At 34.2% G+C, this 71103-nt stretch overlaps 7 protein-coding genes and 1 non-coding gene across 9 annotated transcripts in view; 2 read left to right on the top strand and 6 right to left on the bottom strand.

Annotated features, from left to right (window-relative positions):
- Positions 1–6610, bottom strand: part of LOC125808988 (uncharacterized) — a 7270-nt gene extending 660 nt beyond the window's left edge. Inside the window, exons 1-2 of one of the 2 annotated variants that reach the window (XM_049488667.1) lie at positions 6488–6610; positions 1–27 (exon numbers count right to left, since the gene is read on the bottom strand). The exon at positions 1–27 is cut by the window's left edge and continues 660 nt beyond it. In XM_049488667.1, coding sequence (XP_049344624.1) covers positions 1–17 — 17 coding nt within the window. In that variant the 5' untranslated portion in view covers positions 18–27; positions 6488–6610. Of the gene's footprint in view, positions 43–6487 lie in introns of both variants that reach the window. The other variant, XM_049488668.1, reaches the window with a different exon arrangement.
- An 11831-nt stretch (positions 6611–18441) lies between these two features.
- LOC125808983 (HVA22-like protein k) lies at positions 18442–25337 on the bottom strand. The gene is made up of 8 exons (XM_049488661.1): positions 25125–25337; positions 24009–24067; positions 23759–23856; positions 22971–23022; positions 22810–22873; positions 19435–19530; positions 19004–19076; positions 18442–18802 (listed from the first exon to the last, which is right to left on the bottom strand). Exons 1-8 carry the CDS (start codon positions 25134–25136, stop codon positions 18693–18695), a joined length of 564 nt encoding a protein of 187 aa, XP_049344618.1. The 5' UTR covers positions 25137–25337; the 3' UTR covers positions 18442–18692.
- Positions 25338–34290: 8953 nt separating this feature from the next.
- Positions 34291–39140, bottom strand: LOC125808982 (ATP-dependent Clp protease proteolytic subunit 6, chloroplastic). Its single transcript, XM_049488660.1, has 9 exons — positions 38926–39140; positions 38681–38742; positions 38502–38574; positions 37463–37667; positions 37297–37362; positions 37026–37166; positions 36450–36503; positions 34588–34680; positions 34291–34347 (listed from the first exon to the last, which is right to left on the bottom strand). The coding sequence occupies exons 1-9, from the start codon at positions 39009–39011 to the stop codon at positions 34300–34302; spliced, it is 828 nt and encodes a 275-aa protein (XP_049344617.1). The 5' UTR covers positions 39012–39140; the 3' UTR covers positions 34291–34299.
- Positions 39141–41951: 2811 nt separating this feature from the next.
- Positions 41952–44848, top strand: LOC125808993 (putative proline-rich receptor-like protein kinase PERK6). Its single transcript, XM_049488672.1, has 8 exons — positions 41952–42498; positions 42971–43516; positions 43610–43696; positions 43791–43861; positions 43948–44024; positions 44134–44275; positions 44349–44510; positions 44607–44848. Exons 1-8 carry the CDS (start codon positions 41952–41954, stop codon positions 44826–44828), a joined length of 1854 nt encoding a protein of 617 aa, XP_049344629.1. The 3' UTR covers positions 44829–44848.
- Positions 44849–45180: 332 nt separating this feature from the next.
- Positions 45181–52041, bottom strand: LOC125808986 (cyclase-associated protein 1-like). The gene is made up of 10 exons (XM_049488665.1): positions 51640–52041; positions 50482–50650; positions 50346–50410; positions 47373–47682; positions 47148–47295; positions 46954–47063; positions 46798–46853; positions 46644–46700; positions 46392–46535; positions 45181–45720 (listed from the first exon to the last, which is right to left on the bottom strand). Exons 1-10 carry the CDS (start codon positions 51907–51909, stop codon positions 45634–45636), a joined length of 1416 nt encoding a protein of 471 aa, XP_049344622.1. The 5' UTR covers positions 51910–52041; the 3' UTR covers positions 45181–45633.
- Positions 52042–52992: 951 nt separating this feature from the next.
- LOC125808978 (NADH dehydrogenase [ubiquinone] iron-sulfur protein 8, mitochondrial) lies at positions 52993–58012 on the bottom strand. The gene is made up of 8 exons (XM_049488656.1): positions 57872–58012; positions 56003–56102; positions 55528–55581; positions 55336–55427; positions 55061–55174; positions 53659–53726; positions 53461–53572; positions 52993–53326 (listed from the first exon to the last, which is right to left on the bottom strand). The coding sequence occupies exons 1-8, from the start codon at positions 57923–57925 to the stop codon at positions 53231–53233; spliced, it is 690 nt and encodes a 229-aa protein (XP_049344613.1). The 5' UTR covers positions 57926–58012; the 3' UTR covers positions 52993–53230.
- Positions 58013–60294: 2282 nt separating this feature from the next.
- On the top strand, positions 60295–60366 carry TRNAQ-CUG (transfer RNA glutamine (anticodon CUG)). The gene has a single exon. It is a non-coding gene; the product is annotated as a tRNA-Gln (tRNA).
- A 1822-nt stretch (positions 60367–62188) lies between these two features.
- LOC125808985 (probable LRR receptor-like serine/threonine-protein kinase At2g16250) lies at positions 62189–67932 on the bottom strand. Its single transcript, XM_049488664.1, has 4 exons — positions 65867–67932; positions 63392–63520; positions 63071–63093; positions 62189–62928 (listed from the first exon to the last, which is right to left on the bottom strand). The coding sequence occupies exons 1-4, from the start codon at positions 67417–67419 to the stop codon at positions 62321–62323; spliced, it is 2313 nt and encodes a 770-aa protein (XP_049344621.1). The 5' UTR covers positions 67420–67932; the 3' UTR covers positions 62189–62320.
- Positions 67933–71103: the final 3171 nt, after the last annotated feature.

Raw genomic sequence — 71103 nt, 5'->3', positions numbered from 1 at the left:
CCTGTCTCGTGATCCATATGTACAATCCTTGAATGAAGAAACCTGTCAGCAAATCAGAGTGCAGTTGCATTATGAGGAACAGGATGCTCGAATTTAATCGTCCAGCTACCCAAGATGCAATTAAAAATTGAGAAAGAGTGGTTAAGAGGAGGGGTAAAGGAGATGAAATACAAAGTTGTGAACAAAACAGTGTATAAATATCGTAACCTGTCGCATCAGGAAACAGAAACAGTAATCAGCCTTCAGAAAAAGTGAACAAAAATCTATACATTGACAATAGCACGTAATCCTCCTTTACTAAGAACTTCAAATTATAGGTAGATAGTTATCATGGATAAGTCCCGAACCTCTAATAATGTACAAAAACCATAACCTCCTCGTCTACTATCTTCTCCACCAATTTCGTGTTTCACTCGGATTGTAATATGAAACTAGAAGAGGAACTGATAGGTATGAATCTTCGAAAGATGTGATGCAGTCAACAATCCACATAGACCAGAATTTTTTTTTGCCTAGAGGGTTCCTGAGTATCAGAGTTCTTTTTGTTCTGCATATAATGAAGTCATGGAGTTGATGTTAGTTGTTTGTTTATTTTTGGTATAAATTACTGTAGTTCTTTCTTTGGTATCTATAGCTTTTTGGTTATATTACTTCTAAGATTCTCTTTAAAATTGCCATCTTTGGTCATAGAGAAAATGCATATGCATGTTTATTTGGAAAATTTGAAATAGTGAATTGGTTATTTGTGATCTTTTGATTGTTCAAGAATCAAAAGAGTGAAACACTTAAAATCCTATCGAGTCCTATGACACTCGGGGACTACAATGCAAGGTTTAGTAGTGCACAGATTAGTAATTGTTGGCTGATGGAGGATTTCCAAGAAGATATTCTTGTCATCAAAGATGTGATCCTCTAAGATGAGAAGATATTCTTCATATCAAGATATGATCCTCTAAGATCTTAGTATAATTGTGGTAATCTAGAATATCATATCTCTGATTCTTTCTCTTAATGTAAAGATTTAGGTGATTCTATTCCACAATCTTTTATGTATATATAAAGCCATGACATGACATAGAAAGATATGAATGAAATTATTCAATAATCTTATTCCACATGGTATCAAAGCTTTAGGCTTATTCCTGGCCAATTTTATTCATCCTATCTTGAAAAATCCCATTTTGCTATCTTTATCTGCCCAAACCATGTCTGAAAATGGTACTGCCGCAAATATTCCAGTCTCTGAAAATGTTTCTGCAACCATAGAGAATAACTCTACAGTTTCAATTGGAGATTTGCAACATTCAGCTTCAACAGGTAGTTGTTCATTGGCCTTCACAGGTATTTCTTACTCTTTTATTACTAATGTCTCAGACAAACTTTCTCCAACGTGGGTGGTTGATTCCGGGGCAACTGATCACATGACCAGTCTCTTTCATCTCTTCATATCATATTCCCCTTGTCCTAGCTATAAAAAAATAACTATAGCTGATGGTTCAGTTATTACTGTAGTTGGGCAAGGAGACATACCACTTGGAAAATCCTTGATACTTAAAGATGTCCTTCATATCCCAAAGTTATCTGCAAATCTCATTCTATCCAGAAACTCGCCAAAGATTCCAAATGCCAAGTAACTTTCTTCCCTTCATATTGCTTATTTCAGGAACAGAACACGAAGGAGATGATTGGGCGTGCTAGTGAGAAAGGTGGTCTTTATTGTTTGGATTTCCACAATGGTGAATATATATCTAAGAATTCCTTGTCTAGTTCATTCTTGTCTGAATCTATCATGTCCAATAAAGAGAAAGTATGGCTTTATCATCGTCGGTTAGGTCACCCTTCCTTTTATGTAATCAAAAGGATGTTCCCATCTTTATTCAAAGATTTGATTGTTGAGTCTTTTCATTGTGATGATTGTGAAATTGCAAAACACAAACGTACTTCCTTTCCAATTAGTCACAAAAGATGTCAAACTCCATTCTCTCTTATTCATAGTGATATTTGGGGACCCTCTCCCATTCCTAATATTTCTGGTGCTAGATGGTTTGTATCATTCATTGATGATTGTACAAGAGTTACGTGGATCTATTTGCTAAAGCAAAAATCAGATGTCAGTCAAATTCTTCCTACCTTTTTTAATATGATCAAAACCCAATATGATGTGCCAATTAAAAGATTTCGATCCGATAATGCCAAGGACTACTTCAATCAAAACCTCACTGTTTTCTTCCAACAAAAGGGAATTATTCATGAATCTTCATGTGTCAATACTCCTCAACAAAATGGGATAGCAGAGAGAAGAAATGGTCTGTTACTTGACATTACTAGATCATTATTGTTTCACAAAAAGGTGCCAAAACAGTATTGGGGGGAAGCTGTCCTAACTGCTGCACATCTTAGTAACAGAATGCCATCAAGAATTCTGAACTTTCAAAGTCCGCTTGATACTCTTAGGAATTTCTTTCCAAATTTTGAAATTTCCAATAAGTTGGTTCCTAGAATCTTCGGAAGTGTTGCCTATGTTCATATTCATTCTCAAAATAGAGGCAAATTAGACCCACGTGCTCTTAAGTGTGTTTTCATAGGATATTCTCCTACTCAAAAAGGTTACAAGTGTTATCAACCATCATCAAAGAAATTCTTTGTTTCCGCAGATGTCACATTTGATGAGAGTGAATCCTTTTTTAATCATTCTTACAATCAGGGGGAGTCACTGAAAGGAAAGGAACCTCTAGACTTGTCACTATTTGATTTGTCCATTTCTAGTCGTGCCAAATTCTTGCCTGAGTCACCATTGCTACAGTCACCTGAGTCTCTAAATCCTAATGAACCCATTGAGTCTCCTAATCCAAATATAGATAATGGAATTCTAGAAAATAATCTACCATTGCAGGTATATTCCAGAAGAAAGAGACTAACTGATCAAACTACTCGGTTGCAATCATCTCCTCAGGTTACTGCTCCTGATACCCATCCTGAACTTGTTGAACCGTCAGAAACACCAAACCAAACTGATCATGAAGAAGAATTTTTTTGAGAAGATCATGAAGAAGAATTTAACCAACCTAATGTCCTTGACCTTCCCATTGCAATCAGAAAAGGAACCAGAACTTGCACACAACACCCTTTGAGCCTCTCCATGACATATCAAAATCTATCCCCAAGTCATAAAGCTTTTCTCTGTAACCTCCACACAATTCCTATCCCCAGAAATTTGTCTGAAGCATTAGGAAATAAAGAATGGGAGAAAGCTATGAAGGTAGAAATGGAAGCATTGGAGAAAAACAAAACTTGGGATATTGTGGAATTACCAAAAGGAAAAAGGTTGGTCGGGTGCAGATGGGTGTTTACTGTGAAATATAAGTCAGATGGGTCCATAGAAAGATATAAAGCACGTTTGGTAGCAAAGGGTTATACACAAACCTATGGAATTGATTATTTGGAGACTTTTGCCCCAGTGGCAAAAATGAATACAGTGAGAATTTTATTATCATTGGCTGCAGTTTTTAATTGGAACCTACAACAATTTGATGTAAAAAATGCCTTTTTACATGGAGACTTAGATGAGGAGATCTATATGGAGGTGCCACCTGCTTTTGAAAGCAAGAAGGGAATGGTGTGTAGACTGAAGAAGGCACTCTATGGATTAAAGCAATCACCTCGTGCATGGTTTGGAAGATTTACAAAGGTTATGATCAAGCTAGGGTACCGACAAAGTCAAGGAGACCACACCTTGTTCATACGACACTCAAAAACAGGAAAAGTGACAGCATTGTTGGTTTATGTGGATGACATCATAGTAACAGGTGATGATTCAGAGGAGATACAAAATTTGAAGAAGTGTTTACTCAAGGAATTTGACATCAAAGAGCTTGGGAATTAAAGTATTTTTTGGGAATCGAAGTGGCACACTCAAAACAAGGAATCTTTATTTCCCAACAAAAATATGTGCTTGATTTGTTGAAAGAAACAGGAAAATTAGGGTGTAAACCAGTGGCTACACCAATTGAATACAATCATAGATTGTGCAATGCTCCAGAAGATTCAGTGGTAGATAAAGGCTTGTATCAAAGGCTTGTAGGGAAATTGATTTACTTGTCCCATACAAGGCCAGACATTGCATTTGCTGTAAGTGTTGTTAGCCAATTTATGCATGATCCTAGAGAAATGCATCTTCAAGCTATCAACCGGATTCTACAATATCTTAAAGGAAGTCCAGGAAAAGGAATATTATTCAAAAGAGGAGGAAACATGGTTTTAGAGGCTTATACAGATGCGGACTATGCTGGTTCATTAGTGGATCGAAGGTCAAGTTCTGGATATTGCACCTTCTTAGGAGGAAATCTGGTGACTTGGAGGAGTAAAAAACAAAATGTAGTAGCTAGATCAAGTGCAGAATCTGAGTTTAGATCCATGGCGATGGGAGTTTGTGAGTTGTTATGGCTAAAGATAATCCTTGATGATTTGAAGATAAGATGGGAAGGACCTATGAGGCTATATTGTGACAATAAATCAGCAATAAGTATAGCTCATAATCCTGTACAACATGATCGCACTAAGCATATTGAGGTAGACAGACATTTCATTAAGGAGAAATTAGATAACGGACTCATTTGTACGCCATTTGTATCTACAAAAGATCAGGTTGCTGATGTTTTAACAAAAGGACTGCCAAACAATATGTTTCAAGATCTAATAAGCAAGCTAGGAATGGAAGATATCCATTCACCCGCTTGAGGGGGAGTGTTGGCTGATGGAGGATTTCCAAGAAGATATTCTTGTCATCAAAGATGTGATCCTCTAAGATGAGAAGATATTCTTCATATCAAGATATGATCCTCTAAGATCTTAGTATAATTGTGGTAATCTAGAATATCATATCTCTGATTCTTTCTCTTAATGTAAAGATTTAGGTGATTCTATTCCACAATCTTTTATGTATATATAAAGCCATGTACATGACATAGAAAGATATGAATGAAATTATTCAATAATCTTATTCCACAAATAATAGGAATTAGTAGTGCAGAGATTAGTAAAGACTGAATTAGAAATAAATTTTGGAAGTCTTTTAATAGAAAGTGCAACATTATCAGCTGGAAAATCTCTAAGCATGCTTTGATCATTCTGAAAGGTAAAACTCTCTTGCCCAGCTTCTCTGATAATCTGCCCATTATTCTCGACGGTTCCAAGCAGAGTCCACAGAATTAATTGTTGCAAGCCAAAGCAACACTACCAACAGTTTGTTTAATTTGTCTTAAGCATCAAAACTCATGTCCTTTGCAAAAACTTACACTGCTCGTAAATAGCGAGAACAAGATTTATATGAACTCATTTCAAAAGGAAAAAGGTAGCCTAAGGATTTTCCTTTCCACATCTAAGCGGAAGAGCTTTGCAGACTTCATGGAGAAGGAGATTTCACTTTTCTCTCACTAAGTGATTGGCCTATACAAGAAAATGGATAAACTCTTGACGATCATCTAGGGTAACTAACTACTGTGAACTCATACAGATATTATGGATATATGTGTCTGATTTTATTTTTTCTCCGATGGGAAGTCATGTATCTGATTCTTAGTTCTAGCTCATCAAAATTCCGAAAAACTCAATCAATCAGCCAACTATCCCTCAATTCTCCAAACTAGTTAGGTTCAACAAATACAAATCCACACAGATGTTTAGAAGGTAGATGTTCTTCCTCATCTTTTGTAAAGTTCAACTGCTAAGACAGTACTTTTTTTTTTGTGCAACACGAAAGCTGTTCATGATTTTGACATCAAGATGGAGCTTATAGACTTTCTGCATAGTTGAAGAGAAGATTTTTTTATTCTTTTTTGCAACTTCCTAGCTCCCTCGTAGTGCTATTATAAAAGGGCAGCCAGTGCTCAAAGCATCCTGCATTAACAGGATCCAGGAAAGGTCCTCATCCCAAAGGGTACACAAAGAATCACTCTTACTGCATTAACAGGATCCAGGGAAAGTCCATTCGAGCCAATTCATTTCAATACAAGAAGGAAACAATAGCACTAAAACTAATCATGTTCGCAAACCAAGAGATAGTCAACTCCCTCAATAAACACAATATATTCTCTTTTTGGAAAGACCCATATTAACAGAAACACCATGGATTGTCTGAATCAATGAGAACAAATTCTAGTAAACTACAGATTAAAGACACCAAAGTCCAACCATATACCTGCTCTGTTCATTTCCCCCAAAAAAACAAATTTCTCTTCTTGACAAGTCTTATTAGGACAAAATATAACCCAACAGAAGCATAAAGATTGAAACTTTATACATAACACAGCTAGTAATCAAGTCAAAATTGAAAAGAGACAAAGAACCCAAACAGATCCAACTACAGATCACATAATAACAACTACTCTCCAATCTAGTAGAAATCACCCACATCAATTAAAACCCATTTGTTTCCAATACAGATCCCATAACAAAAATATTAAAAAATAAAAAAAGATTGAGAACCCACCTGAAATTAAGGATGAAAATCTTGAGTGATCTGAAAGAGAAAAAAGTGAGCTGAGAAAGAAAAGATGAACAGCTAACAAAAAAACACAAAAGGGACTCTGTAGTGTCGGTTGGTGGATTGAGAGTCTCCCCTAGTCCTTCCCCTTGATGTCAAAATCTCCTAACTTCTTTTTTTTTTTTCACCAACTCCACAAAATAGAATGACAATTTTAACTACCACATTCGAGCCCCAACCAGGACTCAAACCGAAGACCTTGATTTAAGAATGAAGCAGTGTCATCATTGTACCACAAGATATGTGGCTAGTTAATATCTCAGATTCAAATGTTCACTCAATTTTGAATTATTGCTTAGAAAATTACTCAACTCTGAGTTGTTCACTTACAAGTTACGACTCACTCAACTTTGTTTCATAATTCAAAATTCACTCAACTATTGATACTTTACTTAAAAAATCACACAATTATTGATATTTCGCTTAGAACGTCACTCAATCAATTTAAATATTTTTTTCATAAAAATTTAGTGAAATTTAATTTTTATGTTAAACTATTTTTTAAAAGAAATAATAAGATATTTATTTTAATTATTTTGTTAATCCAAATTATTTACTTATAATTTTTTTGAAAATCGTACCATAGCCATTGAACCCAGAAAAATATTTTTCGTTTTAGCTGGAATTAAATATGTTAAAAAATGATCCAAAAAATAAGAAGAAGTTGGAATTGATAAGAAGTAATAAAAAATACGCAGCACAGTACCACTTTTTTTATTAAAAAAAAAGGTAAAAAGAAAAACTATACTTCAATAAAATAATTAAAATAGGCATCTTATTAATTTTTTTAAAATAGTTTTAAAAAAAATTTGTATTTTACAAAATTCAATAAAAAAAATTAATTTAAATTGGTTGGGTGACTTTTTAAGTAAAATATCAATAGTTACGTGACTATTTAAATAAACTATTAATAGTTAAGTGATTTTTGAATTATAAAACAAAGTTGAGTGACCTTTGAAGAAAACAATCAAAATTGAGTGACTTTCTAAGTGAACTATTGAAAATTGGATGATCATATGAGATATTAATTCGATATGTTGCTAATATTTTGCTTTAATGCTATATTGCTCTATATAAATCTTTTTATCTTATATTATTTTTTATATATAATTTTATTCTTGATTTTATAACATGTTATCGATACGAAACTCAAATAATTTAAGCCTTTCACAGGAGTAACATTTGCTATTTATTGTGGCTTTGTCAAGTGAGAAGAAAAGGTTTGTATTTTATCATCATTGCATCAAAAATTTCTTCTGAATATTTTCTAAAGTATTAAAAAAATAATATTAAATGTCAGTGGCGAAGGTAATTAGTATACGTATGGCACAGAAACAAATATTAATTATTAGTGCTTATTTTGTTGCTTTCATTCTTTTTTCTTTTCTTTTTTTTAAATATTTGGATTCAAAGAGAGTCATCAGATAGTATTGCTTTCATTCCATTTTTTTGTTAATTGATTTTTTTTTAATGTTTTTTCTTTGTAAATTAATAATTTTGGCTCTTAAAAGTGCTCACGTCATCTGATATTCACTAATAATTTGGGAATAAGTCAGTGAATTCAAGTCCTATCGAATTAATACAATATAATAACAAAATCTTTAATTTAAATAATCCCATCAAATTATGGTTTTTTATGTGTAAGATATTATATTTAAATTTCAAGTCAACAAATTTATTATACTAGATGGTGTGAAAATGAATTTACCCGAAAACTTATTTAATGGATAGTAACATACATTATTTAGATGTTGAATTGTTGGTATATATACACACATTGATGATGGAACCGACTGTGCGGATATTCACATATATCTATGTAAGCTACTACTAGTACCAACAAAATAGCAACTCAGCCGGCTGCTATGCTTGTTGACTGCAGTCCTTTGGTTCTTCAAAGTTACCATTGTTGTGTGACGACTGACGTCGTGCTTGATTTAAAAAAAAAAAAACTGTACGCATATTAATGATGAGTTCCTGGTTAAAATAGGAGAAACGTTTAAATGATGGAGGTAGAGAGTACGTACGTGTAGCAACTCATGTAGAATTGACTTATTTGTATCTATTCAAGGCATCATCACATCGCAGAATATATTTATTTATTTTGAGGTCTCGTGTGCTTCAATAACCCCCTGAAAGGGAGCTAATAAGCTAGGCTTCAATTGAGAGAAATACAATTAACGATGTGATAGTAGGAGATGAATCTAAATCAATGAAAACCAAAAGAACACCAGAGAAAACATTAACAAATTAAAAAAAAAAATTATGCTTTATTTATTAGTTGACATGAACTACAGTCTACAGTATGATGATAAACATAGCAAATACAAGAGGCGTAGAATATATTGAATAACTTAAGAATTTAAAATGCAATTACGTATAATAGTGCAATTATGTTTGCTGAACCAAAAATAATAGAATCAAATTAAGCTTAGAAAACTCTCATTTTAAGTTCAGTTTGAATACAAATTGGTTTATCAAAATTTTATTGATCAAGATATCAAAGGTCATAGGAGGTCATTCTCTTATGGTATTATAAGATTTTCAATAGCTAGTTATCAATTTATCAAAAGCTCAACTATCCAAATGAATTTTAAGAGATGCACTTCATATTTTACCCTTAAAAGATCAAACTATTGAGTTAAACGAAAACTGATGGAGAATATTGATTCTCCATTGATGCTGATTTGAAGCTTTGAGGAGAAATGAAGAATACTGTGATTTGGGGAAATGAAAACTGAACTTCATTTCATGAAGATGTAGCGTATTTCTACACACTCAACAATAAGAAAGTTCTAGAATCTAACTAACTAACAACAAAAATAACTAACTCATCAGCAAGGAATAAAATGAATAACAAACTTAACCGACTTAGTTCATCACACTAATTACACTGATTGTCCTTGAATAAACTTTATCTTAACACCTTCCCTCAAGTTGAAAGTGAGTAGTTCACAGCCAGCTTGTGTAGAATGTTGGAGTGTTTAACACTCGGCAGTGCCTTAGTCAGTACATCAGCTGGCTGATCATTTGTTGAGATGTGATGGAGTGTGATGAGTCCTTCTTGTATTTTTTTTCTAACAAAATGACAATCCACCTCTATATGCTTCGTACTCTCATGAAAGACAAGGTTCTTTGATATGTGAATAGTTCTCTGACTGTCACAAAATACAGATATGGGCAGTTTACATAGTAAATTCAACTCAATCAGTAATCTTTCTAGCCACACCAATTCTCCAACAACCTTCCTAACAGCTCTATACTTTGCTTCTGCTGAGGATAAAGATATAGTCGTTTGCTTCTTAGACTTCCAGCTCACAGGACTGTCCCCCATGAGCACAACATAACCACTCACTGACTTTCTTGTATCAGGACAGGCTGCCCAGTCTGAGTCATAATATGCAGTGATTGAGCAATCTGCATTATTTGACAAGTGTATCCCTAAACAAGGGTCATTCTTGAGGTATCTCAGCACATGATAAGCAGTCTTGAGATGTGGCTCTTTGGGATTTTGGAGGAATTGACTGAGATACTGGACACTGAAAGTTATGTCCATCCTTGTGTTGGTCAAAAAATTCAACTTACCTACTAATTTCCTGTAGTATGTGGGATCGGTAAGCAATATACCTTCACCTGCTTTAAGTTTGACTGTGGACTCAAGAGGTGATGACACAGGTATGCAATCTGAACAATCAAACTCATGCAGTAAGTCAATAGTAAACTTTCTTTGAGAGATTATAACCCCTGAATCTTTGTAGAAAATCTCCAAACCTAGGAAGTATTGCAATTTCCCCAAATCCTTAATATTGAACTCATTATGGAGAGAACTCTTCAAAGAAGTAATCTCTATAATATCAGTACCAGTCATAATGACATCATCCACATAGACAGCAACAAAGACTGAAGAACTTCCAATTTTTCTATAGAACAAGGAGTAATCACTAGCAGAATGAAAGTAGCCTCTTAAGTATAAAAATTGTGCCAACTTTTCATACCATTGTCTACTTGCTTGCTTCAGCCCATATAAGGACTTCTTGAGCTTACAAACCATTCTTGTATCAGTCACCATGAGTCCAGGAGGTATATCCATATACACTTCCTCATGGAGATCTCCATGAAGGAAGGCATTATTCACATCTAGTTGGTACATGTCCCAGCCTTTCTTGACAGCCAGACTGATTAAAATCCTGATTGTAGTCATTTTAACTATTGGGGAAAAAGTCTCATTGTAATCAATGTCAGCTTGTTGAGTGTATTCCTTCACAACTAATCTAGTTTTCAATCTCTCTATTGTGCCATCAGCCTCGTGTTTAACTTTGTAAACCCACTTGCATCCAATTGTCTTCTTTCCCATGGGTAGTTTAACAAGATCCGATGTCTCATTAGCATACAGTGCCTCAAATTCTGATGTCATAGCTGTCTGCCAAGCAGGATCAAGTGTTGCCTCTTCATATGAGCATGGTTCAGTGTCATGAGAAGGACTTTTAACATTGTGTTGACTATCTTGGTTAAGACTTGTAAGAGAACAATAATGAGTGGTAGGTGCAAAGTTAGAGGATGGGGTTGAGGAAAGCTGAGTGTGCAAAGAAGGTAAGGAATAATTGTATTCTTTCAAGTAAGTGGGGATGGTATGAGGCCTACTGGACCTTCTAAGGTTTAGTGTTTGGGTTTGATGTTGTTCAATGGTGTCATGTAAGGCATGTCCAGTTGAGCTGGGTTGTCTATTTGTTGAAGGAGAAGTAAAGTCTAATGATTGTTCAAAAGCTGATGGTGGAGATGTTTGTGAAAGTATAGGTGCAGGCAAGTCAGTATTAGTGACATTAAAATTAGTGTCATTATCATCCAAAACAGCTGCTTTGTTAAAAGTATCATAAGTAGAGTTTAATATGTTTGAATTAGAATTCAAAGTTCTTAATATTGTGGAAAAACTAGGATCATTTTCAGACTTAAACAAGGCAAAAGGAAAGACATTCTCATGAAAAATTGCATCCCTAGAAACATGTATCCTCTTGGTACTTAGATCTAGGACTTTATAGCCTTTTGTATTGAAAGGATATCCAATGAAAATGTGAGGTGTGGATCTTGGATCAAATTTGTCCTTATGAGTCTTTATGGTAGGGAAACATAAACACCCAAAGGACCTAAGGTGAGAGTAGGTGGGAGGTTGGTGATACAATATTTCAAAGGGTGTTTTGTTGTGGAGAACTATGTTGGGAAGCCTATTGATTAAGTAAGTAGCTGTTAAAATGCATTCTCCCCAATATGTGATGGGAAGTTTGGATTGGTACAGAAGTGCTCTAGCAACCTCCAGAAGGTGTTTGTGTTTCCTTTCCACTACACCATTTTGTTGTGGTGTATATGGACAAGTCTTTTGGTGTATTATTCCCTTTTCTTGGAAATACATGAAGGTTTCATTATTGGTGAACTATGTACCATTGTCAGTTCTTATTGACTGGACAGTGGTTTTGAACTGATTTTCAATAAGTGATATAAAGGATTTTATGGTTTGAAGGGTGTTGGTTTTGCAACTAAGGAGATGAGTCCATGTTGATCTACTAAAGTCATCAACTATGGTTAAAAAATACCTGTAATTGTTGTTGGTTGAGGCATGGTATGGTCCCCATAAATCCATGTGAAGAAGATCAAAAGTATTGGTGCTAGAGACAGTGATCTTGGTTGGAAAAGGGAGTTTGGTTTGTCTGGCCATAGGGCACACAGTGCACATGAAGGGCTGTTTTGGTGAGAAGGTTATGGGAATAGTAGGAATACCTTTCATTTTTACAAAAGGAATGTGTTCTATCCTATTATGCCACAAGTGATCAACATTGTTTCCATTAGACAAACATGTTATGGCAGGACCATTCAATCTAGAAAAAATAGTATCAGAAACACTGGTAGGAAGCACATTATTATTGCCTAAACAAGTGGATCTTACATATGTAGTCTTACAAGTGGTTATACCAAAAGTGTTATGCAAAACATTACAAGAATTACTATTGGAACAAACAGTAGTAGCATCAGAAAAACAAGATAAAGAACTAGAAATAGGTGTAGCAGAAGAAGTAGAAACTGATGCAGAAATGGGAGTAAAACATGCAATGTGACACCTTGATCACAGATAGTAGAGCCCATTTTGTGCTCTACCAATCTCCAGAGGGCTCTTCATTGAAGGGCCCTGCATGAAACAAGAAAAATTATTGAAACTGACATTTCCCTTCAGGTGAAAAACTAAACAATGAACTGATATCAAGTTGAATTTAAAACTAAGCCCAAACAATACTTTATACAAAGTGAGTGAAGGATTTAGATGTATATCACCAATTTCTGTCACCTTTACTTTATAGCCATTTGGAAGGGTATTTAGGAAAGGTCTGAGGTTTGTGAGTAATGATTTTGTGGAGGTCATGTGGTGTGTGGCCCCTGAGTCTATAATCCAAGAGTCAACATAGAGTTTTAGACATTTACATGACAAATTTCCAATATCATTAATTGAAGAGTAGTATGCTAAGATACCTGCAAAGTTAACAGCTCCACCATTCAAGTTGTTCCTAGATTCCTTTGCAGTATTACTTCCTCCTGAAATCTGGATGTGCTCTAGTAAATTTACCAACTGATGGATTTGTTGTTGAGTCAGACTTTGTTCATGCATTTTCCATTTTCCTTTGCCCACTTCATGATTCCTGTCACAAGTATCTTCCAGAAAATCCTCAGAAAAACCATTTGCAGTAGTTGTTGTTCTTGCATTCTTTCCCTTAGTAAACTTGAAATCAGGAGGAAAGCCATGTAGCTTGTAACATTTTTCTTTGATATGACCAAATGATCACAAAAGAGATTAGACATGTTAAGAGCCCTGTTGTTTCCCCCATTGTTTCTATTAGGAGCATAGTTAGTCCTGAAATTTGTGCTAGTACTAACAGCATTCATATGAAAAGAAGTCCAAATTGAACCTGTTCTGAGGCTTCACCTCTCTTTGTTTTTCTTCCTGGACAAGAATAAAAAAAGTTTGAGCCATAGTGGGTAATGGATTCATCATCAAGATGTTGCCTCTCACAATGGTGTAAACTTCAGAGGAATTGAATAAGTCTCCTATCCAATTCAGCTTTATGCATTTTTGATTTACCAGTACATGTGCACTGTGAACTTGTGTCTAATGTGTTAAGCTCTTCCCATAGCTTTTTAATTCTGGTGTAGTACCCAGTAATGTCCAAGTTCCCCTGACTGAGGTCATTGATTTCTCGTTGAAGTTGATACAATTTAGCTCCATTAGTTTGATCATACACATCCTCTAATTCGATCCAAAGTTCTCTTGCATTGTCTACGTATTGCAGGCTATCTCTAAGATATTTGGACATAGAATTCAAAATCCAGAATGTGACCATATCATCACATCTCTCCCACTGAGGAAATTCGGTTGAATCTATAGATGGTGTTTGCACTTTCCCATTGATGAAACCTGTTTTATTCTTTACTGATAGGCCTCGAAGAACAACTCATCTCCATGAGCGATATCCAGATCCATCAAACAGGACAAGGACGAGTGTAGATCCAGCATTCTCGGAAGGATGAACATAGAATACACTGGTTAGATCCAGAGAAACAGGAACTGGTGGTTGATTGTCATTTGAAGTTCATTCCTGATGACTGCTCTGTTCCATTCTGTGTGAAGTTGAATTATTGAACGAAAAGGAGATGAAACTAAAACGGAATTTGAACTGCGGAGAGTGAAAGAGAACCGTCATTGCTCTGATACCATATTGAGTTAAACGAAAACTGATGGAGAATATTAATTCTCCATTGATGTTGATCTGAAGCTTTGAGGAGAAATGAAGAATACTGTGATTTGGGGAAATGAAAACTAAACTTCATTTCATGAAGATGTAGTGTATTTATACACACTCAACAATAAGAAGGTTCTAGAATCTAACTAACTAACAACAAAAATAACTAACTCATCAACAAGAAATAAAATGAATAACAAACTTAACCGACTTAGTTCATCACACTAATTACACTGATTGTCCTTGAATAAACTTTATCTTAACACAAACTATTATCATAAACCATCAAGAAAAAATTAACGAATTTTTCTTAGAAAAATCAGTCAATAAAGAAAGAAACAAATCCAAGAAGCTAAGACACAATAATCCAAGCAAGTAGAACAAAAACACTTACAAAAAATTTGTAAGCAAGAAGAATATGTAGTCGCAACAATCCAAACTGAAACCTGAAACAGAGCACTGAGAATTAGCAAATTGGCTTAGACAATCATATAAACTTTAATCAAAAAAATAAACTAACCATAATAAAGGCTGAAAGACTTGTACCTAATATACCATTAGAAGTCCTTCTCTTCTAGTTATGGTTTAATTGTGCTTTGTCAGTGAGAACCTCATATTTTATAGAAGGGAGATCGTACCAGTGCTATCTTGTTGGGAAGCCGTAAACAAAGGATTTAGAGTCTTATGCAGCAAATAGTACATAATTTATCTTCCTACGAATTACATGCAAAGAATGGAATAGAATATAAACTTTCAAAATAAATTTAGACTTCAAAATTTGAGGAATATTAGAGAGAATGGCTATGAAAAGATTAGATGTACCCATATCTCATCTAGTTTAAACATCACGCATCTGAATCCACCTTCTATCAAAACCACACAATCAAACATAAGAAAAAACAATGAAGAGAAAATAAAAAATTGGAGAGAAACATAAAAGGGTAATAGAAAAAGTACCTAAAACTTGCTATAGAGAAGACTGGAATATGCTAGTGTGAGAGAATAGGGAAGAAATAACAGAGCATTAAGTAATGAATCTAGTCTAGAATGGAAATTGAAGCCATTTTAACACGTGTCCCAAAGTAAGAATAGAAAGGGTTGCTTTTAATGACACCTAAATCTGTCATTAAATTACAAGTAGCTAAATTGACATAATTGCCCTAAAAATAAATTAAATCACGGGAAGCAGACATGTCGATCCTACTGCTTAAACTGGCGCTTCTAATATAGTAGAAATTATGAGTGAGGTAAAATAACAGACTTTGGATGAAAAGTCATGAAATCTACCCTATTTTGTAATAGTGCATACTACAATAAAACCTCATTAAATTAATATTCAATTAATTAATAATCTCTCTAAGGTAATAATTTTCTCATGTTCCGACTTGGGCCAATGGAAAAAATCACTCATTTCGATAAGATAATAAGATAATATATTTTCAGAAGACCCCTCTATAAATATATGGTTCCATTAATATTATAAATTAATAATTCTTTAAAAGTACAGATATATCTAAACAATTTAGTGAAATATGATTTTATTATGTTTTATTTTTTGTTAAAATTTAAATCTAGTTGAAGCTCATCTCTAACTTTTCTTATTGCATTCAAAAGTTTTGATGTTGTCTTTTCTAATTGCACCATAAAATTGTGAAGAGTTCTAGATGTGATAAGTGTTTCCTTACGCGTAATTGTTTTCAAAGGTATTGTATCATCTTCAACTTTATCATCAACATTATTTTTCCAATAATATCTACAATTTGTTCTAAGCTCTGGAACTCTGAACATGTATCATTTTCACTCATCTAATAGGTTATTAACGTCCATTTTATTGCGGTAACCGAGATCAGGAATCATGACCTCAAGTTCATGAATGACGCTTTCACAAGTGGGTTCTTTCAAATTCTTTGAGATTTCGTCTCTAAACAATTTTTTTGGTGTTGAAACACTCTTTAAATTCGACTAAATAATACCTCTGCAAAATAATAATATTTTATGGTCCTGCCTATTAATTTAGAGAGGTTTTACTGTATGTCGGAAAAGATATAAGTGGTTAAATGTATAAATATGAGTATGGAAAGACAAAATAGTAAATTAATACTAATAATTACTATTATTGTGGTAAAATTGTCTAACGTTATTCATTCTTCAAATAGTCTTTCAAAATGTGAAGCTAATTTTTATCATCAAAATTGTATGAAAAGTTATTAGACACATATTATCATACAACCTAATTTGATAAGTTTTATAAAAACTCCATCAAAATAAAGGAATAATGGTGCTAGTGGCTTCTTTTGCGAGCATATAAGAAAATTGATACCTCTCGATCTTAGACAAAGAAAAATATTATCACAATTTAAACGAAAAAGGGCCTAAAATACCCTCAAACTATTAGAAATGGTACAAAATTACCCTTCATCCACCTATTGGCTTCCAAATACCCCCATCATACACCTATTGGCTCCCAAATACCCCTGTCATCCATCTTTGGGTCCAATATGGACCACTTTTATAATGGATTATCATTTAAATATTTTTTTGAAATACGTGGCAACCAAATATTGGAGATGTACAATTTAATTACTTAAATTAATTTACAAAATCACTCATTATTAATTGTACACGACCCAAATTAATCACACCCGGCCCAAATTAATTAATTACACGCGTCCCAAATTATATTTATTCACCGATTAAAATAAATACACCCTTCATTCCCAACATTTCACTTCATCTATCAACCTTCTTCCCCAATATATTCGCCTACAATCTCGAAAAAAAATACTTAAATACACACATGTATCACCATAAGAAATTACCAAAACAGTCATATTTTTTTATGGTGATACATGAGTGTATTTAGGTAGTGTTTTTTGATATTGCAAGAGAATATATTGGGGAAGTAAGGTTGAAAGAGGAAGTGAAATGTTGGGAATAAAGGGTGTATTTGTTTTAATCGGTGGAGTAAATGTAATTTGAGTCAGGTATAATTAACTTGAGTCAAGTGTACTCAATTTGGATCGAGTATGAGTTTGTAAATTAGTTTAAGTAATTAAATTGTAGTCAATAAATGGTCGCCAGGTATTTAAAAAAATTATTTAAATGATAATCCGCTACAAAAGTGGTCAATATTAGACCCAAAGGTTGAATGAAAGGATATTTGGGAGCCAATAAGTGGATGTCAGGGGTATTTGAGAGTCAATAGGTGGATGTTAGGGATATTTGGGAGCCAATAGGTGGATGGAAGGTAGTTTTGTACCATTTCCAATAGTTTAAGGGTATTTTAGGCCCTTTTCCGCTATTTAAATAGGCATATAAGTTTTGATGATCATTTATTAAATCAAAATATTTTAAAATGCAATCTTGCAATTTATTTATTTTTAAAAAAATCTTCTCAATAATATCTGACTTTTAATTGGGTTCGTGAACATATTAAAAATGCAAGTGGGCATACCACCATAAAAACGCAGAGTATTATCGAATGGCCCCCTCTCAAAGCTTTGATATAATCGAACAATAAAGGACCTAAATGGTGAATAAAGATATTTTTGTTCTTATTTCTCAAAAAAAAAAAAACCTTCTATGATAAGTATAATACATAAATATGTGTTTAACTTGGCCTCAGTTTACATTTATGTCTCTTCAACTTTGGATGTAGACAAATAAACACTTAAACTTGTATAAAGTTAAATAAGTAAACACATGTATCTTACGTGACATAATGCATTTAGAACACCATGAAGGACTCTAATTGTCATGTAGAATGACACGTAGAACACATTTGTCTATTTGTTCAACTTTATACAAGTGCAAATGTTTACTTTACACACTCAAAGTTAAAGGTCATATATTTGAACTAAAGACAAATTAAAAGACATTTAGGTATTACGCCTCTATGATAAGACAATAAAAAGCAAAAGTATTCGGTATGAGAAAAATTGTCAAATAAAACGTCCAAATCAATTTTGATGACATAAGTAGCTGTAGGAGTTCTAAACCTTTTATCAACATATAGTTTATGATCATTGTGTCATATTTCTTATAGTATTTAGTGACAATAAAAAAAGAAGAATTAGAAGCACATATCTGCACAGTAGCATGCACGAATAAAACCGTTTGCTACTTGCTAGTATACTACTTGGTAGTAATTATTTCAACCTAGAGAATGAAGGGTGAAAAAATCCTAGCAGCAATTGAACAACTAAGCTAATGGATCTTGAACAAAGGGGAAGCAACTATGTACAAAATCACCAAAAAATTAATTTGGGAAGTCGTAAGAACCCTAAAAATTCATACTGTGAGACTCACTATGCAGAATAGATCTATTATCTAAGGAAACCATTGCAATGATCAAGTGGTTCTTGAGTTAAGCATCACTCCTCATCGTCAGAATCAGAAGTGTCAAATTGCTGTCTTCGTCCTTCAATTGCACCACTCACGTGCCTTCGCTCGGGGTGAATAAAACCTGAAGCAAACTGGTTTGCTGATAAGAAGAAAAAGAAAACTGGTTAGCACATAAATATGTAAATGAACACCACAAACTTATTTTTTGCATACTTAACCTAAAGGACATTAGTGATTGAAGTATATAGTAATTAATTAAGTAACAGGTGATACATGAAAGGAACGATTCATATCTAACACCCGAAATAGTAGCAAGTCCCACGTGTACTTATTTGGCTACCTGATACGAAGGTCCTCATCAGAAGTGCTCTCATGAACTTGGTTTCAGCTTGATGCACGCTAACAAACTTGGACTGCAAGGCCAGGAATGGTGCAGGTCAAATGACATTGCAAAAATAGCTGCTTGCACAGGTGATTAGCTTAAGAAAATTAAAGACTCAACCAGGTAATCGATACTGATTATAAGATCTAAAACCAAAGTTTTATATCAAACTTCTCCAGACCAGGGTGCAGATCTGATGCCATCACAGCTCATGATCAACCAAACATGAATCGGTTAAGAGCGTAGTTCCTTCCTCTAACGTCTAACTCGAAGACACAAGCTCCCAACCCCTTGCCCCCATAAGAAGAGGAAAGAAACCAACAAGAGGCAAAAAGTAAGAAAGAAAGGGAAAAAAGGGGGGAAATAGGAAGATCAAGTTTAATGATTACCATTTGACCATACAAAAATCCAACTACTTGGTCCAGCCTGGCTTGATGCTTCAAGAGGAAAGGACGAAGGTGAGTCATATACATTTGCCTTGCCCCCTGTCAACAGCAAATTTAAATATATATCATTCAGATAGTCTCAATGTTTCACCATTTAAATTGTTCTGCCACATCTGGTAGTCATGAAGTATAAAGCAATACATTTAGGCAGCAATTGATGAAAGACATCCAAAATTTGAGTAAAATCAACATTGACAAGCAAAATCAAAATGGCAAAACAAGAAAAGAGACACTAAGTTCTGACATACAATAATATGTTTCTTAATGTATGTTTCATGTTTGTGTAAAATCAACATTTCTTAATGTATGTTTTATATCCTTTTTTTTTTTTTGTCTTTAGACCTACCATGATGAAACATGATTTCATTGTGTCTGCTTAAAGCTCACCAAGTTACCTAAAACCTTGCGTTAAAATATTTAAGTGGTGAAAGCATTAGGAAACAACCAATAAAACTGATTTGGAACATTCACAACATATGATTAGTGCTTTAAGAGGGCAAACATGCATCCAAATGAAAAAATTCTCAAACTTTTAAGAAAGTTTGGCTCAAAACATGAGTGAGTATCAAGATCTATATTGCTCCATTAGTTAAACTCACCATAATCCATCAACAAAATCTTTACACATGGTCTACTTAATAAAATACATAATTAACGAATCTACAAGTGAGTGCATAAACTTGTAGTCTATAGTTTATACTACTCTTTTTTAGCACATTAATCTCTCTCCATATTTATTAAGGGTAGAAGTGAAAATTAATAATTAATTATATCTTGATTTTCTAAAACGACAACTATTTTTGACCAATTATTATTAGTAAGCACGACAATTAAAATGGACCGGAGAGCGTATATGCCTATAATTAAGTAATTAATATTAATGGAGAAGTGGTAAATATACGTTTGGCATTCTCTAAGTTAAGAAATAATGCCTAACCCCACCCTAAATAATTTGTTCTCCCAAAGATCTAAGAAACTATGACAAACAATATTGCTTCCTAAACTATTGCCGATGCCCAATGCAATCAAATACCATTGTTATTCCAACAATCTAAGTAACTCTAGCAAACAACAGCGCTTCCAAAACCTATGTTGATCGGGCTCTCAACAAATATTGCCGCAACCGTGTCAGGATTCTCCAAAAATGCACTACTTTTGGAGGATGCCCCACGCACCCATTGATATATTTGAAGAGTCCGGGAAACATAGTCTGAAATTACTCTCAATGCTACAATGTCACTACTTCCTTGTAACACCCCAAAAGTTCCTAGCTCAGATCAGAGCAGGAGAAACTCAGAATCATTCCAAAGTCTGCAGAAATTCTGTGTTTTAGGAGCGCCATCTACAGGCTTTAAAAGGTACTACGTACTGTCGATGGTAGTCGTAAACGAACTTCAGAAACAGGGAAAAGTGGTCTGAGATCTACGAGTTAAGTTTACGGTTCGTAAACTGTTTTACAGATCATAGATCAAGTTCAAAAACTTGGCAATTCAGCCTGAACAGGACGAGCCTGGTTTACAGGTCGTAGAATGTTTTATGGACCGAAGATTGGACTCCTAAAATCAAACTTTAGAAACTCAAATTTTCTCTAATTTCTAGGAACAGGGTTCTCAGTCTGTAGATGGAACCACAGACCATAGATGGCCTCATAGAACCCTGGCTAAGTCAGTTTCAGTCAGGGTCGTTTTGGTTTTTTCCCACTCTTTTAATCCCGTTTTTTCCCACTCTTTTAATCCCTATGCTATGTCGTTTTAACCTATTTTAAATGGGATGAAGGGGAATTTAGTAACCTAAACCCTCCTCTTTCATGCAGAACTCCCCAAATTAGATTTTCTCTCTCAAGTTTCCTCTCAAGCAAGAACTAGAGTTCCAAAGCTTCAAGACTCCATTCAAGAATTCAAGTCAAGGTGTCCATTCCAGGTATGTGGAATTTCATCAATGGAGTTCATTGCACCCATTGAGTTCCAAAGAAACCTCAGATTTTCAAGTTTATGATTTCTCTACAACCTGGGTTTTTCTAGAATTTTCATGATTTTTCAATGCAATTCAGTTCCTCTTCATGATTAGCCTTTAAATTACACGATTTTACCTATAATTCCATGTTTTCAATGTTATTTCATGAACCCTCAATATACAAGTATATTCATGACTCAGAATTATGTAATTTCAGAATGCATATTATCAGATTATCAGGTTTCGTGATTTTAGATACTTTCAGATAAAGGTGTCTTTCAGTATTATCAATAATTAAATCATGATTCATGAGCTACTCAGTTATCATCAAAAACCAGTATTATTTCAGTATTACCAAACTATTACTGTATCAGTTAATTGCATGTTTGTCATTGGGAGTCTTAGCACCGAGCGGAGTTAGGGATGAATGCTCACGATCAGTGTCCGTTGGATTCTTTAGTAGCAGTCCCTAAGTCCCATAATTACGTGTCACCGTAGGATTTAAGGAGTGTCCCATCAGTTGAGGCGGCTCCTTAGTCTTTATAGACATTAGCTTAGCTCAGATCAACCTTTATACCTTGGCAAAGTGTATTGAGCCCTTTTGATATGGATTATACATCAAACTCCATGTGGTAATTCACATGGTCATATGTCAGTTAGTGTTACCTCCCACAGGCAGTCTATCAGTTATTGCATGACCAAGCATTCAGTTATTTCAGTACAACATATTATCAGATTTTATGTTATCTTCTTGGTCAATGCATCAGTATGTCTCTTCAGTTCAGCATGTTCAATATTTGTGTTTATCATGTTTATCCTACATACTTGGTACATTCAAAGAGACCACATACGTTTTGCCTATATTGTTTGATAATATAGGTCACGGTTAGTACAAATTCCAGTCAACGTAGCAGCAGTATATGATGAGTCCTCATCCTTTGAGGAATGACCCTTACCTTTATTCATTTCAGTTATGTTTCTTTTAGTTTTCAGACAGTTGGGAGTTAGCTAGGGGTTGTCCTAGCAACTTATATTAGTGGAGGCTTTCAAACCATAAGGTTAGCTTGGGGTCACTTGTGGCTTTAAGCATCATGTGACGACTAGGGAGTAGTCTCGGGTTGTGACATTCCCCCCCGCTGCTCCTATTTTAGTCATCCTACCATATGCAGAGTCATTCCCCGATGTGTCAAACATTGACATTTGCCAATAAAAATTGCAAGTAGTGAGAAATTCAATCAAGGAACAAAGTATGATTATGTGCAATCCCTTACATGGGAGAATTTAAGAAAATAAAATTATAACAGAGAAGGATGAATAGAGAACAGCAGGGGCAAAGCGAGGAAAAGAGAATTTGCTTTAGCTTACATCAGTAGTAGGGAGTTGAAGCCAAACAAGAAATGCAAACTTCATGTGGTAATAAAGTGGAAACCTGATAAAATTAGAAGGGAAAAAAACATCAACAGGATTAAACTAGCAGTAACATTAGAAGGGTTTAAAAGTAAAATGAGTTAAGCAAAGAGCTATACCAATGGAGAAACTTATCGGTGAATAACTCAACAACACTGAAAGACCCATAAGCTGCAAGCAAAAGAAACTTCTTACAGTTCTAAGAAGAATGTCCAAGAAAATGCAACCAAATTTTTCGGTAACCCAAGGGTACATGAAGAGAAACTATCAAGGAGTTAGACTGAACATTATAATACGAACATAGAATCTGAGCAGGTATGCTACATAAAAGTGAATCCCAATAAATGCCCACAGAAAGCATATATACCTAACATGTATGAAAATTCTAGTCTCTCAACTTATTGCAAAATTCAAACATATGTTGTTTGTTAGAATCATTGCAATCATTATCGTTTTTTAGGTTGTTTGTAGGTAAAATTCAATAGTTGCTTTTAAAATAGTAATAGTAATCATCCATGACTTGCAACACAAATAATGTTCTAGTATATTTAGATGCCTAAATATATCTTCTCCATAATCCCTCCAGAAAACATAAACAGTTCTATGTTGTATTTTGGTTAAAAACAGTTCTATGTTGTATTTTTGGTTAAAAACAGTTCTTTGTTGAATTGATAGTTCTTTTCACCCTGTAACTAAATTCAACAACTTCTAAACAAGAAGTATATATTAACTAACCAGGGGATACATGTAGCTGTTTTACACAGAAACTTGAAATACTAAAGGGAAAAAAACAAGACAAAAGATAAGAGACTGCATCTTAAGCAAAAGTAAATAGCGTACGGTTGTCGTTGTATACTCAAAGAAGAAATACATTAAGAAAGCAAAGAAAATAAACAACAGTACAAACCTGCCCAATACAGTAGCCACTTTCTCTGCTCGTTTTCATCTCTTCCCTCAATTGCCTTAAATGTGGAATAAACAGGTAAAACAACTCCCACAGAACAGCTGTAAATGTCCCATAATAACAACAAATCAACAATTACATAAGCAATCTTCTCTTACCTTCCCCAAATAAGAATCATACTTTTAATTGATAAACAAGTTCTCATATAATCATAAACAATAGTTCCAGTAAACAAAATTAAATAACAGCTCACCATGCTGTCCGCACAACAACATTAGATGCCAGTGGAGAAAAAAGTAGTCTCAATCCAACCTGCATTGAATGGAATTCACATTCATATAGTTGATGCGTTCTAAAGATAACGGGAGAAAAGATGCACAAAAAAAAAACTTCAATTTCTTTTGCCGAAACAATAAGAGCAGCAATAGGTAATAAGTGATAAGACTCAGCAATTTGAATAGTCAGCGATAATGAAGGTACAATATGCTTGTCAAAGCCAAATTACCACAAGAACAGAGTGTAGATTCCAGTAAAATAATCCATCATTAACTTAGAGAACTAATTAAAAATTCAATCAATGAAGTGCCAAGAGATGCCAAAGATTAGAATGCAACAAGTGCAAAAATATGCACCAACAGTTTAGACAGAAAGATGATGTTACAATGGTTTTAGAAAACACACTTGGATACAAAGTCCTCGGACATGTTATAAAAGAATCCCAAATAAAAAATAAAAAAAACTAATGAACAAAGAATAGAATAAAGGAGTCTGCTTTTGGTCCAACACTTGAAACATGTCCACTCCTAAGGCTGCTTTTGGGCACCCAAAGGGTGTGACCTAGTGGTCAATGAAGCCATTAAGAGCCATGAGATCTTAGGTTCAAATCCCACCAGAGGCAAAACACTAAGTCATTCCTTCTCATCTATCTTAGCTTTGGTGGACAGAGTTACCTTGTACATGTTACTAGTAGGAGGTGGCAAATATCATGTGGAATTAATCGAGGCGAGGGAAAGTTGGCCCGGACACCATGGTCATCATTAAAAAAAAGGCTGCTTTTGGTCATCTGAGATATGATCAAATCTTAAACGGAATCTTTATTTCACCACTGTTTACTATATCAACACTAGAGAATCCGCTCTCAAATTCTCCAGAACACCAATCAATACCTCAATCCAAAATTAGTCGAATTAGACATGTGGGTATCCCAAAAACAAATTCATATTTCCATAATAAATTGAAAGAAGAAAAAATAAATCAACAGAAATTGAAGATCCCAAATCAATAAAAACTAAGTATCTATGTCAATACAGAAATCAAAAACTCAAGGATAAAATAGATGCATGCGAAAAGTGTAAAAAGGAATAAAAACCTCGGGATCCATCTAGTCTAGTTCATACAACTGAATCTTTGTAGCCAGAGTTGAAACAATTCAATCAATCCTCGCGCAGTTATCACTTCTCCAGTAAAGAATTGGGGAAAACAATTAATAAGTTTTAACGGAGGATTTTGAGGTCGGTGTTTGACTCACTAACTCGACACAATTTAACTCAGCCTAGTATTTTGGATGGATAAATAATACTGTTTAAAAGGGAAAAATGAGTTAAAAGTGCCTTATAGATTTTTAATTTTAAAAAAAGGACAAGTGGGCCTCATTACTTTTTCTCTATTTTTTTATTTTTAATATTAATAAAACGACTCAACTAATACTCCATTTGTTCTTAATTACTTGTCCATTTTTTTATTTATAGTTGTCCCTAATTACTTGTTCAGTTTGACAGATCAAGAAAGGACAAATTATTTTTACATATTATACACTTAATTAAATGACTAATTACTTTGAAAAATACAGAGTTTTTCATCCATTTCATAATTAATAGGGGTAAAATGGTAAACTCACTATGTCATTAATTGATTTCTTAATAGGTGTGTCAATTCAAAAGTGGACAAGTAATTAGGGACAGAGGGAGTAACATATTTCGTAGTTGTCTGAACTACTAAAGTTGTTGGACAACTACTGAAGTTGTCGGACGACTATAGAAGTTGTCCCCACAACTACGTCAGTTGCTGGACTAAATTGTAAAAGTTAAAAGTTTGGGACTATTGAGAAAACATCTTTTAACTTAATTAATACTATTTGTTACTTCTACCCAATTTTTAAGACTTGAAGGACTCCTACCTAATTGACTAACTAGTTTGTCCCATTTAATATGATCAAGGAGGTCAAATAAACGGTCTACCTAAATTTGATGATGCTAAAATTGATATGTTAATTAGGGGATAGCAAAACCAAACTCAATTCATTTAGATTTGGATTGGTTATTGGATCGTCCATTTGTTAGCTCAACTCATTTCAACCCATTAAAAATTAGGTTTATATGTAACCAAATTGATTTTTGAGAAATCTTGTTAAAATATTTTGATTTTATATGTTATATATAGTTATAATAAAGAAAAAAATTATTAGGTACTAAGAGGTTATAATATAACAAATAAAGCTATTAAAACTTAGTAAAATATGGGCGGGTTAGGTTATAAATTGTTAATAACCTGTTGCCTAATCCGTTTTGATCCAATCCATTTTGACTCAAACAAATTTGGATTGAGTTGTGTCATGACCCGTTTGTTGTCTTGACCCATTTTGACCCGCCCAAATTTAATTCAAATCGTCTACTTGCCAACCTAGAGTTAAGTTAATAAATAATGCTAAACTGTTATTTGGGTTAAAATGAGCTAAAGATAAAAAAAAAAAAGGATTGTAAGATTGAGTGAGTGCGCTCCCTTATCAGGAGTTAAATGTGACATACTAGCCCTGGATAATAGTATCATCAAAAGATATTAGTCGTAGTTCCTAGGTTGTCATTCTTTGTAAGCATATATTGGGGGAGTTGGTGAGATGATCAAAAACATATTTTTCTTGTTTCTTTCTTTATCAATCAATCTGCAATCCTATTAAACTCCATGTATGTGTGAGACATCCTCAGAGTTCCCAGCTCCTGCACTCAACAATTAGATTGTTATAGAGTAATTGATCTTGTTCAATCATGTGAGATAAATTAGTGTTGATCACTAAAGATTAATGTTAGACCCTTTTTGAGAGCTTGAAGCTCTGCCATATATAACATGGTTGGTATGGGGAATGTGATTAATGAAGCTCAAAATCCATCGACCTGTCTGTGTGATCTTTAAAAATTCCACCAATTCCTCCTGTTCTTAACTTCACCATCAATATTTATTTTGTAGGTTCCCCTTTTAGGAACATGTATGGTGATTTTCCCTTTTATGGTCAATCATTAAGTGATATTCCATCGCTTGATTGATCACATAGTTGCAATTGATGTTGTTGAATTGGTTGTTATTTCTAATCAGCCAGGTCAGATGTTTCATAAGCAGAATGAAAGGAGAGTTCCCCAAGAATCCTATTGTTGAAAGGTTTATGCTCATGATAGTAGTTGGAATAAACAAAGAACATATGATTGGTGCCCTTCTTCAAGGAGTTGTTGAGGTCTTTTTGGTGGAGAGAGTGATTTGTCCATGGTGGAATTATTAACCAGAGAAATTTTTTTATTTCCTGGTAGATCAGATCCAGTCGAATGGCAGTCTGAAACTCTTGATAGACAGGGGTGTTCTTTTAGATGTGGTGGTAGGCACTTTCAGCTGATCAGAAGAGGTCATTACTAGTTTACTTGTAACTTTTCTAAGGAATTGTGTAGCTCATGATGATGTTTTGGAGCTCCTCATGGATAGGGAAGGAAAGAGTAGTGTCGAAGTTCCACTTGCCATTTAGGTAGATGTCGTTGATCCTAAGGAAATTCTCATCCTCCTTCGTAAACGGATCATGGATGATGTTGTCAATGCCATCAATATTTATTTCACATTACTACTTTAAGGATTTCAGACTAAAATTTAGTTACTACCAACTTGTATGTATTTTAATTTCTATTTAATCATCTTGTTTATTGCAATTAAATATATCTTTTGAACCTTGATAACAGCTTTCTAAAATCACCAATGTGCAATGCGAGTGCTTGTCATGTGCATATTAAATGAGAGTTTAAGAAATTGTGTTGAACCACCTAAATGATGGAAATCTCTATCGCAACTTGTTCAATAAAAGTACAACACTTGTACCTATGAAACTATTTGTAGCCGATATTGTTATATAGTCGTCAATTTGATTGTGAACTCCTGAAATGTATTTTGCTGAAATAAAATAAGCATTTAGTCTACCTCAATATTTTACGAGGTTTCCTTGGTAGTTTATTTGTCTTAGTATAATTGTCTAAACTCTCTATTTTTCTTATGTCACGGTATCATAAAAAAAAAGATACTAAAAAAAACTTTTTAAATCTTGATATGAGTTAAAGAAAATTAATCGGCCTTCTTGATCATAATAGTTGATTGATTGAGGAGTTTTCTCCTGACCACTAAGTCAAGAGTTCAAGGCTGGTAAACAGAAGAAAATCAATGATATAGATATTCTAAAATAAAAGGAAAAAGGAGTTAAAGAAAATTAGTAATGGGCAAATTAAGTGCTTGTTATATGCTGAAATAGTGCTAATTTTCTTTGTTCATGTTGATAAACAAGAGAAATCATGATGAAAAAAGATGTCAATATCCATTCTGGAGGGGTTGGCGGTACCCAAATGACATGAGGAACGGAGAGACAATGATCTTTTAAGTATTATCTAAAGGTTTCTCTTTTTTTGTCCTCTAGTAAAAAAAATATTTAATTACATTATCATCCTTGTTTGTATATTTATCCATCACCTCAATTGAAATTCTTTATTAGATCAAAAAAATTATCAATCACCTCAATTGTATTGATCTTTGCAATTCCACGTTCCTTAATTCTATGCGATCTTTGCAATTTTCTGTCTCTCTTCGGTTGTATCGATCTTTGCAACCCCCCCCCCCCCTCTCCTTTTTTTCCCTCATACTTAGTTGTTTTGATCCTTGCAAACACCATCTTCAGTTATATCAATCTTTGCAACCCCTTTTTTTTTTAAAAATAAAAAAGAAGAAAAACTCTCAAATATGCCATCAAATTTTGAGATTATTTGTATCCAATATTGTTATGTAGCCAACAATTTGATTGTGAACTTGTGAAATTCATTTTTGCTGAAATAAAATGAGCATTTACTTTACCTCTATATTTTATGAGGTTCCCTTGATAGTTTATTTGTCTTGGTACAGTTGTCTAAACTCTCTATTTTTCTTAATTGTGACAGTATCATAAAAATTTGATACTAAAAAATCCTTTTAAACCTTGATATGAGTTAAAAGAAAATTAATCGGCCTTCTTGATCATAGTAGTTGACTGATTTAGGAGTTTTCTCCTGACCACTAAGTCAAGGGTTCAAGGTTGGTAAACAGAAAAAAATCAAGGATATAGCAGTGGCGGACCCAGAATTTTCGTTCAGGGGTTCAAAAAATAAAAGTATAAATGTGTAAATAAGTCAACAAAACAAAATTTTAAGGAAGTAGTAGTATATAGTTTTAGTGGCAGACCCTTGAATTTTTTTGGGTTTAAAACCACACTTTTAGCATGTTTTATAATTTAAAAAAACGTGAAAACAGAACTTAAAATTTTTAAAAAAATAAAAAAACTGAAACTAAGAAAGAAAAAACTAAATCGCTAACACAGAGATTCAAACGCTCAACGTGAAGCTTAATTTCAAGGGGACCTACCGCTGGGCTATCAATTTCTCTTTGTCTTTAATGGGGTTCAAAATATATATATTCACATAAATATAGAAAATTTACCATATATATGGTGTAATTTTTTACCGAGGGGGTTCATCCGAACCCTGGATATAGCTATTGTAAAATAAAAGAAAAAAAAAAAGAGTTAAAGAAAATTAGTAATGTGAAGTTAAAGAAAATTAGTAATGTGCAAATCAAGTGCTTGTTATGTGCTGAAATAGTGCTAATTTTTATTTTTTTTTGTTCATGTTGATCAACAAGAGAAACCATAATGAAAAAAGATGTCAATATCATCGATTCTCGAGGGGTTAGCCATACCTTAATGCCATGAGGAGTGGAGAGAGGAGGATCTTAAATATAAGTACAATGGATCAGTATATACTTTGGAAAATAGGCAGAGGAGATGCATGTTTCAATGTGGCAAGATAATTGGACAGGGTTTGGAGCACTGTGGCAATTATTCCCTGATGATAGGAAACCAAGGGAGAAAAACTTTCAGATCAATGGTCAATGGCATTGGGATATTTTCATACCTAATCATGTGATGGTGCATATATATTCAGAGTATGAATATCAATCTGAACTTGAATGTCGATGACAAACCTTTTTGGACTCCAACTCAAAGTTGCCTATTCACAGTGCCTCTGGGGAAGTTGCAAAAAAGATTTGGTCAGCTCTTTGTGGTCCACTGGGGATCCCGTTCGATAATATCCCTATTAGAATGATAATCAAGTTTTGGTGGACTTGGAAAAATAAGAACCCAGTTCTGTGAAGCCCTTTAACAGTTTTGTGAAGATTAATTCCGATGGAAGCTGTAAGGAGGGCTACTGTGGGGTGATCAGAGATCATTGTGAGCATCTCATAGATCTTTGCTTACTCGCTCGCTGAACCTTGGTCAGGGCACCAACAACTGGGCAGAGGCTAAAGCATTGTTGTTTGGAGTTGAATGGTGCGTGAGGAATGAATATGATTATTATATTTAATTAGCGGAAAGTGTGACTCAAAGTTATTTGGTGCATGGATTGTGTGAATGACATCAACTTCACACCATGGAGAATTCATGATGAATTGAAAGCCCATATGGAGACTACTGGATTCATCTTAAGCCATTGCTACAGAGAGGAGTTGCGGACCTAGCTATCTACTAGCGTCTCTTGGATATGACAACGTACGGTAACAACAAGACCTACGAATCATTTGCAGATTTACCAACTAGAGTAAAAGGTCTAATGAACATGGATAGGTGGGAAATTAAATGACTAACTTTAGAACCATGAAGAACAAGAAGAGGAATGATCTGATTTGGGACCCCCCTCCGTGAGGCTAGCTAGCTGTTGTGAGTACATACTTGTTTTTTGATGACAAAAACCAAATTTATATGCCAACTTTTGCATTCTCTTCATCTCAAATAGGATAGTTATTATCCTCATCTCTCATAGGGAGTAATAATTCACTAGTTGTAATCTCCTTCAGCCCAATTGTAACTTTTTGCTGGAAGATGAATAAAATGCAAGGTTTTTTTTTTTTCCACTCGTAAAAAATATTTAATTACATTATCATCCTTGTTTGTATATTTATCTATCACCTCAATTGAAATTATTTATCATATCAAGAAAATTATCAATCACCTCAATTGTATTGATCTTTCCAATTCCACCTTCCTTAGATTTATTCAATCTATGAAAATTGTTGTCTCTCCTCGGTTGTATCGATCTTTGCAATCCCCCTTCCCCTCATACTTAGTTGTATTGATCTTTGCAGACACATTAGCTCATCAGTTATATCGATCTTTGCAATCTCCCCCTCCCTCATTCATTCTTTTTATATTTCAACTTTTTTTTTGTTACTTGAATTTAACTTCATCCATGCCATGGGATTTGTTATCGTTCGTGATTATAAGATACAAAGTTCAATTTTTATTTTTATTTTATTTTTTATGCATAAATTTAATGAATTTTTAATTAAGCAGTTTTTTCGGTTCATTAATTCTTCTTTTGAAATTGTTTAAGCCAATTAATAACTATTAATCAATCAATCAATTAGCTATATCTAAATTTGAAACCTATTTGGTGGACTATATGAGTATTTTGTATCTGATTGTTCTATTTAGGGCTCATTTTGTTCCATTACTAAATAAATTGGTTCTTAAGGTAAATTAACTATTCTTCAAAATTAAAGTTTTTTCAAAATCTCAGTTTTTATCTCTAAATGATGATCACATCTCTAGCATATGATAAAAAAGAATTTTGGTAAATTCCGACCTAAGTTAAATTGTCTTACTAAAAATACTTTTTCGATTCCGCATATGATTTTTTAATAGACAAATGATTGAAAGGATTAACTATCAAATATACCTTTCACTTTGATTGCATCGGCCAATGACTCATGCGGAGCAATTTATCCCCCCCCCCCCCCCCCCCCGCCAAACTAAAATTATATCTTTAATTTCAATTTAAATCTTTTGAACCTTGATAGAATTTTAAAACATCACTAATGTGAAAAGTGTTGTGACAACAAATACCCAACAAAAAGCAAGTGATCGTGTTGTGCACAATAAGTGGGAGTAAAATAAAAAAAATTGTATTGAATAATCTGAAAGATGGATGATATCTATTGCAAGTCGTTTTATAGAACTACAATAAAGTATAATGGAAACGTGGCCTTACAAGATTTGATTTATACTTATTAGGTTTTGATTATGTGCCTATTAATTTAGTTGTGAACTCTGAAATGTATTTTGCTTAAATAAAATGAACATTCAATCTACCTCTATATTTTACAGTATTCCCATGATAGTTATTTTGCCTAGTATCACATTCTATGCTCTAAATTTTCCTTCATTTAATCATAGTATGATGAAAATTTTAATGCTTAAAAGACCTTTTGAACCTTGATATGAGTTACAGAAAATTATTACTCCAATATACAAACCAAGTGCTTCTTGTGTGCTAAAACGGTGCTAAAAGCCTTATGTTCATGTTGATGATAAACAAGTGATGATTGATTGAAAGAAAATACACTAGTGAGGTTATGGACTTTTGAGATAATTGAATGAAAGACTATATGAATTTTTCAATGAAGACCTATGAATTAGTAAAGACAAATTTCAAGTACAAAAAAATGATGTAATTAGCTCTTAACAATATTTTTCACATGCAAGAAGCCAAGTGGATAATGCTCTCAAAATCTCAGATAGTTGAAACTTTATCATTTTGGAAAAAAAAAATGAACTTTTTAGTATAAATTATAGGAACCACATATTATAAGTACTAAATAACATCATATCCCTTTTAGTTTTCTATTTACCAAAAATCCCTTAAAAATGATGTTTGCGGAATACATAGCGTTGTGCGCGGGATACATTAGGTTTGATACATTTCACATAGCGGGATACATAGCGTTGTGCACGGGATACATTAGGTTTGATACATTTCACATAGCGGGATACATAGCGTTGTGCACGGGACACATTAGGTTTGATACATTCCACATAGTGGGATACATAGCGTTATGCACGGGATTAAGGCTGGGCACCCGACCGGAATGGGACCACCGGACCGAAACAGGACGGTTTGATCGGGTTGTTGACCGGTACCGAGATGAACCGGACCAGAACTACCAGGATGGAGGCTCAGTTCCGTCCCGTCCCACTATATACAGGGATAGAACCGGGACGGACCGGAATGGACCGGAACGGAACGGGATGGGATAAACGGGACGGCACATATAGCTATTTCATAAAATAATTATTTTTTTGAGTTATTTTGAATTACGAAAATACGAATGTTTTTTTTATTTTTCTAAGTTATATTAGTTTATAGTATTTAAGTTTTAAAATTTATAATAATTTTACTTAAGTTTATTTTAAAGATATTTTTTTAAAATTTTTACGTATATATGTTTGTAATTTAAGTTTAATAAAGTTTTTTTTTAAGTTTTTGAGCTTATGTAGTTATGTTATAAGTTTTAAAGATTTGAATCTTTTGAAGTTTATAAGTTATTAAGTTATACTTATAACTTGAAAGTTAAATAACTTAAGTTTGTGATTTTAAAAAATTAAATAAATAAAAAAGAAATGCTAATAAAAGTAAATAACGACAAAAATATTATTTTTTATTTTAATTAAAAATGATTTACCGGGACCAGACCGGTACCGGACCGGAATCGGAATGAACCGGGATGAACCGGTACCGGTACCAAATCATGATACCGTTCCGTTCCATGTACCGGTTCAATGTATCCCATCCCGTCCCGAATACTATCGGACCAGAACGGACCGGAATGGTACCGGAATGGTACCGGTACAACCCGTTCCGGTGCCTAGCCTTACACGGGATACATAGCGTTGTGCACAGGATACATAGCGTTTGATATATTCCACATAGCGAGATACATAGCATTGTGCACGGGATACATGCGGAATACATAGGTAAAATAATGGATTTTTGAAATTTTTGAAATAAGTAGGGATAAATGGAGATTAAGGTAAATAAAGGAGTATAGTTAAGTAATTTGTCCTTAAAAGTACTTATATATATTTGGCAAAAGTACACCACAACCTCTGAATTGCAATTTAGTGATATAAATAAACTGAGACTTTGATGAATACAGGTAAAACTGCTAGAGTGAATCTGCAGGAGAGACTAACTAGTAAATACAAGATTGCCTTCAAAATTATGCTTTCGGAGATCTTGAACGTTCATCGATTGGAAGTATGTGAGGAATTACGACACGAATTTGCAAGAGCCAGTTTCTTGTGTTTCGAAGTGGTTAATGATCAACAGCAGTTTTTTCATCTTCTGAAAGCAAGCTATCATGTGCTCCAAGCACTTCATTTGCAACTAGTATTCTGTTTCTAGCACCCCGTCGATGAGACCAAACTCCATGGCCTGCCATAGAGCAGTAAAGAAAGAAAATGTTTGATTAATCAGATGGATTTTTGTCTCATGCCCAGCTAAAATGACAATGAAGGAAATGAGATCAGATAAAACAGCACCACATCTACATCGCGAGAAATCACTACTTCTGAAATTGGTAACAAGTTTTTTGGGGCATTTAGAAACACTATAGAGCAAGGAGTACGATCTAAAACACCAGCATAAAAGTTATAGCATGAGTAACAACATTACCTCAGAGGAAGACATAAAACGATCCCTTTCAGTGTATGCTTGTATCTTCTCAATTGGTTGGCCAGTAAAGGCAGCATACATTTTGTCGACTTTCTGTATAGTCAAGTAGATATATCAACTCAATCATAAAAAAATCTGGAAACTATACTACTCCTATCCCAAAAAATTGGGACAATGTTTGACTGAACACGAAGTTTAAGAAAGAAAGACAAACTTTTGAAACTTGTAAACTATAACCATCTATAAATATTTGTTTGGTTATAAATATCTCATTAACGATAAGTTCAAAGTTCAAAGTTCAAAGTCTTAACTATTTCTACATATAGAAAGGTGTCACTCTTTCTGAGATAGACTAAAAATGGAATACCATCCCATAAATTTGGATGGAGGTAACTACTCTGATGGAGCTTTAGCTTAATTTTATAGGTGACCTACAATATCCTATTTCCAATTATCCCAGTTTAACAATCTTATGTCCTAGTCACATGTCTGGTGCATCATATCATTCAAGTTCACAAGTCACACGTTCTCTGTGAGACAAGAGGGAGTTGCTCGGATGGTAAGTACCCTTCACTTCTAACCTAAAGTTGTGAGTTTGAATCATCAAGGGAGAAAAAAAGGTGGGAGCTCCTAGGGAGAGGGTAAAAAAAAAACATGCTCTCTATGAAGGGTCATCAATGTTAGCTTAAAATAATACCCAGAAGTTAGACACCCATGTATATAGATGAACTGAAAATTTTGGTGATTCATTCGGGCACACATGCATTCCTGTCAACAATCCTTTTTTTTAATAAGTTAAAATAAGAGCCTAGACACAAACCAGTAAGACTGAAACTGAAGTTTACAAGGACACTTATTTATGGTCATCATGATCCTATGCTGTGTCCTTGTGTTATTCAAAATTATACACATGGAAAAAGGAAGTCCATGGAACCTTCTGTGCTGAATTCTCAATCTAATCATCACTATGCTTAATCTGGATGATCGTATAACAGTGAATTTTGTATTTATTTTTTTATGATGTAGTATAACAATGATTTAGTAGAGTACCACAAATACCAAGTGGACCTCCATCAACTTAGCTTTATGACCCTAGTAGACAAGTTATGTATCTGTACATATGGTTCGTCAAAAACTTCAACAATTCCTATCCTTTTTTTTTAAGAAGATAACAAAGCAATTCCTATATTTTGATCATGTTTATATAGTGCGTACAATTTATTTGTATCTTACAATTTCCCTACATATACTATGAGTCGTCAAAATTTTCTGAGTCATGTTAAATCTAGGAAGAGTCGTGTTGGTGATATTGCTGATATCAATATAAACGATGCATGATAAATTTATCAGAAGGCTTTCAGTTTATTTTTCATTTTTGTTATTGTATACTTTGGTTGTACCATTGTAACTTGAGCTTGCCTACATTATGATATTAAAATTAGGTTGGTATCAAATCTTTCAAAGGGCTATGTAACTATGTAAGTAACTGTTGAATCTGTAACCATGATATTTCCCAAGTATTCTTTGGTTATTATCATAATCTTTTTAATTGAATGTTGCTATACACTCTACAAACTAAATGTGGTAGATGATACACATCCTAATCTGATAACTATGATATTAAGTCTTAAGTCTTTCAGGAATTGGAAATTAACTTCACTTGCAAATTTAAGGAGCCCATGAAACAAGAACTCTCTAGTACTCTTTATAATTTCATTTCCCCGTTGTATAGCGGGTGCCAAGAAAAAGATCAAGATAAGGACAGCATTAAATTTAAATTTGGAGCAGAGCAAAGATAATATTGTTCGAAACCCACTTGTAGATTATCAGAAACAGAAGGTAGAATAAGAAATAGTACTAACCTGGCGAGATTGAACCGCTTCGTTTACTTGACGCCGCACATCCTCCACGTGCCCCTAAAGCAGTTAGTGCAAGTAGACTTTTAATAGAAATAAAACTAGTTTAAGTAGCTAAAAGGGAGCATCTTCATACCATTTTGAACTAGCAGAAATATTCTAAAAGATATTTTGAGTATATTGAGATAAAGAATAAGAATTTATCAGAAAAAATGAAAATTCCTTTCATTATGCCTGATGGAAAAAGATAAATATATCGCAGATTGGCACAAACCAAGTGTTTAGTAGTATTGCACCAATACAAAGTTAGTAGTACAAATTAACAATCAATTTTACAAAGCTTTTGTCGTATCAAATTAGCTGTTTCCTTTTTTTAACTGTTTGAGAAATTTATATTAGAAAAGAAAAAGGTAACAAAAAGTGATCATCCAACTAATTGGAAGTAAAAAGATCTCTTTAGGGGAGAGAGGGGGAGGGTTGGGGGGTGTTTGTAATATTGCCAAATCGGAGGAAAGGTAGTTGTAGCTCACTCAAAGTAACACATCTTAACTGAAACTCTCAGCAAAAGAGACGAGAACTTACTCCACAGCCACTTTGAGGTTGATGAATCATTATACGTGCATTTGGCATTGCGTACCTCATGCCCTTTTCTCCACCGGCAAGAAGAAGTGCTCCTTGGCTTGCAGCAGCTCCAAAACATACTGTACCAACCTTAGGCTTTATCTGAAAAAAAAAAGTCATTAGCATAATTATCGTAACTCATAAGAACGTAATGTCAGGCAGTAGAGCATATTCTGCAATTGAAAGTTGATTAAACGGAATGATTATAGACATTATAAAGTGGCATACTTACCCATGACATGCAGTCATATATTGCCAAGACAGAGTACGTGCTTCCACCAGGACAGTTAAGATAGATCTGATATTGCAAAACATGGATGTAATTGTAAGCAATACCTTTCTACATACAACTTGATAAAAAAATCAAGCTATACAGTTAGGATAAAGCAAAGCAGTACCAAAATATCTGCGTTTTCATCTATAGTTGCAAGGGTCACAAGTTGTGATATTACTTTCTGAGCAACTGCAGAATTGACTGGTTGTCCAATGAAGATAATTCGATTCCTGAATAACACGGTAGAAAGATCCAACGCGCCCCCTGGTGTCATCACGGCGGGCATGATGGGTGGATTACCCCCCTCTTTTGCTACGATAACACCATAGCTGTTCCCATGAATTTCAAAACAGCAGCTGTTATATTTTCTAGGTGACATGTTTCAATCAATCATTTGGTCTTTGTGTGTGAACATTGACCAAGCAAATTTTCAGATACCTCCAAGTACATAAGAGACATTCACAATGCAATATTTCTGCTTGCTAGTTCAGTGCAGGCTGACTGACCATCTATTCTCCATGCACACATTTTGGTCTATGCTCGTGTCTTATTTATTTATTTATTGTGTAATATGGACTTATATATTTTGGATAAATTGTTTCAACACTTTCCTACAAAGAGATTGTTGTCTTTTGACCTATTTAGTCCAGTTGTCTGAGACCTAGCAAGCACCATAACAATATTAAAGCGGGCATGATAACTTTTTCTCTTCGACATATTCTCAGTTTCTAACAACGTACCATAAACCAATGCCATCAAAGTGAAAGTGAAGATACTCATAATTAATTTCAAAAACTATATTTCTAGCGAGTATTGAAGGAAGAACATAAAAGCATTATTTCAGCAAAAGAACATAAGGCATTATCAGTTTATGAAAACAACAGGACACACATCTCAAGAGCAAGGGAAAATTAACCTTCTAAAATCTAGATCAAAGAACATCTGTTAGAAGATCTAGTGTGGAGAATGTCTCTATATTCTTATTTTCTTTCAAAACTACATCAGTGCTGCATCTGGTAGTATATTTTACAAAAATATAAGCTTTTTAAGGAAATATGATAAGAGCAAAACAATAGCAAGTACACACAATTTTTTAGCATTAAGGTACTGATAAAAAAAAGTCTGACTACTAGCATATGCAGTCTGAGGATAGAAGATAAAACCTTGAATTGGTATGAGCACCGGATTCGTGCTCATTGAACTTTAATGGGTTCCTCAACTTCTTGCTTGAAAATCCTAGAAATTGGTAAAATACAACCCAAAGATTCATAGAATATTCCAGGTAACTAACTAAGTAATTTAACTAAACTCAATTCTGTTGCTAATCCAGAACCCAACTTACCAATAGCTGATGAATCAGAATATGGACTTCGGTGAACAGAAACTACATGTTTCCTTAAGCTTCTGCGGAGAAAAAAACTAGTGTTGATTCCTTCTCAACATTCAAAAACAACAAAAACCGATATTTACTGTATCAATTCACAGAGAAAATCCAAATACTGACTTTTCTACTCCAAAAGCCAGTCATTCTTTTTGCAGATACGGAGTTAGTATTAATTTCTTCAATGTAGCAAGGCAATGAAATACCTAGAGGAAAGCAGAGACGAAGAAGACGTTTGGTGCCGGAAAGAGATTGGCGCAATTGAAGTTCCAGCAATTGCAGACGTTACCATTTTGATGCTCCGGCGAGGGTTCAGTGACGGAGAACTGAAGGAAGAGTCTTCGCCGGCGAAGGTAGAAGCGTGCTGGTAAAACGGGATAAGAACTCGGGAAAACCCGAACCACTGTTGGATCTTTATTGGGCTTATACTAGCTTTGTGGTCTAAAGCCCACCTAAGTGCTAATGGACGTCTATCCCAAATTCCCCATCTTGTCATAATTAACTAATCGGGGAAAATTTCATAAATAGTAAAGAGATTGATTTTAATAAGTCTCCTTAGTTACAATTTGCCTAATTATGCTTCATAATATAGTTTCATTTGTTATGAGTATTTTTGTTTGGATAATTAACTTGTATATAATTCTCTTGCAAATATACAAACATGGTAAGTATATATAAATTCTATATTTATACATTTAACAATTTTTCAAAACTTATACAAATCAAATGTATCAGCAAAATAATGATATAAAATTCAAGGCAAATACAAATTTTGAATCTATACAATTAGGAAAATTCTTAATTTATATAATTAGGAGCCGAATTATACAAATTCTGGATGTGGGTCATGTAATTATGATTATAAGTTAGTGGCGAATGGTAATTTAATTAAAATGTAGCTATGTTAACTAATTAACTAGTATATATTGCTTATCCACATAATTTTCCCTAACTAGTATGGTCATCATTCACACAAATGCCTTTTTTTAGTGGTCTATACATGGTCGGCTTAATTAAGGATATATAGTTATAATTTGCTTAATTACGATTCATAGCTAAATGTTAGAAGAAGAAAAGAAGCGAGCAAGACTGGAGTGGGAGGAGAGAGACGAGAGATCTAGGAGAGAGGTGAGAGATGTACAATTGATTTGCATATGTGATTGATTATTGCATCATGAATACAATTGATTTGTATCAATGAGTAAAATTGTATCAAAAACCAACTACATGTTAGACAGAGGAAAGAAGTGAGCAAAATTGGGAGAGGGAGGAGAGAGGCGAGCGAGATTTGGGAGAGAAAGGAAAGAAATGAGAGATACAATTGATATGTATATCTGATCGATAATTGTATCACATATACAATTAACACAAATGATTTGTGTCAATGAATATAATTGTATCAAGCTCAAGTTTATTAATGAAATACAATTTGTATCAACGAATATAATTATATCAATGTTGTATTTCATGAAATTGTGTGTATTCATGTGTATTTCTATTCATGTGTTGTCTTGTGTATTTGTATTTATATGTTACCATGTGTGTTTGTATTTGTTACCTTGTGCACTTGTATTTATGTATGTATATGTTGCATTTGTTGCCTTGAAAAAGTTATCATATTTGTATCACTGAAATATAATATTTGCATTTTGAATTATAAAACATGATCTGTATTATTGAAATATATCATTGTATTTGATATCACTAAAAATGATTTGTTCAGTTATTAATTACCATTTGTATTATTGATTGTTACTATTTGTATTTGTATCATTTATTGTTACCATTTGTATTGTAGAGAGAGAAGATGAGGCGAGTGAGAAAGGGGAGAGGGGAATATGCTATAAAATTTTAATTATAGCTACGCATTATAATTCTCTTAAACTACAATTTTGTATAATAAATACATATCACATATTTATCTTAACTATGTAATTTTTCCAACAAAAAAACTAAGAGGAAACTAATCATATGTCCCATAAAAGCAAACTAATTACAGGCCTATACCCCCTTACATTTATGTCCCCTAACTAATTACAATAAATGTCCATTTCCTTATACCTTTAGTTATTTAGCTCATTTTTAATTCTATTGCTTTTTATTTATCTACTTTTCTTTTTTCTTTTTATTTTTCTTTGTTTATTTAAAATGTTTAATTTATTCTTTATTTCTTTTTATACCATAATCTGAATTATATTCAATATTTATTTCATATACTTTTTTTTTCTCATTTATTTCTTTCTTCGTTTATTTTTTTTTGTACTTCTTTCACAATCATATGATGAAACATGTTGATGTAAACTTTCATTTTGTGCGCAAGCATGTTGAAAAGAATGGGATTTGTGTTATTCATGTTGATGATCAACTTAATGACACCCTTATCAGAGCTCTAATCAAACTTGCATTCCATCGTAATTTTTTCAAGTTAGACTTAGTGGCACATCATCTAACACATCATTTATGTTTATCTTAAACTATGTCATTTATGTTTATTTCTTATTTCTACCTTTTAGCATAAATTATTATTTGATATAAATATTTTATAAAAAGTTGGATTTTAGTTAGGATAGTCTATTATATTTTGATTTACACACTCCTAATGATTAATATAATGAGTCTTTTTAAAAAATAATGTGTATGAAGTTCACTAAGACTTTTAATAAATGTAGTTTCATCTTTTCTTCAATTGTTTATAAATATGTCACATAAATTAAGATCGAAAGCTCATACGAACCAAAATTGTTATTTCTCCTTAAAAATATTAATAAACAAAAAAAAATAGTGATTATTCCTTTACTTTAGGAGGAGAATGAGGAAGGGAAGATGACTCATAGTAAAAACTTTTATTACATAAAAATTATTCACTTTCTCTTTTTTTTTTTCTTTGAGAATTCTCCCAAAAGTATCAATCATCTTTTCTATTTTTTTCTCAGTTCTCTCTAATTCTCTTTTTGACATGTCTTCTCTTTCTTCAAATCTCTCTTTACTAGACTATACAAAAGAATAATATGAAATATATGAGTTTTACATTATCATTCTGTTCATTGTTTAGATAGAATTAGGTTATATTAAAATACTAGGGTTTGTAATTGATTTCGCATGCAATTGCATGCATTTTTTTCATTTGATAATTTAGTATGATTTTCGATAGAAAATGATTATTCTTGGAGAGTGACAAGGATCTATTCGATGTGATTTTACCTAGCTAGGGTTAATCAAGGATTCTTCAAAAATGCTTTTGTCACAATATGAGGAATCTCCACCTTCCTCCTCCTCGTCCCCACCGTCACACGATAACTCTTCATCCAATAATTCAAATTCTAAATCATCTTTATATAACAAGGATTCATCACCTATCCCGCTATCTGGAGATAGTTACAACTATTCTTCTAATGATAACAACGACAACAATAATAGTATTAAATTGCATACTTCATCTAAATTGTCGAATTCATCTGAAGGAGGATCACAATCCCCTCCACCCCCACCACCTCCACCTCCACCTCCACCTCCACCCCCACCGCCGCCTCCACCACCCCCTCCCGGCTCTCATTCACTTACCCCTCATGGACATAAGTCACCACCACTACCAAAAAATGATAGTGACTCATCCAACAATAATAATCATAAACCTCTTTTTATAGGAATTGGTGTTGCTGTTGGATTATTATTACTTCTTATGCTAGTTTTCCTCATATCTTTGTGTAAAAAGAAAAGAAGAAGAAGAAGACCACATGATCAAATGGGCTTATACATGGACAATTCTTATAGACCCAAGAGTATAAATCTATTCTTTTTTCATCTTTTAATTAATTAATTATCTTGTAGATATTAATATGTTTTTTTTTGTGAGATCACCTTTTAGCTATATAAATTCATGATAGAAAGTATGCAAATAATGCATATCTCTTCTTACTTTTATCATTTCCTTGTATTGATCACAATTTGAAATATATTTATAGTGTTTGAATTTGAGTATATCATAAGTTCTTTAATTATCATAAGTTATCATAAGTCCATCTTACCCCAATGTGGTAAAGTGTTTGATTTTTCATACACTAACAACATTTAAAAGAAAATCGCGAATAACTATTCATAATAAGTGAAATTAGTGACTTAAAAAGTATGACTTTCTATAAAATGTTAAATTGCACTTGATATATAGTATATAGAAATATTTAATCTCTCGTTGTTTGCTTTCTTGCTTATTGTGATTTCCCCTTTCAATGGATGTTTCATATATTTGAACAGGAAATGATTATAATGACAACTACAGTGTCCAATCTACCGAACATGTTGTTAAGATACCCCCTCCAACTAATAGTGCTGGAGTTAGCTCAGAATATAATTGGCCATTAGCACCACCACCGCCACCACCACCAATGAGCAACACAAGCTCCTCAAATTTCTCAAGCACTCAACAACAACAACAAACTCTTAATGTGCCACCTCCTTCAACGCCATCAAATATATCTTCTGGTTTTATTAACCAAAGAAATTATACTTATGATGACTTGGCAAATGCGACGGGAGGATTTTCCAAGACCAATCTTCTTGGACAAGGTGGATTTGGATATGTACATAAAGGAATTTTACCTAATGGTAAAGAGATCGCGGTAAAAAGTTTGAAATCAAATAGTGGACAAGGAGAAAGGGAATTTCAAACTGAAGTTGAAACTATAAGCCGTGTAAATCATCGACATCTTGTGTCTTTAGTTGGTTATTGTATTGCTGGATCTCAAAGGATGCTTGTCTATGAGTTTATTCCTAACGACACTCTTGAATATCACCTTCATGGTATGATATACGTTAAATATTGTAACATAGTTATAAGTTTTTAAAAAAATATATATATATGTATCTCATTTTACATATATATAATAATTGTAGGATCTGGAAACCCAGTTATGAATTTCCCAACTAGGCTTAAAATTGCAACAGGAACAGCTAAAGGGTTTGCTTATATTCATGAAGATTGTAAGTCAATTATATTATTATTATTATTTTCCCTTTGGATAATATATATAATTTTCCTTTGAAGGCTAGCTAATTGGTCTTATATAAATTTTAGGTCACCCTCGAATTATTCACAGAGACATTAAAGGTGCAAACATCCTATTGGACAATAACTTTGATGCCAAGGTATATATATTATTATTTTACACCATAATTTAAAGTTACAATACGGTAATATAAATTCTAAACAAAAATTATGTATCATCGATCAGGTGGCTGATTTTGGGTTAGCTAAGCTTGCAGCCGATAACTTTACTCATGTGTCTACTCGTATCATGGGAACTTTCGGGTAAACAATCTAAAATTTGACTTGACCCTAACAAGTTTCAACCTGAGGATAATTCTGAATTACAGTCAAAAGTTGAATAAAATTTGAAATGTTATTTTTTGGCATTCAGGTATTTGGCACCAGAGTATGCTTCGACGGGGAAGTTAACAGAAAAATCTGATGTCTATTCTTATGGTGTTATGCTTCTAGAACTTATAACAGGACATCGTCCTACTGATGTCAACAGTGACGGTGATAACTTAGTTGATTGGGTACGTAGATTTTCAACGTTACGTTATAATTTCGGAAAATAATGTACATTAACTTTTAAATTGGTACATTCAGGCTAGGCCAATTCTAAATCGTGCAATAGAAGGTGGAAATTATGATGAATTAATAGATCCACGTTTGGAAGGAAAATTTGACAGACAACAAATGTTATGCATGGTCATTTGTGCTGCTGCATCCATCAGACATTCTTCAAAAAGACGACCAAAAATGAGTCAAGTTAGTTTCTTTTTTTTATTACTCCAGTACTATTTTTTATGCTCAAATCACCATAGAAAAGATTGGTTGATTGATATATTGGTATATAATTTGCAGATTGTACGTACTTTAGAAGGTGATGTTGCTTTATTGAATGATTTATATAAAGGATCAACGCCAGGAATATCTGGATCAGGAGAAAGTTCAGAATGTAATGGAGCTGGTTCCTCATATGGCAATATTAAAAAGTTGAAAAAATCCGAAATATCAAGTGAAGAATACACAAGTAGTGAACATGGATCAACTGGTGAGTTTGTCCAGTCCAAGGCTCAATCTTAAGCAATAAATTGTAGACACAACACATATACCTATATACTAGACTTAAAAGGATGATTTTAGGTAATGAAAAATGTATATATACTTCTATCATGAAACATAGATTAGACTGACAGTGGTAAATGTATCTGTTCATCAGATGCGGCATGAGTACATAGAAATTTTCTGGTTAAGTTCATGTATAAGTAGTTATTTGTTTTTTTGGAATTTAATACAACAATAGAGCACATATATTGTCAATTAATGTGTTATGTTTCTTGATTCTTGTTATTTAACGTACTGTTTTGTAGGCAAGTTTTAGCTAGAAGAGAAATAAGTCAACAGAAACTGAACATGCTCTCATTAAATGCACGTATTTGAGGAAAAATTGGACAATGGCAGCGGATATCTGTGTTACAGAGATTGCCTCCCCTTGTCAAATACAATATAAGACTATAGCTTATGTTTTTTGCTAAGAAATGGTGTTACATTATCTAAACAAACTCTGGACCACTTCACTATTTAAAACATTTAAAAGGAATATCTGCCAAGAAAATTGATACCTTACAAAAATCAAGCTCGTCATACAAAATAATTTTTTTAAAAAAGAAAAGAAGCCAGACGTGTGACCACAGAAAAAGGTCACAGTCTCATTTTGGAAAAAATAGCCAACATGGGATGTGGACAAAAGGCAAAAGATACAATGACCAGAACATAACTTACACTCGAGAAAGAAAATAATCAACCACCCTTTAAACTCTTCTAGAAAAATCAAATTGGTATATAATAAGAAAAAGCATATGCAATTGAAGGTGGAAATTGTCACCGGTTAACCTCCTGAATGGGAGACGGGTGTAGTCACAAATTGGCCATTCTTATATACATGGGAAAACTGCTGTGGCAAAGCGTGCTCCCCCTGCAATAATTGTCCATATGTTAAACTAGTTAATTACTTATACCCCCAAAAAAGGAACTAGTTAGATCGAAACAGGAAATACAGAGAGATGTAACGCCACCAGAAATACAGAAACAGTGCTTCAAACACTATAACAGAAACTCAGATTATGAGTTGATACAGCTCCTTTTCTGTTCTGCCACGTAGCAAAACACTAAGGGGCATTTGTCAATGACCTCACTTTCACATAAAAAGGTTCCACCTTGCAAGTTGGCATTAGTGAAACTGAGAAAAAAATTTAAGCTTAAAAAGAAAATTTCAAGTTGAATTGTGGTTGAAGTTTTTCATATCTACTTCTACTCACTGATCTTCTACTTTCACAAACCTTATTTGTTTCAAAGAACTACCAATATCCATGCACAATTTCCAACCTAATGAAACTTTTCGCCAACTTCTGATTCAATTCTTTTTCTGACTTCAACTTCAAATATATGTCCAAAACTTGCACAAGTTATATCTTCATGTAAACACTCGAAAGGTACATTTCAACTAAGAACTTATCACCCACAATGTTTTTTGTGGTCATAAGCTTCTAAGTTCATCCCATCTGAGCTTGATGCTTACCAGTTAGCACCAAGCACAAAAAGATATACATGAATAGATAATTAAGAAAAAGAAAAAAAAGAACATACCCAATCACTATCAGCCCCTGCACCTGGAACCAAAACATTAATTTCACTTGACTTGGCTGTTGTAATGGAAGTCTCCAAAGAATCTTTGCTCAAGTATAATTGGCATCCAGTTGTATTATCAACTGAAATAGTCGGTGCTGAACCCTAAAGTGCCCACACAAGGGACCAAATACAATGATGAGGTTATTATACATAAAACTGAAATTCCAATGAAAACATTACCAAACCTCTGAGGAAGCATTATTTGGATACCTGACATTGAACCTCCACACCATTACAGTTGACAACCTCACAAGCTGCGACAACATCCTGTCCATGAAATTTATAAATCAAATTAAGCACTTTGGTATAGGACATAATAGCCTCCGATACTTAAACAACCCTCCTTTTGAAATCAATCACTGACCGAGAATACAACTCCCATTTTAGTACACTTATCAATTGTTATGTTGTTGACTTTCCCTGTATGACATCAAATGAGATCATCTGCATGTTAGAGCGCTGAAAACTAACACATTCCAGTTTGTGCCACTACTTTATATTAGAAGGAAAATGAAGTTACCTTGGATCTGCAAGACTGAATCTTTGCACCCAAAAATATAGACAGATTGCTTTGCATCACAATCATCAATGACTAGATTTTTTCTTCCTATTTGATTCTCAACCACCCATCTTGGAGGAAACAAGACATCAAAGTCAGAAACATATTTGCCTAATCTCAAGCATAGATCAATTGAAATAAGAGTTTTTACTCACTTACGACCCATCTGAAGCTCCAGTTTTGGAGGTCCAGCTTTAGAGAAAGATGGTGAGCTAACGCGACGTTCCTTTTCTCCTGCACTAATGACACCGGTTCTATCTGCACGATTCTTTGTCTTCATATCATCTGTCACCTTTCTCAATCCTAGACCAAAAAACAAAATCAACCCAAGGGTAAAACTGTCTTACATTAAAAAGGGAGGGAGCACAGCTGAGCATTACCACCAGTCACTGGCATCCCCGAATTAATTTCATCAAAAACAGCTGACATCCCTTTCTTCGGGCGTGATGATGAAGCCTGGGGAGATTCAGAGCTGAATAGAGAAGCTGGCGGCGGCGGAGGAGGCATGGGACGACTTGGTGAGGGAGCTTTTGGTGGTGCAGATACAGCAACTTTCCCTGTAGCACTCCACACAGGGCCCAATGGGTAGTGACTCTTAACGTAATCCCGCAAGCCAGGGAGATAAATCTCTTTCAAAGCTTTCGCCCATTCAACCTGATTTGCGTCTTTGTTTCTGAACTCCACAAGGACCTATATATCATGAAATTTAATAGAAGTTAGAACAGTATGCAATTTTATATTGTGCACTATACCACCATATTAATTATTGAGAGGAAAACAACATACATAAAAAACAACCAAACAACAGAGCATAAATTGGAATATGATCTTTCAACTCGGAAGAAAATTCGAAGCAAAAATCCTTTTCCATCAGGAACTGAATATGGACTCACAGTACTGTCTTGCTCTAGCTAAAGGCAACTCAATTTATTGTGGAGGTTGTGTATTAGGGTAGAAGGGTAGTAGGGTAAGAGCGTTGTTTTGCCTTGCAAGGTTTAGTGCCTGGCGTAGAACTAGTCATGCCCTTGTAGTTCTTGCCATATGTTGTTTATTGTATTTCGGTTATCACACTATTTTGCTTTTATTATTGTTTCTCCCCGGTAGACTTTATACTGCTTTTCTTATTGACCATTATGCTTTCTCCACTGGTTTTTTTCTTCGTTTATTTGGGATTGATGCACTTGAGCAAAGGATCTTCCAGAAACAGCCTCTCTACCTCCATGAGGTAGTGGTGAGGTCTGTGTACACTCTACCCTCCCCAGCCTCCCCAGACTCTATTTTGTGGGATTTCACTGTGCATGTTGTTGTTGTTGGTTCTCTTTTGGAGGACCAAAATTATGGAAACAAAGATAAAACGTACATTTGTAACCTAGGAGATGATCTAGTGGTCAAGGCATTTGAGTAATAACCTAGAGCTTCCAGGTTCAAATTCCAGTTATAACATTAGGAGTGAGCCTATCTGCTCTGACCTCGACAAGCAGGATTACTTTGGCAACTTATACTTGTAGGCTGAACAGGTTTAAAGGTGGATTAGCCAAGGTGTGCGCATGTTGGGGCATGAACACCACTGACTAAGAAATTACATTTAATAACTATTTTCTTTGTTTTTTCAATCAACACCAACAATTACACATCTATCCCAGATAGTTGGGATTATTCACTAATCAATAGCAAAGAAAGGAAACAGGAGAATGTCTTAAACAGTGATTTTTTTCTTAACTTAAAAAGTGGATGTTACACTTGTTTGGGAACACTTCCAGACAACACAATAAGCTACAAGTTCAACCTCTCTTGTCAATTCTTTATCCTTTCCACCACTCTCACCTCCGACCTTATTTTGGTGATTCTAACTTTGACTACCTTGTGTAGCCCCTCCAACAAATTGAGAACTTGGTATATGGAAGGCCTCAATTTACTACTACTTTTTTTATAGTGGGAAAGCCTCGAGTTTTCTCCCAAAATTCTAAGATAAGATACCACCAATCCTTAGGAGGCTTTTAGAGAACTCAAAGTCTGAAGAATTCTCGTTGTCCATGGCTGCTATTGGGCCTTTTAACCTCTCCTCCCTCTTTGGAGGTTGAGTTCCCATCCTCTTCCACTCTTTTAGATTCCCTCAGTCTTCACTTCAAATTGCGACATCTTTTTCTTTAAGAGGGGTAAGATTACAAATTGAAACAAACTCTCATGATGACGCTTTCTTCTTTCCTCTCTTTGATAACCAAGAAGTCCGTGTTTCCAACTTCAAAACTCGATGGATATTGGACCCATCACTCTACTGACATCTCCACTTAAATACCAGGTTAGATCACGGTTTAAAATCCGTCCTTATAATGTGAGTCTGCCATACATTTTGTACTAACTCTGCTGTTGAAAATCCCATGTAAGATTGCTTGTTTCCAATCATCAATAAGAAAGAGATACGGTGGACCAGAGAGGTCCCCAATCACCAGCTCCATTTCAAATGTGACCCAATTATGTTTGTGTTTTGGTTTTCAATGAGAAAGAACAAACATGGTTTCTATTACAAATCATCTCACAAGATTCCTTAAATGTTATATAAGCACACACTTTAAGTTTCATGAAGTGCCAATGAAGAATTACCGACTTACTCGCTGACAAGGCTGGGATAAAGCTCATTTTTCTTTTGATTCAAAAAGTTTGGTAAGAAGGAAAATGTTCTGCATGTCCAGTTACTCTGAAGAAAATACATTCCGTTAAAAAGGAAGAAGTATGACTCCATCACATCAGTGAATCCATTTTCACTTACAAACACCCAACTTTACTCCATATAACTTGTTTCAATAACCACTTTTTTTATAACCGAGAATTCCCTGAGGGGCAGCTGTACACAGTTGGAAACTCGGAGGATAATGGGCCCGCCCATCTACCCTATCTCCACTAAAAGCCAGATTTTTGTTTGTGGCAGGGTTTGAACTCATGTCATGCACCTACTATTTAGAAATTGACAATAACCTTCAATAATAAAAATATATCACCAGAACACTATCTTTGTACCCTATACTACACCTTGTACTATTATCATATATCACAAATTTTAACCCAACTAAACACTAGAAACTGATAAATAAAAACAATTTTGAAAGTTAAATATTTCCCATAAAAAATTTCCCCATTCCAAAAGCACCAAAAATAGCATTCACTTCTTCATAGTGCTTAAGAGGGCATATGGCAAGAAGGATAAAAAGTGCAAATGGATTTATGAACAAAATATAAGTAATCATGGTTCCTTTTCCACCTAACGTTGGCCAGGTGGCACAAAAATATTTCAAAGACTTTCTTAACCAAGAGAATAATCAGAAGAAAAAGTGAACAGCTAGAGAAAGTCTACTTACCTTGTTATTGTAAAACTCAGCCATCTGCCAACTTTCTTCCACGTGTGCAATAGGCATACTCATACCTAGAGGAGACCAGCATCGTCAAAAAGTGGACTGGTAAGTAACAAAGCGAAGAAGATAGAGAATACCCTACCACAATCTTTTCCAGTGTACGCAATCCATGCCAGGGCTGTTAGACTATCAACAGCAGCCTTCAAGTGGTTGAAGAAATCAGATCGCCGTCCTTCTGTCATTTTTGTACCTTTCACTATCACATCATTCAGAGGCTTAAGAAATTCAGCCAAACCAGACATGCTAGGTTTCTGCAGATGAAGACCAAACGTGAGCATTATATCAACAGTGTAAGAAGCAGTATATTTCAAACATGGAACAGATTCGTGTGCTAATCAGAGTGCATCATCACAACACCTCAAGGTCCCTATTTCACTTTGTTTTCAATAAAACAAATAGCACACTACTTAACAGATGGTCTCTTAACCAGTCTATAGCAGCAGTATGTGTCTCACATTAAATAAAAGGAGATAAACTTGAAAGATTTCGCATAATTGCATAAGTAATCACACTTCATGCGCTTTGGACAATCTCAAAGTGATAAATTGAACACCTCTTTTGAAAAAAAATTGTAACTCGGTCCAAAAACTTAGATAGTTCATGATAGTTTCAATTAGCAGAACTGCTAAAGTTACAAATAGGACTCCTTTTTTTGGATACAGCAGTTACCAGTAAAACTTATTGTGCTTCTGAGGTCTATCTTAATAATGCAGTTGAAACGAGACTTTTTATGCTCCAAATGAACCTTTCTTTCAAGAGAAATTACAAGTCCAATCCAACGAGAGACCTCATAACTGTTTCAATTAGCAGAAACTCGGCAACAAGACCTTATCCAACTCTTGAGTACTAACACCTTGATGCACCTGGAACGAGTCTCCCTACCCTCCATGTTAGACTACTCATATACTGTACGAATCACTCGCGCTTTTTCCACTCTCATGATGCACAAAGCACATGAAATACAACAACGAGAAAACAAAAAGGTACACGCTATATAAGTCCTCACATTTGTTCTACTTGATTGAATAGACAAACCGAAGAAAATATCACTTGCATTAGTTATCATAACAAAAAAGGTCACAATTCTTCAACTGTATACTAACACACTCAACTCGTATACCAGACAGTGACAGTAAATAAATCCAACTGTAATTTTGTGTTAACCATCAGCATATCCTGAACTAGTTAGAATCAGATATAGTAATCCTTTCTATCCATTCCAAACTAATTAGAAGCTAACCTGAGTTTCCTTGATTTTGATAAGAAGTTCTCTCTGAGCTTCAAAAGCCTCCTCAACAATCTTAGTAACATCCAAAACCTGTCCACCAATCTTCTCTGCAGCAGTGCAAACTCTCCCGACAAACTGTGACCTCAGATCGTCAAAGGCAATAATGGATGGATCTAAAGCCGCCGCAGCTTCTCCATCTCCAATTGAAGCTCCGCCGCTGACTGAAAGCGCCTCCAGCCTTGACACGGCGGACTCCAATCGCTGTATCAACTTCTCATCCATCAGCACGCGCGGTGAATGCCTATGTCCTCCTCTTTCTCTTTCTATCTCTAGAAATAAAATGAAGTTGGGATAGAGCAGATCTGGTGAGTATTTGTTGTTGTGTGGACTTGTGCAGAATGTTTGCGGAAAAGTTACTTTGAAACGCCGAAAGGGAAAACTAGAATTTTCTTTTGAATATATATGTGGAATATTGTTGCTCTCTAAAGTATGGACAATTTGAGGGCCTACACGTGTCTAGAAGGTGGAAAATGATGAATTTCACTCTTCTCTGCGTTGTAACTTGTAACACACATGGAAGTATTATTATTAATTTTTTTTAAAAAGAATGATTTTCAGATTCAAGCTAATAAAATAAAAATATCAATCAAATGAGTTATTAAAATTGTCTTAGATAAAAAGTGACATTTCAAAGGAATGGATAAAACTGAAATTAAAATGATACAAAAAGATGTAGCATGAAAACACAAAATTGAAAGAGGGTCCCAAAAGGTTAACAGTGGCAAGTTACTGAATTCAAATTAATGCCACAGTTAGTTTGAAGTAATCTTTGGCTCACTAACTTTTTCCGCGTATATATGAAAATATTTGAACCTCCTGTTGAATTATTTTCAGTGGATATAATAAACCTACGAATTACCATTTTTGACGTTTGGATAATTCTCTGAAAATATTTTCAAACGACCATATCTAGGAATAATTTGTCTCTACATGATTAAATTTTAGTAATAGTTAATCGCATTTGAATTAGAAAACACAAATAATAACCTCTTATTTATTAAAAAAAAAAACTAGTATAAATGTAAATAAACACTAAATTGTTGAATCGGTCATCGAATCCATTTTCTACAACTTTATTACTTCAATCTGAAGCTTTTCCTGTTCTAATCTTTTTCTTTTTTTTTAATAAAATACTATAATTTAAACAAAGTACAGTAGTTAATAGTAAGTAAGCTTGTAATAATCTAACACTTCATTTGAATTTACTTCACTTCCATGGTGTACAAAAAGGAAGTAATGAACAAATAGATGAGTTACACGGCTCATACAATAAACACCAATTCCTTAAAACTAAAAGAGACACCATGTTTAGTTTCACAGCAACTTGAATGATAAAGAACCTTCACAAAATGTCATCAAATATAATAAGATGCTTCATATTTTCACCAATCAATATGTATACTTAATAGAGCCATCTCAATAATGGATAGGCAACGGAAACAACAAAAAGAGAACATCCTTCAGTAGATCCCTTTATTTTATTAATTCCTCAGAAGCTAGAAAGTTTCATTGTATCTCAACTCAAAAAAAAAAAAAAAAGTACTCAGCGGTAGAGGCTTTCGGATCTCAGATTCTCGGCAATCTCAGTTTCCCATCGATCACCATTCTCAAGAAGCTTCTCCTTGTCGTAAAGAAGTTCCTAATGGATTAAGCAATACGTTAGTTAAAAAGTCGTGTAGTTATCATCCACATTTTCCATGCTTTAGGATATAAAATATTTATTCATGTCAACCTTAACTCTGCTACAAAGTTAATTTACTTGATTCCACAAACCTCATGAGTTTCGGTTGCAAATTCAAAGTTGGGCCCTTCAACGATTGCATCAACAGGGCAGGCTTCTTGGCAGAATCCACAGTAAATGCATTTTGTCATGTCAATATCATACCTGTAAAATTCAATCTACAGATAAGCATGGGTGATGGATGTCCTAATAGCTAGTAGTATGATATTGAGAAAACTACCATCATCTACCTAGTTGTGCGACGACTTCCATCCTCTCGCTCCTCGGCCTCGATGGTGATGGCTTGGGCAGGGCAAATCTGTTAAAATTCAAATTTTATTTGTTTCACTACTTAAGACAAATCATACCATATAGAACTGAAGTAGGCAAGAAACATCATCGCACAAGTCACATAATCTGGCAGCACCATGGTTCATAGTGGTGGACACAACAACCTTTTGAAGAAAGGATAAAAGATCACTGGTTATGGCAGCTCTTTCTTTCTAGTTTGGGCTGTCGCAATGCCAACTAAGGAAGTATAAACATTGACCATACTAGTGTCCATTGTATAAATAAAATTTACGTGATTGTCTGCTTTTACACTTCTTGGAGCTGCTCTATAAACTGCATACTCTTCCCAGAAGAGAATGCTGTAATAGTCACTGCTTTTGCAACATTGTAAAGCATGCATTGTCAACTCTCCCTTTTAATCACCAGACTAACTGATCAGGATACTTGATCTGGAGAAGAGGAGATGTTTCAAGGTTGATGCAATAAACTAACTACATTGTATCGAATCATCTTTTGGGCATTTTGAACTTTTTTTATAATCGAGAAATCCCAAGGGTCGAAGTGGTGCATGTTTCTAAACTCAGTGGATATTGGGCCTACCCCTCTACTCTTTATCCACTTAAAACACTGCTTTCGTCTACGGCTGGATTAAACCTTTGATGTGCACCTAATTCACTTATCACATGTTGCGATCTTACCACTAGACCAAAGTCCTGGGTCATTTTTTAACTTTACTTAACCTCTATTTTCCTACACCCTTTTTTTGTGGGGAAGCACAGTTAGAAGAATAAAAAGTCCATGGCAAAAATACATCGAGACTTGTATACTTAAGTGCATACACTCCCTAGAAAACTAAAATAGCAGTTAGCTAAGACACAAACAATTATTATCAATCTCAAAAATAAAAGATCAACTTTCACATTCTACCTTCGCAAAGTCTCACCTTTGTAACATGATAGTAACCATGCCTATGCATGCATGCATTTTTTTAAATAACATAAACAATAACTTTCATGAGGGTAACCAACAGCTATCAATGTAAGCAGGATGCAAAAAATAAGATTTATCACTCTCATTTTCTTTTTCTTTTTTTGATAACTGAGAAATCCCCTGTGGTTTAGCTGGCCCAGCCCCAGTTGGTGCATAGGTTCAACACTTGGGAGAGAATAGGCCCATCCCTCTACCCTCCTCCCACTTAAGCACCAGGTTTTATTCATCAGCTGGGTTTAAACTCAAGGACATGGTGCATACCACATATTCCACATTGTACTTCCTTTACCGCAAGGCAAAAGCAGCAAAGCCCCCCTGGCAAATGTATATCACTATTACAGCTGATATAAGTCATTTCAAACTAGCACTTACAGCTTCACAAAGTTTACATGCAATGCATCTTTCCTCTCCAGTTGCATAACGTCGAAGAGCATGTTCTCCACGAAAACGAGGACTTAAAGGACCCTTCTCAAATGGATAGTTAATCTGCACAGTGAAAATGGTTATTGGATTTTCTGCTCAATTGATGGAGAGACACCATAAAATGTAAAATAGAACCATGGTTTAATTAGGTGGAGCACAGCTAATCAGCAGACAGGAAGAAAACAAGACAATGATATAAAAAATCGATCCAAAATGAGACTTACCGTTACTTTCTTCTCAAAGAAGTACTTCAGCGTCAGCATTAGACCTCGAACCATTTCAGTCAAAAATAATGTATTGATGCTTCGCTCAAAAACTGCATTTATTCAACAACATTCAGCAACTCAATAATGCATAAAGCAGTGCAGAGAAACCAAAATGCAAAGCCAAGTAGAGATCTTTGAAAAGGTCTTTACCTGAATTCCAATCTTTTGATAACTCCTTTGCTAGCTGCTCTCTTTCTTCATCATCTGATGCATGAGAAAAGATAACTAGAATCATTTATTCTACAAAATGAACCTAGTAATTAGATTTCACTTGCAACATTGTACATCTGGAATAGGTCACCATATGCTACCATGAAACCAGTAAAGCCAAATTCATTTTGTCCTTAATCACAATTGATAGTTAATATGGGCATCCGCACACTACAAAACATTAATATAATTTTTCTTGATTGTAGAGGTCATATACTACACAGCACGTTGATGTGAAATCTAGGAGATCAAAAACCATGCACCTCTGGGCCCTCATCAGTAGCCACTAGGCCCAATACAACATTAGTCTAGGCTAGGTCAGTAATATAGATGCTTTATATTTTACGATATGCAAAGTAAAAAGGGGATTTCGACTTGGGGGATTGGAGAGCGGGTCGAAGAGCTTAGCACAGACCTTTGTCAGTAGAAAACGAATGCTTGGTAGCAAATGATCGGGTGCCAAGCAGAGTTCTGTTGTAGCCATTAGTTCCTTCAATTGTGTGTCCTGCCAAAACCTGAATTTCCCAAACATAGTAGAAACGATCAAACCACTCAGCTTCGAGTTTTTTGACATATTTTATAAACACATTATGCATCCTGAACAACATATACAGATTCCCTCCACCCCTTTTATCATTACTAATGGAATATCCTTCACTATTTTACTAAAAGTGGAATGAAATGATCTTTGTGATTGATGTTAGGCGTATTTATACATCTATTAGCCATATCTCACCCACGTTTATACCCTGTTTTGAGAATAAACACGTTAAATACTCCTAACTATTGTTCCTTCTCACGCTATAAGACTAATTGATGTGCTATGTGGATTTTGTTGGCAAAATGTTCAAGAAAATGGCCAAGTATGAAGATGTAAGCATGTCTTTGTGGATTTACCTAGTAGAATAAATGGCCACGTTTATTTGATTTTGTGCTTACTAGTAGAATAAATTTATACTCCGTAACAGAACTCGGGAGAGGAAAGTTAAGATAAAACAAGGGTCAAATAGAATAGGATGTGATCCTGGGGAGTGGATTTGCAGCTAGGATAGGAATATACCTAGTTTTCCCTATTTGACTCATATACGGGAGATGTAAATGCATTTGTGGGAGCTAACATATCAGTGATTTGCAAGAGAACAAAGGCATAGACACAACTGAGTACATAGAAGTGTCATAACCCTGGAATCTGTCTTTTATTGTGTTAACCAAAACTATGTTCATCAGTTATTTTCTTTTTTAGTTTTAGTTTAGTCAACCCACAAACAAATCTCCAGATTTTATAGCTTGAATAAATAATTAGAACTAGTTTAATACAGTAAACGGTCAATCATAAATCCTTGTGGATTCTACATCTGATTGCTTCCAATCACTATATTACTTGTACGACCGCGTACACTTACCTATGTAGTTGGGAGCGACAATGACACAACAAAAGACTAAAGTAGCCAAGTCCCTGTCACCTCTCTCATTTCCACCAAAATTTCTCAAACAGAGAGCATAATTTAGTGGTGACAATCATGAGTAGAAGTAGGCAATAATAGATATCTATTATCTTCTTGCCTTTCTAATCTCACCAACCCAAAACCTGTTCTCCTCCCGACACATTTAAGCTAATCCAAACATCAAACCAGCCAAAATATCTTATCAGGGTTTGTGTTTTTTAAAGGGCAGGGAAATGCAGAAGACCACTCTTTATCCTACTTTTTCAGAAATAATTCCAGAATAAAGAAAATGTGCCTCGAGGGAATTCCAATCGCAAAAATATCAGTATGCAAAACAAATTTGTCGACCATTGTTGGCATCCCTTACTGTTTGATAGCACATTTTCAAAAGCAAACACTAATTTTACAAGACAAATTAGGCTAAGGGCACAATGGATTAAAGCGAAAGCTGATATAATCTAGTGTCATTCAGGTAGATTTCAATCAATCAGCTTCCTCTTAACCAAACTAGTTCAGTTCCACTCTATGAATCATCTATATCTATTACCTCTTTTCAAACTTAATTCCTTCCAATACTTTGCAGGTAAGTTCAACGTTAATTAGATGCACATAATCTTACAGAAATTGTTATTTGTAGATAATGCACAACTGTATTGATAAAAAGAAAAAAAATTTATCGGATAATCAAACACCGTCAATTGAAATCTTCATGAAGATATACAGTTAGGTTTCAATTGGACAGGAAGAACATACCATGAATAGCAGATAGTCAATCCCAACTAATTAGGGATCGATTGATTGATGAATTGGAATGTGTAAAAAGAGAATTGGAAACTTACAAGCTGACGAGAACGTAAAGCAGATAGAGATTTGCGAGCTAAGATGGCAGCCATTGGAGATGCAAATAGGCTTCTTCCTTGCGATCGGCAACAACTGAAAGACGAGCTTATGGTCAAAACGCTGCGTTTTATTCTTTTGTCATAAAATGAGGGAAAATAACATGGAAAAATTACACGAAACAAACATGTACTAGTTAATTAATTAATATAGCTACAGTTTGCATTAATTAAAATTCAAAACTTACTTCTGGTTATAATTACATTCTCTCTCTCGCCTCTCTCCTCTCTTCCTCTCTCTCTCGTCTCTCTCCACTCTCTCTAGAATCTCGCTCGCCTCTCTCCTCTTTTTCAGTCATCTCTCCTCTCCCTGCCCAATATCTCTCTCGCCTATCTTTTGTCAGTCTCTCTCTCACTTAATACAAATACAAATATATAATTTGTGTTTGTAGAAAGCGAGAGAGTGACTGAATATACAAATACAAATGTTTGAACTCCATCAATTGTATACGAATACAAATTGTATGTTTATATACAAATACAATCATTGATAATATACATATTAGTTACATATATGCAATTATCTAACTGACATACATATACAATTCACCTCTCTACACCCTGCCCTCTCTCGCTCGCCTCCCTTCTCCCTCTCACAATCTTGCTCGCCTCTCTCCTCCCTCTCACAATCTTGCTCGCATCTCTCCTCCTTCTAATATGTAGCTACGAATCGTAATTATCAAACTATAGTTATGGAGCATAATTAAGTTATTTTGAGTGGCTATATGCGAAAATTTCCCTAATAACATAGATGTTCGGAAAGACAATTTCGCACCGAGTAGGGCCCATTTAAAGATAACGTTCTTAAGGATTTTAGCTTTCAAACTTGAGATCTCTAGTTAAGAGATCTTTAGTTAAAAGAGGAGCAGTCCATCTACTGCACCACTACAGTCTCTATACTTTAGTGTTTGCTAAACTGATTATACATGTTTTTTTTTATTATAGCTTTTGGTTAATTATCTTCTCTTTCATTATTTAAAAAAAATATTTAGGTAATTAATTATTGTGATTTATAGTACTTTTTATATCATTTTAAAATATATAACTCGATATTTTAAGTTGTTATTATTGTGAGTTATAGTAGTACTTTTTAATGCAATTTTTAAATATAAAAAAATAAAAAAAAATAAAAAATAAAAATATGAATTCTTTTAGAAATACCCTTAACAAGAAGCAAACATGTAAATGAACAGTTATCTGCTTCTAATTGAAGTGGGTCCACACATTTCGAGCAAATCACCCTCGCCTACCAGCACTCCCTATTGACTAGTATTTATGTTTCACAATTTCACATTTCTTTTTATTCATAAAATCTATACTTATAGAATTTTATTTGGGAAAATTGTATAAAATAACAAATTATTAATTTAAATTAAATGTTATAACCACGGATTGATTTAATTGTAACCCGTAGCAAACAGTTGTCATTCGCCTCTCTCTCTAGGCTTCTCGCTCGTCACTCTCGCCAGTCTCTCCCCCGCCTCTCTCGCTTTTATACAAACACAAATGTATAAAATGTGTTTGTATTTGTATAGAGAGAGAATTGTATATACAAATACGAATACATATATTATCGTCATATACACTTATAATTATACAAATACAGATTTTCCCCTGCCCAGTTCTCTTTTGCCTTCTCTCTTTCTCGCTTTATACAAACACAAATTATACAAATTACAATGTATAATTTGTGTTGTATAAAGAGAGAAATTTCATATCCAAATGTTTTATTTCGATTCATTTGTATACAAATTCAAATTTTATGCAGATATACAAACACATAAAATTGAATTGAGAGGCTAACAATGATTTATACAAACAAGAGGTTGCCAACGATTTATACAAATAGTCTGCCAGCGAGATTATACAAATCTGAAGCTACTACCAGCGAGTTATACATTCTGATGCTCCATAGTAAATATAAAGTCTGCTATGGAGCGCAATTATACAAATTATAGTTATAACATACACATATGATTTTTATGTTTACTATATGTGAAAGTTGCTTATTTTATAATCAACCGATGTCAAGAGATATGTGCTTGTCGCCGCCTGTTATAAAAATAGTAATTAGACTCTTGCAATAAATAAATACTCCCTCCATCCAAATATAGTTTTCTTACATTCTTTTTCAATAAGTTTAAAAAACAGTCTCTTTTTTTTAACAATTCTTTAATTTTTTTTTAACTTTCCACCTGATATTTTAAAACCACAAAGTTAAATAGTATCATTTTGTTATATTCTATATATTTTCAATTTAAATTTATAAAATTAAAAAAAAATTGCTTTCCTTATCAATTTAAAACAAAGACAAACAAATTGAAAATGTAGAATAGATATATTTTAGATTAACAAGCATGCAAGATGGTCCCATGGTCTAGTGGTTAGGACATTGGACTCTGAATCCAGTAACCCGAGTTCAAGTCTCGGTGGGACCTTTACATTTTTGGCATTTATTTTCTCCATATTTTCTCTCTTTTATGTGCAATTTTAGTTTGTTATTGTCAAAAATATCTTATTTTAAAACAAATACAGTAAACTTCCAAATTTTAGACTAGCTTATTTCTATAGTATTTTTCTTTTTCCATTTACTTTGCTTTAAAAAAGGGAAATTTTTATATCAATAGTAAAACGGAAAAGGGCCCTTTTAACGGTGTGAAATGAATAAAAATGTCCTTTGTTTATGTTTTGGTCCAAAAATATCTTTGTCGTCAATATTTTGGTCAAAAAATGTCCTTATTGTTATTTAATGGGTCAAAAGTTCCCTTTTTCCAAATAAATATATTAGTTATAACACATTCTTTTTATAATAATTTTTAAAAAATAAAATTAGCAAATGTTTATCCTACTTCAATTCAGAAAAAATAAAAAATAATAATTTTTTTCTTATTTTATTATAATTATTTTTTATCGTTATATAAATAAAAATTAATGATGGATTTACTATGACATTATATATATGCCATATATTATATGTTAAAGGGGTACATGATGTTATTCTATTTTAATTGATAAAATGGGTTTAAGAAGAAAATAGTGATTTTAAAAGAAAGAAAACAAGAATAGGGTTCTTTAATAGTATTTTTATTAGGAAGAAGATGTGTTTAAAAAGAAAAAAAATATTTATTCGGAAAAGGGCATATTTGACCCATTTAGTAACTATAGGCACTTCTAAACCAAAGTATTGATTGCAAGGACATTTTTGAACCGAAGTATTGACGGTAAGAACATTTTTTAGCCAAAGTATAAACGGGGGGCATTTGTGTTCATTTCACATAGTTTAAAGGCATTTTTGACCATTTTCCAATGGTAAAATTATTTTCATATGACCAATAAGTCAGGACTTCGACCTATAGAATCATGCTTGCATTTGGATAGGTTGTCTATCATATACAATAACAACGAATTCAGTATAATTTCAGAAGTGGAGTTCGAAAAAAGTAAAATGCATACAAACCTTACATAGATACCTTTGAGAAGGTGGAAAAACTGTTTTTGAAAGACCCTTAACTTGAACAACAATAAAAAAGAGGTAATAACAACAAATAAAATCAACATCAAAATATTAAGATATTGAGGCGAAACAAGTAGTGATAGAAATTCAAAAATAAGGGGGGAAAAGAATAATACTAAACTTAAGGAAAAGAAAGGTAAATACTCTCAACTACGGAAAGGAAAGGTAAATATTCTCGACTACTAATAACTAACATTCTACCATAATCCTTGTCCTGCATACCTTAGTGACCTTTCTATCAAAGGTCATGTCCTTGATGAGTTGAAGTTGCATCATATCCTGCCTAATTACCTCATCCCAATACTTCTTATGCCTATATGATGATCTCACAATGTTTCGTACACCAAACTTCCTTTTTACTTTGCTTCAAAAGTCTGAAGGCTTAAAGTAAAATTTGAAGATTAGAATAGTTCTTAATAGAGTTTAACAAAAGCATAAAAGTAAATAATATACTGTAGCCACAAGTTACAAAGTTGGCACAAGAGAATAAGGGTAAGCCTTTGATTTTAATTGTATAATATGTCAAATCCATTCACAGATTGAAAAAAACAAGAAATTCCATTTTTCCTATTCACTTCTCCATTTATAATTTACATTTCATGGAGGGACAGGCAAAAGAGAAGAACAATTACAGAAAAGAATGAGCCCAAATAGAAACTATTAAAACAATTGAGCAAAAAAGAAGCAACACACTGCTAAATCCTGCTGTATCAAACTGTACCTAAAGAACCTTCACAGCTAAAGCCATACACAATTGATGCTGTATTTGAAATTTGAACATGGTAACCTGGAGTAACCCAAGGATCCAGAATGGGAGGATAATGTACAGGATACCAACAAACAGGCTAGGCACCCAAAGAATCAAGAACGATAACCTTCTATTCATCACGCATTCTCTCTGCATCCTGCACGTCCAATGGTTCGGGGAATATCTCCTTTGAGTGTCGTCCAGTTGAGAAAGAAGGACCCCCTTCTGCAACTTGACCAATTCCCTGAGACCCCATAGTTGCTGACTTCTTAAAACTACTTGCACCTTCCACCTTATTAGCTGGTGGAGCTACTATATCCGAGAAGCTGTGACGCCAGCTCCCAAATAGAGTAGCATTCCATGACCCTCTGGATGAAGTTGCTCTAAGTCGTTCGGAAATAGCGTGTTCTTGCCTAAATACCTTCAATGGGTTTTCCAAAGCTTTGAGGATATACCTCATTAACGGCCTCCTCGAAGGCTTGGGATTGAGACAAGATCTGGCAACAATTGCCATGGCCCATACTTCCTTTAATAAATCGTCATCTACGATTAGGAAAGGATCTACTATATTTGTTACAAGTTCCTTATCATCCATACTAATGCAAGATAGTGATTTGTCCAACCAATCTTTTATGGTAGCATCACTAGATGAACTGATACCCAACTTGCCAGTTACCAGCTCAAGCAAAACCTTTCCAAAACAATAAACATCGTATGCACAAGTGGCATTAGGCGTACCTGTCCATCAGAAAAGAAGATTAGAAAGTCAAATTTCATCATTTTAAACAGTAGGCTATTACCGAAAAGCAGGACTTAATAAATGTTATAATATCGAGTAAACTTTATTCATCATAATTGAATTAACAAGTGGCAAGTGTACCTGATGCGCCTTGTTCCGATGTTCTGCATAGTAGGAAGAAAAGACTATCAATATGTAGTTCCAGTTGAGAGGTAATAACATAATTACTTGTTACTACTAAATGAGCTAGATATCTTGCAGGAAAAAGACAATCACAACCACTCATATATCTAAGACACATACAAGAATTGAGAAAAATGTTTCCTGTGGGGAGAATGTAGGCTATAAATAAATTTTGGTAGAGTAGAAAGAGGATTAGAGAAAAGAGCCACTTATGCCTCAATCCCAAATAAAGATATTGTCATATAAAATAAAATGAAAAGAAAAGCGACAACTACTCACTGTGGCAGCCGCAACATCCTGGAAATCTTGTTTTGATGGGTGTCTCCTTCTTGTGCACAGACCTCACTCAAACTCCCTAACCGTACTTCAAATTTATCATCAAGAAGTATGCTGCTTGCTTGGACATCTCTGTAAATATAGCAAGACAAGGTTCAAAAAAGATGTTTCACCATAGTACCCCAAGGCATAAATTATATAACCGAGATTATGTGAATTTTCATCTGCAATGCAGCAGAAAGACAATGTAACCATTACGAATAGTATAAAACCCGTCTTTTTTACAGTTCACTGATATAGCTCAGGGAAAATGCAGAAATTTGTGCAATTGGTTTCTCCTTTTCATGCACTACCTTAAGTATGGTCTATTATGAGGCGTTTGGGAAGTTCCAGCTTAGACCATCTTTTGTCTACCACGTGGTATGGTGGAAAAGAAACAGAGAGAAGATAAGAATATAATTATTTATGCATGCTGGCTTAAGAAATTCTAGTTGCCACATAAAAAAAATAATACTTAACTGAAAAAATGTGGTGAACAGCTTGAGGAAAGTGTAGTAACCTATAGTGAAATAGAGTACATTCATGATTAAAATTGGAAGATGATTAAAATTGGAAGGAAGAAATGGACATAAATCATGGTAATATCTAAACCTGTTTTGCAAGTTTAGTAAATATTCAAACTAACTTCAGAAAGAAGCTCGATGGGTCTACTGAAGTACAAAGGAAATCCAAGAAATAAATTTGATAGTCACGGTTATACCAGCTCAATCAATCTGTACATAGTTTATCACGAGTATGTGATATGTCAAGGAGCTATGCTGATGTTTTAAAATGAAAAAAGTAAGTCAAAGTGCTATCCTATTAGAAATCCTTTAATGAAAATATAAGAAAAGGTCACTTCTACATTATGAGATTTCTAAATGACCTACCTAACATATTTACCAGCTAGTACTCAACTAAACAAGTTTAGCGATCTCATAAAATCTCAGTATCAAAAGCGGCACCCATGTCAAACACAAGAAGACCTCGATGTCAGAAAGTTTTCAAAAAATCAATAAGCAAAGCTACCTCAATTCGCCGTAGTTTCAGAAATAAATTTTAATATGCTAGAGCAGTAAGAGATCTAGTAACAGTGAACCTTAAGCCATGTCACTAGATATAGAATCTAGAAGAAATCAGAACTTGCTAAAGTGGAAATAGACATGCATGCAACTAGAGAGAATAGCTAGTACAAGTGTACATAACCATGGACCCTCATTGGTCAAATCGTCTTGTTATGGAAAATTTGTAATTTATTGCACGTGAATAACACATAGAGAACATATAATGAAGAGCTAAACAAGGATGAAGTCTTGTCTATTCCTTTTCTTTGTCTTTGTAAAATTTCATGAAGCTAATTGTCGCAGCTGTCATCTGATATTTTGCTATTTATCTACATACTGGATCAATTTCAAACAACCAGACATGTTATTAAATCCACAACGTTGTTCATTGAGTTATCATTCTCTACAAGCTTCTGCTGAAACAATATGAGAAAATTAAATAGAAATCTTTTCTAAAAAGGACAATTCCGGAGAAGGGTTAACATTTGGGCTGTGATCCAAGTTGTTCAGGAAAGATGGCAGTGATAGGAGTTTTGTCAAAATTTAGACCGAGTTGCCAATAGGAGTTTTTTTGTCATTAGGTTTCACTCAGTACGTCTGGAGTAGTTAGCCCAAGATTGTGAAGTAATACACGGCCAAAAGAGTAAAGGACTTATTCTATTCACCCTTACTCTTGTAAGTTGTAACAGGGGTATCTCAAGACAAAGTTTGGTTTCATATTTTCTGTAAATAGTTTATGATTGGATTCGCCCAATTCATGTGTCCTAGCAAGCTTTTAGATCACTGATAAGAACAGTTTTGGATAGTATATAATTGCTAAATATCCAGCTCCGGTTTGTATCATGTGGCCACTTAGTTCCAAAAAAAGAACACCTCAGAGTATATTTAATTGCCAAACCATCCAGCTCTAGCTTATATCTTTCACTCATGTCTCTTATAGTATTGACCTAATTGGCACTGATAGACAGTTGAAATTCATGAACTACAAAATGGTGCCAGCATTAACTTGGCCAAATTTTATCAGTAAGAAGAGGCTTTTTCAGTGACGCCAATTAGTATGGAGGAAACTTAAGCACTTCATCTTTCATGAATAATGGATGTTTTTAATTTTCTGAAATATCATGTATTAATAAAACATGCATATCATTTATTATGCTAATTCGCCAAAAGTCTACAACCAAAGAAACATATGTAGAGGAATATGCAACTACTCTTCCAAGATCCATGATCAAGTGTTCCATCACAATGATAACTTATGATTCAGATAGGCAGTATAAAGATAATAGATTTGGTTTGTTACTGCAATTTAAAAGTTGTCAGATTAAGCGTGATAAGTGGAAGTAAGAGTAATGCATCACAACAAGCTCTAAAATACCTGTGCACAAGAGGTGGATTACATTCATGATGCAGATAAGACAAACCCTCAGCAACTCCAATAGCGATTTTCAGTCTCGTTATCCAATCAAGTGACTGCAAACTATCATCATCTGCATTGTTTTTTCTTAACAAAGAACTAGAGAGATCTCCATTTGGCATATATTTGTATACCAGAAACTTTTCATTTTCACTCTCTAAACAATGTCCCAGAAAAGGGACTACTCTAGAATGAGAAACTTTGCTGAAGAAGTCCAATTCTAACAAGTATGCTTCCTTTTTAACTGAGCTGGAATCAATTCTTTTAACTACTACATGAACTCCACCTTTCAGGATTCCACGGAAAATATCACCTGAATGTCCATGCTTAATAAGATTTACATCACTGAAATGACCGGCTGTTTGAAGGATCTGCTGGTAGTTAAATGCTACTCCTAAACTTGAAAATTTCAATAATGGTCCTGGAGGTGGGGGAGGACTTGCAGTAGTAGGAACAGGCCCTACACCAGTGACCCTTTGATTCGTCGCGCCCCTCTTGCAGCAACAAATCAGCAGCACTACAAAGAGCATCACAGTAGCAATAAATCCGACAACCCCTAGAACAGCAGCTGATATGATCACATTTTTGGGACTCTTCTTTTCAGATATAGGAACTGGAAGCTCCATAGCATTAGGCATTCCAAAATTGTCAAATATCAAGCCCCGCTCATCATAGAAAGATGCACATTCTCTTGTATCCCTTTGACTTTCCAATCTTTGTAGGCAATTTCTATTTAGGGTCACATTGCTTTGCCAGTACTGAGGAACTTTGCCTTGAAAATAGTTGTTTGATATATCAAGAAAACTGAATCTCCCAATTACAGGCGGCAGATTCCCATACAACATATTCCGAGAAAGATTCAAGAATTTCAACTGAGATAAAGTCCCAATTACAGGAGGAATAGCCCCAGACAAAACATTTGAAGACATATCAAGCAAAGTAAGATTCCCAAGAGACCCAAATGATGCAGGAATTGACCCACCAAGTGCATTGTGTGAAACATCAAGAACTGAAAGACTTAACAATTGACTCAAACTTGAAGGCACCATTCCACTAAGACCATTATTAGATATGTATAAAACAGCTAAACTTCTCAAATTACCAATAGTTGAAGGAATAGCACCAGTTATTGAACAGAAGCTAAGATCAAGAACCTGTAGAGATGCAAGTCCAATGCCAAACCAATCAGGAATAGAACCCAGAAGTGCAAAATTAGATGCATTAAATGACACCAACAGAGTCAAATTTTGAAGGGCATCAACCAAGAATTGAGGATTTTGATTCCCAGTTCGTGTTCGCTTAAAACCAGAAATGTTAATCCCAGTAACTCTACCATTGTTGCAAGAAATACCTCTCCAATTTGAACAAGGGGTACCCTTAATAGGCCACTCTCTGGCTCTCAATCCTAAAGACGATCTCAATTGAAGTAAAGCCAATCTATCTTCTTGCTGCTGGAATGTAGAATGAAAAAGCAAGAAAAGGAGGAAAGAAAGGTAACCCAGTTGGTGCCTCATTCTTGGTGAACCTTCATTGAAACTTGTGAAGGTTTGGGGTATACAAATATGAATACAAGTGAGGCAAAACCCCACTGCTTATCATTCAGCGTTGTACTGAATCAGATGGTCTGGGGGTTTGATTCTTGGTCTTGAAAAGTATACAAGTGCTATAATAGTTGGGTTATTCTTTTCTTTCAGTTGATGGGTGTCAGAGAAAATACTTAAAAATAGTGAAAAGGGGAGGGAGAAGTAGATAAGCGCGAACCTCTCCATTTTTCTACTTTTATACAGTGTGTAAGCTCCCACTTCGATGGAGGTTGGATAAAAACAGAGGCAGTCAAAGAGAACAAAATACAGCCTTCACTTCATAATGCAATACAAAATCACTTTAGTGGCCTCTTTGTCCCACATCGGATATTCAAAAGGAAACATAGTGATTTAAAAGTAAGAGCATAAGCGAAGTTGTCACACGGGGGTGTGGAGCTGAGAACTGCACACGATTCCCCACCCAACCCTAAACCGCTTCTGTAATCAGAAGATTTAATTAAAAGGGGGTGGTTTGCCCGGTGTTTTCCCCCAGTTGTGCCAAACAAAAGAAACACCGATGCCTATGCGTGTGTCAGTTCTCAGAGTTGAATTACTCCGGGCAGGTTCGAAGGTAGTGGCCTCTGACATGGACATGTATTGTGGTCACTTTGGCCTCACTTGCCAGCACCCCTACTTTTTTCATTTCCTTTTTAGACACTTATTTTAATTATAGAAAAAATTGTATAAAATAATAAATTATTAATTCAAATTAAAATGTTATAATTACATTTGATTTAATTGTAATCCGTAGCAAACTGTTGTCATTTGCCTCTCTCTTCGAAATTCACGCTCGCCACTCTTGTTTTCTCGCTGGTCACTATTATACAAACACAGACATATCTTTTCGTTCGTCTCTCTCCCCATAGAATCTCGCTCGCTACTCTCTCAGATCTCGTTCGTTACTCTCACTCGCCTCTCTCACTTTATACAAACACAAATTTGTGTTTGTATAAAGTGAGAGAAAATTGTATATACAAATATAAATACATATATTTTCGTCAATACATTTATAATTATACAAATACAGATTTTTTCCTGCCCAGTTTTCTTTTGTCTTTCTCGCTTTATACAAACACAAATTATACAATTGATTCTTTTGTATATGTATACCGAAACAGATGATACAATTGATTATTTTGTATATGTATACTGAAATATACATATTAATAGTCATAGCAAACATAAGCGCAATTATACAAATTATAGATATAACATACAAATGTGATTTTTATGTTTGTTAAACCTAAAATTTACTCTTAATTATATGTAGAGCCGTCGAAATGGGCTTAGCCCATGAGGCCGGTTCAACTCAATCCATTATTGAGGTAGGGTTGGGATATAACTTTACAAGTCCATTTAAAAGTAGGGCTTATAAGTCCTGTCCATATAGGTCTTTGACCTTTGAGGCTTGATTGAGGTCGGGTCGGGTCAGCTCATGGGCTAAAAATATTTATTTAAGGGTAAATTACCGAAATTTCACTAGCGTATAAGCTAATTACTTAGATGTATACTATGTTGTAATAGTATAATTTTACCAGATTATGGTGTGTCTAGATACATGTATCTCGAGATACATGGACTCAAAATTAGGTATAATTTATTCTAGATACATTGTATCCACGTGGATTCGCATGTATCTGGATACATTGACGAATCTCGCGCCCTCGCCTCCCTCCCATCTCGCTCGTCACTCTCTTATCTCGCTTTTGTATTTGAGTTGCATCACACCAGATTCATGCATCTCGCGTATCTAGTATCCTAGATACATGTTAATCAGACTAAACTTTTGCTAGTGTTATTGAAACACCGTCATTGTTGTCATATTTGATTAAAAAATCTTCTCATTTTCTTGACGTCATAGAATTTAAGTTTGAAAAGAAGAAAAAAAAAGGGCTAGCCCGCGACTCTTCTAGGGTTGGGTTGGGTTGAAAATTTTCAAGCCCTTTCAAATGAAAGGCTAGCCCATCAAATTCCTTGGCCCACGAGGCTTGAGCTGAATAGGACTAGGCTGACCCTTTTTGAGTTATATGTTGTTGTCAATTTTTCATTCTAACTTAGAAGTTGAGTAAACTTGAAATCTTAATGATACTACAACAATATACTCTCTCTCTCTCTCTATATATATATATATATATTAATAATAATAATAATAATAATAATAATAATAATAATAATAATAATTTAGTATCAATTAAGCAAAATTGTCAGCCTTAATGATACCAATATACTAGTATATGATACCAATTTAATGTCAGTTAAGTAAAAATTATCAGCCTTAATGAATGTGGGGTATGAGTTGTAATTTTTTTTTGAGAGAATGTATATTTCTTGAATTACTCTGAATTGAGGCACGAACATGTAATTATTTTGAATTTTATGATCCATTTATAAAGTTTTTCCAAGATTATACACGAATTATCCACAAATTACACAGTAATTATACATTAAAAATAAATATGATTATTTTTTATTGTGGGTATTTGTTGGAATGTTATGTAGTAAAAATAAAAAAAATACCAAAATAAATGCAGCATATCAAATGATTGATATACTTCACTTTATGATGGTTAATTTATCTTATTGTATTGTCTTGTGTTATATTGTATCGTATGATATTGTTTTAATAAACATAATGTTTGGAATAATTATATTGTTCTCAATCATTACACAATATCACACATCGATGATTTGAATGATAAACGTACAAAAGAAATGTAGGGTACTAGTAGAGTTATCGGGAAAGATAGAGCAAAGGATATAATTGGATTATTATTAAATAATAAATAAAGATAAAATGAGAAGAAAATATAAAGGCAACGACACGATCACACAAAATCGATCGTTTGAAACTTTTCATCCTTACCGAACAATGAATTTAAATGATACAATACAATAAAAATTAAGTAACAATCAAAACAAACATTGTATTTAATTATTTTAAACTAACAATATAACGAATAACAACCATCCAAACAAGGTTTATAAGGGATTCTTTCCAATTGACATTCTTCAATCTTTTGACAAATAAGAGAAACTATTATTAAAAAGATTCAAGTATTGCAAATGAGGCAATGTCACAACACTAGGAGGAATTGGCCCTGTTAAATAATTTGATGACATATCAAGCATAATAAGGTTCTCTAGGTACCTAAATGACGCAGGAATCGATCCAACGAGCGAATTATGTGAAAGATCAAGTACAGCAAGATTCGATAATTGGCCCAAACTCATTGGCAATGGTCCAGTAATAGCATTATTGGACAAGTACACAATAGTTAAATTACCCAAATTGCCAAGACTTGATGGAATAAGACCAGTAATTGAACAAAATCTAAGATCAAGTATTTGTAGAGAAGGTGCAACTCTAGATCCAAACCATACAGGAATAGGACCTGGAAGTTTGAAATTCGATGCGTTAAATCTCTCCAAAAATGTTATGTTTTGAAGGGCTTCAATAGAGAATTGAGGATTATCTTGACCAACTGTGGTTCGTCTGAAACCAGATATGTTAATTTCGGTGACACGACCATTTTTGCAACGAATGCCTTTCCAATCTGTGCATGGGTTTACCATTCTAGGCCTAGGCCATTCATTCCTTCTTAATCCTAAAGTAGA

This window comes from Solanum verrucosum, unplaced genomic scaffold, assembly GCF_900185275.1.
Source record: "Solanum verrucosum unplaced genomic scaffold, falcon-dt-bn FXZP01000594.1, whole genome shotgun sequence".
NCBI lineage: Eukaryota > Viridiplantae > Streptophyta > Magnoliopsida > Solanales > Solanaceae > Solanum > Solanum verrucosum.
The sequence above is the reverse complement of the archived record's forward strand: the minus strand, read 5'-3'. Positions and strand labels throughout refer to the sequence as shown.

Excerpts from the sequence above, each read along its gene's own strand:
- LOC125808986 (XM_049488665.1), bottom strand. The coding sequence starts at position 51,909 with ATGGATGAGAAGTTGATACAGCGATTGGAGTCCGCCGTGTCAAGGCTG. Across the intron at positions 47,683-50,345 it reads CTGAGTTTTACAATAACAAG|GTCCTTGTGGAGTTCAGAAA; the intron begins GTAAGTAGACTT and ends CATGATATATAG. Across the intron at positions 47,296-47,372 it reads GGGGATGCCAGTGACTGGTG|GATTGAGAAAGGTGACAGAT; the intron begins GTAATGCTCAGC and ends TTTTTGGTCTAG.
- LOC125808978 (XM_049488656.1), bottom strand. The coding sequence starts at position 57,925 with ATGGCTGCCATCTTAGCTCGCAAATCTCTATCTGCTTTACGTTCTCGT. Across the intron at positions 55,582-56,002 it reads TTCGTTTTCTACTGACAAAG|ATGATGAAGAAAGAGAGCAG; the intron begins GTCTGTGCTAAG and ends CTCATGCATCAG. Across the intron at positions 55,175-55,335 it reads TCTTTGAGAAGAAAGTAACG|ATTAACTATCCATTTGAGAA; the intron begins GTAAGTCTCATT and ends TTCACTGTGCAG.
- LOC125808983 (XM_049488661.1), bottom strand. Across the intron at positions 19,531-22,809 it reads TTCAACTCCCTACTACTGAT|GGGGCAAGGCAAATGTATAT; the intron begins GTAAGCTAAAGC and ends TGCTGTTGACAG. Across the intron at positions 19,077-19,434 it reads GATTTTTGTATGGTCAAATG|TCCAAGTTTGTTAGCGTGCA; the intron begins GTAATCATTAAA and ends CTGGCCTTGCAG.
- LOC125808985 (XM_049488664.1), bottom strand. The coding sequence starts at position 67,419 with ATGAGGCACCAACTGGGTTACCTTTCTTTCCTCCTTTTCTTGCTTTTT. Across the intron at positions 63,521-65,866 it reads AATCCACCTCTTGTGCACAG|AGATGTCCAAGCAAGCAGCA; the intron begins GTATTTTAGAGC and ends CTATATTTACAG. Across the intron at positions 63,094-63,391 it reads AGGATGTTGCGGCTGCCACA|AACATCGGAACAAGGCGCAT; the intron begins GTGAGTAGTTGT and ends CCTACTATGCAG.
- LOC125808993 (XM_049488672.1), top strand. The coding sequence starts at position 41,952 with ATGCTTTTGTCACAATATGAGGAATCTCCACCTTCCTCCTCCTCGTCC. Across the intron at positions 43,517-43,609 it reads TCTTGAATATCACCTTCATG|GATCTGGAAACCCAGTTATG; the intron begins GTATGATATACG and ends TAATAATTGTAG. Across the intron at positions 43,697-43,790 it reads TGCTTATATTCATGAAGATT|GTCACCCTCGAATTATTCAC; the intron begins GTAAGTCAATTA and ends TATAAATTTTAG.
- LOC125808982 (XM_049488660.1), bottom strand. The coding sequence starts at position 39,011 with ATGGTAACGTCTGCAATTGCTGGAACTTCAATTGCGCCAATCTCTTTC. Across the intron at positions 34,681-36,449 it reads AAGCGGTTCAATCTCGCCAG|AAAGTCGACAAAATGTATGC; the intron begins GTTAGTACTATT and ends TTGACTATACAG. Across the intron at positions 34,348-34,587 it reads GTTTTATGTCTTCCTCTGAG|GCCATGGAGTTTGGTCTCAT; the intron begins GTAATGTTGTTA and ends GCTCTATGGCAG.